Source organism: Garra rufa, chromosome 4 (genome assembly GCF_049309525.1).
Source record: "Garra rufa chromosome 4, GarRuf1.0, whole genome shotgun sequence".
NCBI classification, from domain to species: Eukaryota; Metazoa; Chordata; class Actinopteri; order Cypriniformes; family Cyprinidae; genus Garra; species Garra rufa.
Window position 1 is genome coordinate 42,340,138 of NC_133364.1, and position 72,089 is coordinate 42,412,226.

At 36.4% G+C, this 72,089-nt stretch overlaps 2 protein-coding genes and 1 long non-coding RNA gene across 3 annotated transcripts; 2 read left to right on the forward strand and 1 right to left on the reverse strand.

Moving 5' to 3' along the window:
• Nucleotides 1-41,660: 41,660 nt before the first annotated feature.
• LOC141332954 (epidermal differentiation-specific protein-like) lies at nt 41,661-42,179 on the reverse strand. The gene has a single exon (XM_073837910.1). The coding sequence runs from the start codon at nt 42,177-42,179 to the stop codon at nt 41,661-41,663; it is 519 nt and encodes a 172-aa protein (XP_073694011.1).
• Nucleotides 42,180-51,946: 9,767 nt separating this feature from the next.
• LOC141332955 (epidermal differentiation-specific protein-like) lies at nt 51,947-52,465 on the forward strand. The gene has a single exon (XM_073837912.1). The coding sequence runs from the start codon at nt 51,947-51,949 to the stop codon at nt 52,463-52,465; it is 519 nt and encodes a 172-aa protein (XP_073694013.1).
• Nucleotides 52,466-63,035: 10,570 nt separating this feature from the next.
• LOC141334047 (uncharacterized) lies at nt 63,036-68,187 on the forward strand. Its single transcript, XR_012355460.1, has 3 exons — nt 63,036-63,113; nt 63,524-63,609; nt 67,119-68,187. It is a non-coding gene; the product is annotated as an uncharacterized lncRNA (long non-coding RNA).
• Nucleotides 68,188-72,089: the final 3,902 nt, after the last annotated feature.

Genomic DNA, 72,089 nt, shown 5'->3' on the forward strand with positions numbered 1-72,089 from the left:
TTGCTGGTTTATGCTGGCCCTTTGCTGGTTTATCCTGGTCCTTTGCTAGTTTAAGCTGGTCCTTTGCTGGTTTATGCTGGCCCTTTGCTGGTTTATCCTGGTCCTTTGCTAGTTTAAGCTGGCCCTTTGCTGGTTTATGCTGGCCCTTTGCTGGTTTATCCTGGTCCTTTGCTAGTTTAAGCTGGTCCTTTGCTGGTTTATGCTGGCCCTTTGCTGGTTTATCCTGGTCCTTTGCTAGTTTAAGCTGGTCCTTTGCTGGTTTATGCTGGCCCTTTGCTGGTTTATCCTGGTCCTTTGCTAGTTTAAGCTGGCCCTTTGCTGGTTTAAGATGGTCCATTGCTGGTTTAAGCTGGTACTTAGCTGGTTTATGCTTAGCTGGTTTGCTGGTCGAGGGCCAACTTAAACCAGCAAAGGACCATCTTAAACCAGCATAAACCAGCAAAGGACCAGCTTAAACCAGCAAAGGACCATCTTAAACCAGCAAAGGACCAGCACAAACCAGCAAAGGACCAGCAAAAATCAGCATAAACTAGCAAAGGATCAGCTTAAACCAGCATAAACCAGCAAAGGACCAGTTTAAACCAGCAAAGGACCATCTTAAACCAGCAAAAACCAGAATAAAACAGCAACGGACCAGCTTAAACCAGCAACGGACCATCTTAAACCAGCAAAAACCAGCAAAGGACCAGCATAAATAGGGTTGCCACCCGTCCCTTAAAATACGGAATCGACCTGTATTTGAGAATGAAATTGCGCGTCCCGTTTTGAATCAATACGGGACGGGTTTTGTCCCGTATTTTTTATAATTTTTTTTAAAGCAGCGTCTCATGCAAATAATCACTGCGGTAAAGCCAGCCGTGGTTCAGAATAACACGGTCAAGCCAGCCGCGATTGATTTTAAGTGTGCGCGCATATTACAGTGATTACGGTAGTTTCAGAAACAACACAGAGAGAACGCGCTTGCAGAGCGCTTTTCATTTAGACGCCCAGGACTGAGAGATAATACTACAAAATGCTCGTGAATTTTTACTTACTTATTTATTTGCATTTCTGCTTTAATATCCGTTTTATTTATTAGTGTACTTGACGGTTCTTTTCTGAGAAATGGGACATTATTAGACTTTAGAGTCTAATAAGTAGAAAAAGAAGAATGATCAGTTCTTATTCAGGACTGCCCATATTATATGCAAAACTCATATGAAACCTTTTTACTGCAGCATTTTTTAGAAGCATTTTGTTTTCGTTGCATTTTTGAGCAGCAGAGAGCGGCGAATCGAACCATTCAAAACAGTGAATCATTTTGTGAATCAAATGATTCAATTGACTCGTATTTGGAATTCATGTTTACGATTATCTGAACCACTAACAGAGAGAGAAACAAGACGCTTTACTCACACAAAATAACGTTCATTATTAAATAAAATATTATAATGTAACACTCAATAATTACAAAGTTTAAATCGCTTTACCATATAAAATAGACTGAACGCGTTGTATGTATTTAAACACTTTAAATGGTTAAGACTACACACCTTTCTTCAGCTGAAAGCAAACACTGGTGCAGGAGCGCGCCGCAGCCTTATGACGTCAACCAGCAGATCAAACTAAAAGTCCTGTTCACGCGCTTCTGTGTCTACAATCCAAAAAGTGCATAGATATTTACAGGGAGATACATCTAAATAATAGTACGTATGTCAGTGGTATTCTGAGTTTTATTCTTGGTGAAGTACATATTAAAATATATATAAATACATTAAAAAAAAATAAAAAAATAAAATCTAAGTACTTATTTATTTATTATCAGATTTTCCAAATGTATTCATTCATGTATTTGTGACGTTTATGTCCACAATTGTTTCTTTCAATGTTCCTTTAAGATTTACTTAAATCTCGTATTTATTTATGCATCATGTCATATTTAGTTCCAGATTTATTTACTATGACATTTCCTTATTTCGACCGTGGTCAGCAAGGGAGAAGCTCTGAGGCCACAGTAGCACCTTGTATTGTGACCAACCAAAAAACAATTGTTTTTTACTGTTTTTTTGTTATTAAAAGTGCCAAGATGGAGGCAGTGTAGTTGCAACTTTTCCGTCCCTCACAAACTTTCATGCATAACTTTGATATACATGTTAATGATTCTGTAATGATTTTACATTTGAGTTGAGAATATTCACTTTATTTTAGCTAGTTAGAACAAAACGTGTCTCATGGTCAACAGAACAAAGACAGAAAAAAAGATGCTCATTTAAGCATTTATTATATACATTTAGCTTTTTCAGGTACCCAAACTTTAAGGAACAGTAAAGGACATCCATCACCAAATGTCACCACCTGGGACACGATTGATGAAATTCAAGAGTGCTTCATGCAAGACCAGACTAGATGGATTAGGATCACTCTCTGGGATAAGGTTATACTGCAAGCACAACAAGGACATTCGATCATGTTCACTATTCTCAAAACCAGATTTTTTAAGGATCTCATAACACACACTTCAACCAAAGTCACCACCATTACTACAATGGCATTTCCAATGGATCAAGGACCTCAAATTAAAAGTGTCACCAACCCCTAAAAAACGTGGACTTAAGAGTTATTTCACAGATGTTCTACGAAACAAAATAAACTATATGACCAAATTCCATGGACTTGGAAATGGTGCTTCTGTGATCCTCAAGATTGTCTTGTTCGAGTGATGCCACAGCAAAGACTTCTCTCTGGTGTTATTTCATGACTCATATCACACTGATAACATAAACATACAGTTCTCTCATGTGTGAAACCTCGTGTGGTATTTAAGTTCTGCTTTATATCTGAAACTCTTTCCGCAGTGACCACATACAAACGACTTCTCTCCAGTGTGAACTCCCATGTGTCTCTTAAGGGATGCTTCTAGGTTGAAACTTCTTCCACATTGCTGGCAGGTGAAAGGCTTCTCTCCAGTATGAACTCTTATGTGGTTTTCTAAGTGCCGTTTATCATTAAACCTCTTTCTGCACTGAAGGCATGTGTAGGGTAGCTTTCCAGAGTGAATTCTCATGTGATCTTCAAGGTGCCGTTTTCCACTAAAACTCTTTCCACATTCAGAGCATGTGTAGGGTTTCTCTCTATGAGTTCTCATGTGGATTTTAAGGTTTCCATGTTGATCAAAACTCTTTCCACACTGATCACACATATCATATAAGCCTGATCTCCATTGTGAATTCTAATGTGTCTGGTAAAGATTTATTTTTGAGTGAAACTTACTCCACACTGTTGGCAGGTGAAAAGCTTCTGTCCAGTGTGAACTCTCATGTGGCTGTTAAGGTTTCCTTTTCGGTTGAAACCTCTTCCACATTGTTTGCAGGAGAAAGGCTTCTCTCCAGTGTGAACTCTTACGTGATCTTCAAAACGTGCTTTATGATTAAAGCTCTGTCCGCATTGAGGGCATGTGCAGGGTTGCTTAGTGTGAATTATCATATGGTCTTCAAAGAGTTGTTTTTGATGGAAACTCTGTCCACACTGAGGGCATGTGTAGGGATTCTCTCCAGTGTGAATTCTAACATGTCTTTTAAGACTTTCTCTACAATTGAAATGCTTTCCACACTTGACATGCATAAGGTTTCTCTCCTGTGTGAACTCTCAGGTGTCTTTCCATTTGAGTGAAACACTTTCCAGACTGCTGAGGAGTGAAATTACTTCTTTCTGTCCCATACAGAAATGTAATATATGACATATATGTCCCTATATCAGAAGTGCTACTCTCATATATGTTAAATATAGGGCAATATATTATTATGACATATATCCATGTTCTGTATATATGTATGTTTATAACATATGAATTTCCCATAATACAATTTGTATATAAACATATATTGAAAGTATATATATGGTCAACTTTTATATGGTATTGCATGTTATGACCATACATGTTTACAATATATATTAAAATTGTATATTGTATTATATGGTATGTCCATATATGTTAACAATATATATCAAAATTATATATGGTGCTCTATGTTTTGACCATTTGTTTCCAATGTATATATTGAATTTATGCAAGTTTATTAACCATTTATGCCTAAAAGATTCTGCTTATTGTAAATCACATAACATTTTTTGCTTAACTTTATTAATTGTTTCAGTTCAGTTTTCTGGGTAAAAAAGAGAGATGAATATATAACCTGTTCAAAAAATATATAACCTGTTCAGAAAACACTTATAACTGTTTGTCCATATGTGTTCTCATCATCAATGAACTAAAACGCATTTCATTAAAATACATGAGCGATTGAGTGCGAATGTCACAACACCGCTACTGCGCATGCGCCAAAATTCAAACACACCCGCGCTAACGGCAGAGTCTGAGCAATGGCTGGGGCTAAACAAGTCATCGCCGGTAAGATGTTTTTCTTAGCAAGTGGAAGGATAACAAATGTGCCAATACCTTCACATAATAAACGACAATGATTTTATAGACGGGCACGAAGACAGACCGACATCACTGAGAGGAAAGGATGAAACGCCTTTGAATGTGGCAGCAGTGCAGGTAATTTATGCTAATTTACTCAACGCTTTATTCCTACGCTAATATTACATAGAAACGTACTCGGTTACTAACGTAACCTCGGTTCTCTCTAGAGAGGGAACGAGTACTGCGTAAGAAATATCTTACGCTAGGGGAAAATCCTTTTCTGCGAGATATTGAAGCCAAAAATTATCCTTAATTTTGAAATAACGTAAAGCGCGTTGCAGCAGCATACAGACATAGGCGAAACAGCTTGCGCGCCTATTGGCTGCTCTGCTGCAACTGCAGCAGCCTATAGAGCGAGGCCTGGCGCGACGCCAGATCCAATGGGGGCATTTCGCGCCCTTTGCGTCGCTTCGCGCCCTTTCGTAGCTTCCCGCCTAAAAGGGCGTGGTCTAGACCTATAAAGACCGCTCATAGGCAGCTATTATCTGGTTTTTCATCATTGAAGCAACCAGAGCGTGCGCATGCACGGCAAGATACGCAGTACTCGTTCCCTCTCTAGAGAGAACCGAGGTTACGTTAGTAACCGAGTACGTTCTCTTACGAGAGGTCTCTCGTACTGCGTAAATATCTTACGCTAGGGGACCCAGTGTAAAATGCCGTGCATGCTGAGATCTGACACCAAAGACCCAGGGGCGAAAACCCGGGGTTCATACAGTTCATAATCACCTATAGAACTCACAGGGAGTCCGGGGAAGAGGGAGGGGCAACGCCGCACTCTTCCACATAGTGCAGCGTCATTCAGACGCTAAGTAAACGTACATACAGGGCGGGGTTACGGCCTGAGCTGACGTAAGAATAAGGGTCTCCACACAGTTTGCCCAGACATATCGTGCTATTACATTCACTGTCGAGCTGTGCTCAGTAGACGCAGCATCCCGAGCTGATAACATCAGGTCAGACAACACTGAACATCTAGACTGACAGCAATCTGGCCTGTAAGGCGGGAACCTCCAGGTTGTAAAACCTTATAAATGTAGACGGAGAGGCCCAGCCCTCCGCCGTACAAATATCTTGCAAGGCAATCCCACTCGACCAAGCCCACGATGAGGCCACGCCCCTCGTAGAATGTGCTCTGACACCTAGCGGGCACTGCATGCCTTTGGAAGCATATGCCAACGCAATAGCATCAACTATCCATCTGGATAAGCTCTGTTTCGACGCGGCCAGTCCCTTGGGACGCTCGTAAAACGAAACAAAAAGCTGCTCTGTCTGTCTAAAAGCAGACGAGCGAGACACGTCAGCTCGTAATGCCCTGACTGGGCATAGGAGGCTCGCGTCCGTTTCCTCATCATTGACCGGTAGGGCTGACAGCGCGATGACCTGTGCCCTAAACGGTGTGTTGAGTGATTTTGGAACGTAACCATGTCTGGGTTTGAGTATGACTTTAGAGTCATTAGGTCCAAATTCCATGCACGTCGCGCTCACAGAGAGTGCGTGCAAATCCCCTATGCGCTTCACTGAAGCGAGAGCCAGCAGAAACACAGTCTTACGAGACAGGTATTTCAAATCAATCGTCTGCAGAGGCTCGAATGGTCCACATTTCATGGCCTCTAGTACCACAGAAAGGTCCCATACGGGGACTGAGGGAGGTCTGGGGGGATTTAGTCTTCTAGCTCCCCTCAGGAAGCGAATAACTAAATCGTTCCTTCCTATTGACTGACATAGCGTTGTGCTCGAAAACGCTGTTATAGCCGCCACATAGACTTAGAGCGTGGACGGGGTTCTGCCCTTGTCCAGCAGCTCTTGTAGAAAGGAAAGCACCTCCATCACACCACAGTTAGTAGGTGACGAGCCGCGGGCTGCGCACCAGCCCGAAAACACTGACCATTTTGAGGAATAGAGCCGTCTCGTAGAAGGGGCTCTAGCCTGCGTGATAGTGTTTAATACTCCTTTTTTATGGAGTTCATCATATATTCGCTGGTGGCCCAGACATGAAGGGACCACAGCTCTGGGTGGGTTTTCCCAAAACGGCGCTATCAGCAGTATTGAACATCCTTTTTCCCTGACCCTCTCTATCACCTGAGGTAGGAGAGAGACGGGGGAAAAGTATAAAGATGACGGCGGGGCCATTCGTGGGCCAGCGCGTCTCTGTTTTTTGAGTAAAATTCCTGACAGTGAGCGTTGTTCGGAGACGCAAACAGGTCTACTTCCGCTCTGCCGAATTTTTTCCACAGTAGTTGTACTGTCTGTGGGTGTAGAGACCATTCGCCTGCTGGAACATTGTTCCTGGACAGTCTGTCTGGCCCTATGTTTAGAAGCCCCGGCACATACGCTGCTTTCAGCGAGCGCAGGTTGCGCTGAGCCCATACCAGGAGGCGTTCTGCAAGTCTGTATAGGTTAATGGACCTGAGACCGCCCTGGCGATTTATATAGGAAACCACTGACATGTTGTCCGAGCGGACTAGTACATGGTTTCCTTTTATTTGGGGACAGAAGCGCATCAGCGCGTTCTGTACTGCCAGCTTTTCGAGGCAGTTGATATGCAGGAGCTTTTCCCGTTCTGACCACTGGCCAAAAGACGGTCTGCCCTCGAGCAGAGCCCCCCATCCTGAGGTGGACGCGTCCATCGACACCACTTTTATTCTCGAGAAAGTCCCCAGGCTTACACCTAACTGGTACCAGTCGATTGCTCTCCACGGTTTCAGGGCTGTGACACATTTCTGATTGACCGTGAGACGAAGCCGACCGGACGCCCACGCTTGACGCGGGACACGCGCTTTCAGCCAGAACTGCAGTGGGCGCATACATAGCAGACCCAGCTGCAGAACTGATGACGCTGAGGCCATGAGACCCAGCATTTTCTGAAATTTTTTGAGTGGGACAGACGCGCCGCAGCGGAACGAGCCCGCTGTGCGCTGAATGTCTGCTGCACGCTGTGGTGACAGCCGCGCTATCATTGACAGCGAGTCCAATTCTGTGCCCAGGAAGGAAGTTTTCTGACTGGGGGACAGGGAGCTCTTCGCCCAATTGACTCTGAGACCCAAATTCTCGAGGTGATCGAGTAACATGGTCGTATGCTGTACAAGCACTGAGCGAGACTGCCCTAGAATCAGCCAATCGTCCAAATAGTTCAGAATGCGCACGCCTTACAGTCTGAGAGGAACGAGCTCTGCGTCCATGCACTTCGTAAATGTACGGGGTGCCTGGGACAAACGAGGAACGCGGTGCGTTCGGACTCGGCCATTTCTGAAAGCGTCAGCCACAGATGCCTCTCGGTTGTCGTAAGCGCGGCCATGTTACGTCCCATGGCTTGTGCTGCGGACTTTGTAGCGCGGAGAGCGAGGTCCGTGGCGCTTCTTAGGTCCGGCACACAGATCGCTTCAGAGCCTTCCTCATCCAGCTTTCGGAGGAGGTCAGCCTGGAAGATCTGCAGCGTGGCCATAGTGTGCAACGCTGATGCGGCCTGCCCAGCGGCGGTGTACGCGTGGCCGAGCAGGCTAGACGTTTGGCGACAGGCTTTTGAGGGCAGCGCCGACTTAGCACGCCGTCCAGCAGAGGGCGGGCACAAGTGGGCTGCAATCGCCTCTTCTACCGGCGGCATCGAGAGGTATCCTCTCTTCTCGGCGCCGTCTACAGCAGAGAACGCAAGAGAAGAAGAAGGGCGCACTCTCGTCGAGTGACGCTTTGCTCTTTTATGATAAGTGTATATTGCAGCGGCAAAACACACTTATTTAGTGAAAGGATATTAGCGCCGGAAAGCGCAGCAGGAAGGCACGGAAGGCGGCGTGGCCAGCAGCTTAAGTGGCTCGTCCCGCTGAGATGCTTGCAGTCAAACGGCGGCTTCTTATCTGGCTCCAGCGATGCGTGTGCTTCGCTTGAAGGATGAAAAATCGGATAATAGCTGCCTATGAGCGATCTTTATAGGTCTAGACCACACACTTTTAGGCAGGAAGCTACGAAAAGGGCGCGAAGCGACGCAAAGGGCGCGAAATGCCCCCATTGGATCTGGCGTCGCGTCAGGCCTCGCTCTAATAGGCTGCTGCAGTTGCCGCAGAGCAGCCAATAGGCGCGCAAGCTGTTTCGCCTATGTCTGTATACTGCTGCAACGCGCTTTACATTATTTCAAAATTAAGGATAATTTTTGGCTTCAATATCTCGCAGAAAAGGATTTTCCCCTAGCGTAAGATACTTATGCAGTACGAGAGACCTCGCGTAAGAGAACAATAGTAACTACTAGTGCTGCACGATTAATTAAATCGCAATCGCGATGTCAGCCTATGCGATTACATTCCAGCAAATGTTGCGATTATATTAAATAAACGAATGCATTTGTGGACGTTACAAGATATTCAGTGGCGGCTCCTGACAAATATCTCTGGGGGGGCAACTGTTCCGATGATGGTAAAGATAACCGCTTTAATGGGTAAAATTATGATAAAATTCAGATAGCCAACTTTACAGCATTACATTACATTGTTTGATTTGGTTTCCCTGTTCCTAGATGGCAACATCAGGCATGAATTGTACAAACTGTACTGTATTTTGAATAGCAATATTAAATTATCGCAATGGTCTCAAATACACTGAAACGCTTCCACCATGGCCATCAAGAGACACTGTCATCAACTAGTTTGCCCTCTAAGAGTAAAAAAACAAAAAAAACAATACTGCTTTACAATTAAAGACTTTTTATTTTTCATATTAAAAATGCAATCAATACAACTATTTAAAATTCAGCATTTGAAGAATACAACTTATAACATACAAGGACGTAAACAGGGTTTGAAAATTAGTGAGGTGTTAATATTTGTGCTTTAATAACACATCCACACATGCACTACATATAGCCTAAACTTCAAAATAGACAGACATGTAGATGATTGTGAAAGATTTTTTATTCATGATAATGTTGTACATGGACAGTTCGGTTTTCTTTTAGCTGAGGGAATTTTTATTTTATAACTAGGTATAAAAATAACGTTAGAATAAAGTAACTGGCATAAAACTAACGTTCAACTTTCCACTTATAAATGTCCCAAAGTGTCACACAAAATTGGACAAACGAGTCAAAAAAAAAAAGATAATAGATGGATCTGGCAACAAACGGAGGCTACTGCACCCACGCTCTCACTCAGCGCGTTCTCAAGCCCCGTTCACTGCGCTAGCTTCTCGCAGCAACATGAATTGCAAACAGTTATGTGATATGAGGTGGTTTAAACGGCTAAATAATCATTCAAAGAGCTTGACATTTTATTTTTGAATATAAAAAATGCTTTTAAGTGATCCACGTGATCTCATAGCCGGCTACGACCGTGATCAGGCACGTGCACACATAGACATCAAAGGGGGCTTGAGCACCTGCCCTTTTTATTCCTGGAGAGAAAGTGCCCTTTTTTCTGGGGTGCTTTTTTTTTTTTTTTTTTTTTTGAAAAATAATATATATTCCTGTTTGCGCACAGCTTCCCTGTCAAACAAATATATTTATTGAAGAATAGTATATCTAAATATCAGGTCAGGAGTTCTGAAGCCAGAGCATGCGCAGTAGAGGTTCGTTTGGAGGCAGAGCATGCGCAGTAGTGTCGTGAGGCGGAGCCGCGGTGTCAAAGTCCCGCCCAAACTCCCGCAGACCCAATCCCACGATCACAATCATGACACCACACCCCGTTTTTATAGCATCAAATAAGTACTTATAAGCGAATTTATTAGAAAAACGAACACCTGAACACGAATCAGCATTATAAGAACTACCTCACACGATGGAAATCTTCTTTGGAAAAAAATTATTTGAAATGTAATTCGATTATATAGTTTGGCTCACGTCCCATTAGATTACATGGAGAGGGCGGGGATTTTGACCTATACTGCAGCCAGCCACCGGGTGGCGATCGAAAACTTTTGGCTTAACTTTTCAGGACACCTACGGCACACCTGGGTACATTAATCAATAAAACTGAGTAGAAATAAGTTATTTTGGTTATTCTAATCTAAATATATACTTGAAACTAGTAGCATAGCAAATGTTTTCAAAACATGCACATTGTGGAATGGTTTCCTTTGCTGCTCTATAAACCCAGTGAATACTAAGGAGACCATGGTTTCTGTGAACTGATTATTTTGTAGACATCTTTTGAAAATTAAACAATTGCATGAGTTTGAGGAAGATAAAATTAACTTTTTAAATTATTTTTTTTTAAAGGAAGTCAGTGTTGCGTTAATATATATACTTTTTTGTTAAAAAATAATTAAAAATACCTAATTATGAGAAGTGCCCTTTATTTCACCTGAGCCCCTGCCCCTCAAAATGTCTGTGCACGTCCCTGACCGTGATAATAAACAATGCACCATTAAATAACACATCACTTGTATTGAAATTTTGCTCGCCTCTCTTTTAAGCAGGCAAAGTGATCAATTACCCTCTCATTAAAATCAGGCATGTTCCTGATATGACAAGTTCTCTCTCCATTGAAAGCATGGCCAATGCATTCAGATGTCTCGCTACGCGTGCGTGCTGTACATCTTCGAGCACGCATCAGTGCGTATTACGAAATCACGTTGGGGCGACCTCCCGGTGCCCATTGAAATGCATTGTAGGGTTCAAAATGTGAAAAAAAAAAAAAAAATCTTTCTGTTTAAAAACAGAAAGTATAGTGTTTTAAATGTACATTAAATGAAAAAAAAAATCAATAAATAGACCAAAGTATTCCTAGATTTACTTTGTTAATAGCTTTGGAAAAGCATCATCATATGGGTTCGACACTCGATTCTATATACAACATTTCTATGATGTGTTTGTGATTATAGAGGGAAGTGCACCAATGGGACTTTTATTTTGCTCTGGTGATGTGACGTGTTTCAGACGCGCAGTGCTCCTCATCTGTTGTGATTCATCTGCAAAAGGTTTGTAGTTTTGTGTTTTTATATAATGCAAACTGTTACATCAATTAAAGCTTTTTTTCAAGCTATGTAAAATAAATGCAATATTGTTAAATGTAACTTTGCAATGCTTTATTTAGTGATTTAGATACTTAGCGTTAGCCTTTAGTAACAGAGAACTGCGTCTCAGTTCGATCTCTATATCATGAATCAATCGTGTCGATGATAAGAAGTGATGAGAGAAACTGAGAATCCGAATCATTTGAATCAAATCATTTGTGAAATGATTCAGTGATTCGATCCAGCGGCACGCGAACTACAAACGACAACAACAAACACAAACGAGTGGAATCACAACCGAGAATGATTTCATGAGAGTGTAATATATTAGATATGAACAAAAAATTAAATAGCAAATATAAATCAAGATAGCTTTACATTGTAATAAAAATTTGAACCTTTGGTGTAATTTGTATATATTTTATAAATGTCTATTAACTCTCTGAATGTCTTACTAGTGCACTGACTAGTGAACTAGGAGCTGACTGACAAGCAGATAGAGATTTAGTTTGCATTGATTTTTCTCTCTAATAATTATTCTCATCTTAAACAGGACAAAGTGTTCAAACACACTATTATAAAGATGGCGTTTATTAAAGAGGAGAGTGAAGACATGAAGATTGAAGAAACATTCAGAGTCAAACAAGAAGATACTGAGGAACAAACAGGTTGGTTTTTATTCTCAAAGCTGGACTGACTCATTTGATCCTTATTAAAAGAGAAAAAAAAATGTGTAACATTAAACACAGTATCTACTTTTGATTAGAAAACAATGAAAGCGGTATCTGATAAAACACTTTATTTTGCTTGAAGCAAACAATGACACTTCAGTTTTTAACTTGACATTTTTTTTAACTGTAAGTGATTTTTTTCTGCTATCATCAAAAGTGTGATATAAAATGTAAATAGCACTGAATGTTCATTACAACAAGCAATAAATAGTCATGTTTCAGAAACACCAGCTTGTTAATTGAAGATGCAGGACAGCCATCAAGTAGTGTGTTACAATAGTCCAGTCTAGATGAATGCATGAAATAACTGTTCTGCATCAGAAACAGGTAACATGTTCCATAATAGTTATTCATTTTGTATTTTAAATATGAAATGATGTAACATGTACTTTGTTACTCTCCAACTCTTTAGCCAAACAATAAAATAGAAACCGAAAATCACTCATCATAACTTCTGTGGGTTTAATTAGAAGATTTACTTAAAAGCTGCTTTTAAATTCTCTAGCGTGAAGATAAATATGACAGATCGTGTGTTTTTTTTTTAAAGGAGCTAAGGTTTTTAATAATTATATGGCAGTTATCATAAAAAAATAACAATAAATATGTTACAAATAATTGTTTTTAATTATAGCTATAATTAATGGCTAAAATTGGAAGGAAATGCATTTAATAGAGACAGATCAGTAGCAGTATTTGTATCGATGAGACTGGTCTTCAGTAACAAGAGGCTACTTGGGGGGAAGATGCCAATAAGCCCCATATTTTAAATCTACAATCTTTATGTTGTTTTACATTCCATTTACATTTTTTAATTTGGAGATTTAATGTGAAATTGTTTATTGCCAAATAGTTTTTAATTGATTGCCAGCACTAGTCTAAATGTTTTGATGTCTGTTGCTTTGTGGCATTAAACTGCTGTTAACTTACATTTCTCTTATTTCACCTCAGACCTGATGGCACTGAAAGAGGAGAGTCAAGAACTCAATGAAACAGAAGAGAAAGATCAAAATGAGAAACATGATTTCAAAACTGAAGAAAAATCAATTAGTTGCTCACAGAATAAAAATACTTCCTCACCAGAAATAAATAAAAAAACACAAAGTACAAACCTTATTTCTAACATGAGAATTCACACTGGAGAGAGACCTTACAGCTGCCAACAGTGTGGAAAGAGTTTCTCACGAAATGGAGATCTTAAGTCACATCTTAAGAAAATTCACAATGAAAAGAATCCGTTAATATGCGAACAGTGTGGAAAGAGCTTTACGCATAAACATAACCTTACTGTCCACATGAGAACTCACACTGGAGAGAGGCCTTTCATCTGCAAACTGTGTGGGAATAGTTTTACATGGAAACAATACCTTAATATCCACATGAGAATTCACACCGGAGAGAAACCTTACTCCTGCAAACAGTGTGGGAAGAGTTTCTCACAAAAAGGAGTTCTTAAGACTCACATGAAAATTCACACCGAAAAGAAGCCGTTCATATGTCCTCAGTGCGGAAAGAGTTTTACGCATAAAAATAACCTTACTGTCCACATGAAAATTCACACTGGAGAGAAACCTTTTACTTGCCCTCAGTGTGGAAAGACTTTCACATATAAAGCAAGTCTTAACATTCACTTGAGCATTCACACTGGAGAGAAACCTTTCACCTGCTCTCAGTGTGGAAAGAGTTTCACGCATAAAGTAACCCTTAAGATTCACATGAGAGTTCACACTGGAGAGAAACCGTACAAGTGTCTTCAGTGTGAGAAGAGTTTCACATGTCAAAGCAACATGAAACGTCATTTGCAAACTCATTCTAGGAAGAAACTGCCGTTTTCTTCAATGCAAGAAGAGGTTTAGAAAGAGTGATTTCTACAATCATCTATCATTTATTTTGAAATAACGAGAGTGTAACGAGAAAAAAGCTGTGTGAAATCAAGGCTGTTCACACCGGAGCTGAATGCGGGCTACATCTGATCACCTTCATGCATCCTTCAGTTTTATGCTATTCCATGGGGTTTTTCTTTCTTTTTTTTTTAGTTTTTGTACTTCTGAGGCCATACCTGACCATCGGCTTTACTGTAGTTTCAAATATTGAGTGATTACAGTGGATTCCCTCAAATTTTGACCATGTAGAGACAATTACTCAATTCTCTGAATCAAAATATTAGTCAAACTTTCACCTTGCTGGGAAAAGCAAAGCAACTGGAAGATTATAAATGAATTGACATCAACTCACAAAATGACTTGTTCGCATTGATTTTAAGTGTATTTTAGCTTTTTGTTTAGTTGATCTCAATTTAATGTTGTAATATCTGTTTAAATTAATGGACTTTATCAGGAGAGGCATGGAAATATTATACAAGTTTTTTTTTGTTTTTTTTTATCTCCACAGTTCACTCTTAGTTGTGCCTCCAGTAGCCTGTATGTAACAGTAGATATATGTTTCCTTTCTAATTCATTTGCTACAATAAACAATATTCAGCAGTTGGCCTTCAATCATTTCCTTGTTAATTATACATGAAAGAATGTATTATATATATATATATATATATATATATATATATATATATATATATATATACTTTTTAACCATACACTGCTCACACAGTGGGTAAAACTCTTCACTCTTTGCTCTTTCAAAGTCACACACATTACTTTAAGAACCTATCAGTTCTCATCATGTGGTCCACTTCTTTTTGTTTAACTTATAGCCTTATATCATTTTTACCTTCATGACTGTGTATATGCAATGAGATGGGAATTAAACGAAAGTTTTTTTAACAAAGGGTGATCCAGACAGGCAAGCAGGGGAACATACATCGAACACAATGTAAAGACATTTTAGACCCGTCGAAAAGGAAGGGACAAGCAGGAACTTAAATACACAGGATAATTAAACTCAGTCCATAAATGTGACATAACTCCCGGAAGGCGTGTCTCGCGTCTCAACAATCAACCGGGGAGGGGCCATTGTTGATCAGGAAGCTCAGAAAGTCATGCATATCATGGAGCTCAGGAAGCCATATCGGAGCAGACAGTTCAGGAGGCCATGGCAGATTGGGGAACTTGGTGAGCCATGGCAGAGTGGACAGTTCAGGAGGCCATGGTGGAGCAGACAGTTTAGAAAAAAAACATGCAAATTCTATTATAAATCAAACCATGAAGAAAAATGTATCTAATTTGTTATTATTTTACTGAAAATGAAGAAAAATAAATATATTACGCTGTTCAAAAAATAGCAGTGTCTGCATTTTACTTTACAAAGTCAAACATTTACTGAATAAACTGAACAAATCTTGTAGATTTAGCTTTCTTGTGAATCACTGAACTTATATTTAGATGCATGACCAGACCTGCTTCACTTCTGTGTTGCACAGAGTCGATTAACTTCCGGCACCTGTGAACAGTTTTTCCAGCGCAGAACGATTGTGTTACACACCACAATTCTGCTGCATTTCTTTGGTTTTGCTTCAGAAAACACATACATGAAACAATTAAACCTAAATATAAAAAAACTCACATTAAAGCATTTATATAAAATCAAGGGCCTCATTTATAAAGACTTGCGTAGAAACCATCCTTGATTTTATCTAAGAACTTTTCTGATTTGATCGTAAGAGCGATTCAGAGAAAACGAACGTACCACGAAATCCATGTGTACGCCAGTCATTCGGTTATAAATCACAAATGATCGTGGAATTGTATGCAGCTGAATGTTCCGCCATCGAAACGCCCCTGCTTAATTAATTAACATATAAAATGAGCTCATTCCTAAAGCAAAAACTCTGTGACAATGGCAAGTAAAAAGGAGCGCAAGAAATCAAATTATAGTGAGGCTGATCTATCTGCAATACCAGGCATTACCACAAGGAAACGGTCGTACGCCAAGCTGGAATCTGACGTGGAGATAAGTACTTTTCCACGTCAAAGACGGTTTTTATAAATCTGTACTTTGACGTGGATTTGATCGTATGAACACTCTAAGATCAAATCAGTGCGTAAGAAAGTTTTATAAATGAGGCCCCAGAAATCGTGATCGCCAGGTCCTTTGAATATAAGTGGTCGCCGCCAACTTTTAATTTAGTCACGATAAGTCGAGTGTCGAGCAGGAAGGAACTTAAGGAACGGAAATAAACTACCGGTGCTTTTTCTGAGTTCTCAATGACTACAATTACATGCGCACGAATAACGCGATTATTTCCAATAGTCAGAGTAAAGACTTAATCGCATTATGATGTTTACATGTCAAGAGCAAAGCTCTTCACTCCGGTTTACATGGAATTTCCATTATTCTTATTATTCCTATTGTCCATCAGTGAATTGCATCATGTTCATGTCGGGCAATGTCCGCAACATAAACTCCGCCAAAAGTGTGTTGCCTTCTTTGCCTCCATCGTTTCTAATCTGCAGGCAGGCGCCAGAATATTTTCTCTAACGGGGGGCTAGACCAATATGTGGGGGTGCTAAGTAATAATCAGTATTCATGACGTCAAAGTTACTTAATGAAGAAATTGTGTTTTACACACCACATTTAACAAAAGTACAGTTTTAAATTATATTTAAAATTATATTTAAAAATTATATTAAATTATATTTTAAAACTGCCTTTAAAATTAGATTTAAATCTGACACAAAATAATAGGCTTATTCATCAAAATAGAGACAAACTTAATACAAGTGACCAGAGCCCTGCATTTCAGCCCGAGTCCGACGGGCAGCAACGAGCGCGCCTTCAGAGCATTTTCAAGAGTTCCGCAAATGCGATATCAAGCGCACATAAAAGGCTAAACATTGCCACAAAGCACCGGTAAAAGTAATTACCATTAATGTGTAGAGATGAAATAAGGAGATTGAATTATTAATAAACTGCTGAGTCAGTGTCGCAAAGATTAAGTTGATGATCCTGATTCCGTACATTTCCGCGCCTTTAGAAATGCATCCGTTACGGATTGCATAATAAAAGAGTTTTTGTTTTCGATTCAAATGATCTCGTTTTAAAGTAGTTATTCAAAGCATTATATTTATCTTGTCTCTAATGCACGTAGGCTATTCGCTGAGTGTCGGTTCATGTGAAGCTCGATCCTGTTCCTGACCAATAGAGCCCATCCTCTTCGTTTTCTTTATAGTAAAAGCACAACATCAAGTTGATATTGTTTGTGAGTGCACACAAATAAACGTAGACCCTTTACAGTTACGAATAATGTATTATTCTTACCTTTACGAGCAAAAAAGTCGGCGTATTTTAAGATGTTTGCAATACAACATGTCCTGTAAAGCGCGCGGTAGTCTCCACTCTCCGCACAAACGATAGGATATGAGTCTAACAGCGCACATCTATAGGTTTAATGTTTAAACTAACATTTAAATATGCTTGAACTGTTTAATATTTATTGATTATATTTTAGGCAAGTAGCCATGATTTAAGAAGGCTAAATTGATTAAGCATAACAACTCATGTTCTGCCGCTGGTCGCTTGGTCTTTGAAAAAATAAAATAAAATAATATTTAACGGGGGAAAAAAAATTCTCCAAATGTTTTTCTAAATTAACTATTCGTAAAAAACCTAAACGAAAAATAATAACATTGCTATTAGGCCTATATATAAAACTGAACTATTTCAATAGCTGAAAAGTAGCATAAGCTGTTTTGGGAGAAGTGGAAAAAAAGGACGGACTCAGGTCAGAGTCAGTCCAGACTCTTACCAAGAATTCTAATAAGATGTCAGCCATTTAGGGCTCTACACAAGAAAACGAAAAAACCTTCGCATAAGGAAAAAGACAAAGGAAAGGAAAGGAAAGGAAAGGAAAGGAAAGGAAAGACTCCAAAACTGGACAGCACCATGCGCTCCCTGAGTCTGGATTGCGCGCTCAACGTTAACACAATTCATATAAATGCGTAATCAGAACTGTGCATACTTTACATTTAAATTAAACATTAAACGAATTAACACCACATCATATCAATCTTAGTGATGTTTTAATGAATTAAATGTAGCCTAAACTGCGCTCACATGACGCATGTTGCAGATTATTGTGACAGATGACCTATGTGCAAACAGCACGGGACAGCACTCTTCTATCTCAGCTGCTTGGGGGGCTAAACCGGGGCTATTCAAAATTCTAACAGGGCTATAGCCCCCCTAGCCCCTGTGTAGCGCTGTCCCTGTCTGCAGGTGCGTGGCATGTCTTCGTGTAAAGTCACGAGCACATGCGCACTCTGGTCAAAGCAGCAATACTGCGATTAAGGTGTTTACATGCCTGTATATTTCGATTAAAATCGTCGTGCGCCACCTATATTAATCCGATTATGCTTGCTGCGATTATGAGCTTAATCGCATTATTATAATCGAAGTACTGCGTTTACATGAGGAAAAGTTTAATCGCAATATTGCCAAAATCTCATCATAATCGCATTAAGAGGGTCCATGTAAACGCGCTCAATGTCTCGTTTTAAATGTCAGGGCCCTTGGAAGTCTACCAATGAAGTGTGGAGCTACTTTGTGCCTCGTAAATGGCGTAAAACAGTGATTTATTTACATGGCTACTTCGATGCCCCATTGACTCTCATTGACAACCTGTTGTGAGCATCGGCTAACTGACCCCAGATTTCGGACTGCTGGACAAAAACCGAGATGAGATATGCAAGGTACGTTCACACTCGGTGTCATGATTCAATACACTTTAGGTCAAAATCACAGGACTTCTCCTTTAAGGGAATTAATTAATTTTAATATAAATCATGGTCGCACCACATGACATTTTTTAAGGCTGCGGCCAGTTCATCGAGCTGAAAAAAACAATAAAATCACTTAATTTAAAATTGTAATATGAATTTAACATTCTTAACATTCTTGTTGTTTGAACAACTACAAAATATATTATTAGTTTTTGCATTTTAAAATTTGCTTGTTGAAAATCCTTATACGTCAATGACCCACTAATATAAATTTTTTTCCCAGCTGTAAGTATGAAATATTTTTTATGATGAGACAAATCTAATGACTCAGTATCCCCTAATATCCAAACTCTAGGATCATAACTGAAAATCAACTAATGTTTAAAGACTTATAAAAAGTCTTTTGTATGTTTTTTTTTTCTGTAGTATACTTTATTTTAGTACACTAAAAATGTATTTAAGTGTAACTGGTATTTAGTATACTTTTTTTCAAGTGTACTAAAGTCCTACTGAAGTATAAACATACTTTTAATTAGTATATTTATAGTTTATAACCATCACACTTTTATTTAACACAAAAAATAACAATGTACCTAAAATGTATTTGCGGGTATTTAAGTGTATTTTCATTGCATTTAAGTATATTTTTTTCCACCTGGGAGATCAAGACTAAGGTTCTCAACTACTTTAATGACAAGTATACTGATCCTGAAAGAGATGAGCTACTCACCATGACTGCCTTTCTGGACCCAATATTCAAGACCATGTACATGTCCACTGAGAAGCTGGAGGACATTAAGGTAAGAGCTGCGCTGGTAAAATCGTCTCTTGCAGAGAATCAACCTGAAAGAGAGAGAGAAGCAGTCACTACTCCACTACCATCAGCCAAGAAACTCAAGAAGAGCCTTGGTAGCTCCTTCAAGAAGACCAGCAGTGCATCTTCCTCACGTTCACAGAAGCAGATCATTGAGCAAAAGCTGAACAGCTGCATTCTGGTAATGGCACCAGACAGTGAGACTGATCGTTTGGAGTGGTGGCGATTTCATGGATCTAATTTCCCATGTGTGAGTTGTCTGGTAAAGTACTTATGCATCCCTGCCACAAGTTTGCTCTCTGAGAGGACATCCAGCACTTGGGGCAATGTCATCACATTTAGCAGGACAGGACTGAAGCCAGAAATGGTCAACAGGTTGATGGTTGAGGCTTTAAAAGTTTACTTTGTAAAGCTTACAGTGCATCATATACAGTGTAACATATTTAAGTTTGTATTAATTAACTTATTTTTCTGTGTAATCTGCTTTATCTCCTATGTACTATGTATTTTATTTAATTTGACATAATATAACACTTTAGGCCTACCTCATATTACAGGTTTGAAACTGTTTTACTGTTTGGAGAAAAACTAATTAAAAAAGATTTGATTGAAACCATTATAGTGTTTTATATTTTTGAGTTTGTAATTACAAGTTCAATAACCTTCCATGTAGCAAAATATAAAAATGTATACCGTTGATAAACAACATAAAACCAGACAAGGGCATTTTAATAAAACTGCTAACGTTACAGAAGCAGGGAATATATACGTGCATGAGTTATTTTATTTAATCTGTCATTATAATGTTTCGTTTTTTGACCTAAAACACACTGGTGTTGATGACCTGCATTCAAGCTTTCAGTAGGCTTAAATAGATAACCGTTTAAATCACATTTAGTTCACAAACAACTGACATTTTTGACCTAAACATGATTTCCAGTTTCAATAATCCTAAAATTCGACATTAGTTACTTACTTTTCGCAGTATCGGTCGCGCGCGCGCGCTCACAAGATCTCCCGGTTCTCACGAGTGAATTCAGTTGAGACTCGCTCTAAACGGCTCATTTGAATCAGTGAGTTATCGACTCGAGAACAGCTGCGATCGGATCAGTCCAATTCGTGAATGAATCGTTTGGTGGGATTTGCGAACCGATTTAACAGGTTCATTGAAAAGAATCATTTTGTTCATAATTCAGACACCGCTTCTGCGTCTCGGAGCACGCGCTTTATGAGGAGTAACGGTATGTTTTATGAAATGTAGTGAACTAAAAGTAAAAGTTACTCAAAATAAAACCAGTAAAGTACAGATACTTGAAAAATGTATTTAAGTTACTGTCCACCACTGGTAGTGACGTTTAATTTATTTTATTTAAGTCACTCTCACTGTGATATCCGTGTGAATAGATAGATGTCGGGTTATATTTCATACATTAACGACTCGACAGTTTTAGATTCACATCAGTTATTAAATGCGGTGCCAGTCTCGAGCATTCATTTGGCCATTCATGTATTGCGAGACTTGCCTTTTAAAAGTAAACAGTTCTGTTCTGTTTACAAACATCACCTGGAGACCGCAGAAATTCTGTTGACAAACGCAAATCTTGAATACGCTATTGATTATACTATGAAAGTTGTTTATGTTATGTTTATGTTTTTATGTGAAAGTTGAATGTTTAGTCAAAAGACGGATTTCACGAGTGAAATCATCTGCTGACAATCTTCATTTCTGAAAGCACAGTTGTGAAGAAGAGTCTGAACGTAGTCTCCGGACCGTACAGAGTCTACACAGCGAGCTGAACTGCACACAGTGAAACACCCTGTGCCAATTTGATAAATCTGCACCCGATATTATGTCTTTAAGACTATCGTCCATCTCTGAGGAGGGTGCAGAGAGCCATTTGAGCCTCCAAAGTGTCACAGAGGCTTCTGTGGAGAAGAGCTCAAAAGGTGAGATTGAAATTATGTTTGAAACTTCAACTGTGATTGACACAGACCTCACAAATTCAGGATAAAAGATAAAATAGATGGTTTAGAGTGGGGCTAGGAGTTATATATCTGTTGTGTTCCTGTTATATTTGCTTTAGCATTAGAGAACGTAGCATTCGATGTCTGCTGGTAGTGGTCAACTCATGCTTTAGTCAATTTTAAAATGTAGTAAATATTATACATTGACTAATGTAGGCCTATCTGTTTGGAAAATGTCAATATTATGCTAATTACCTTGTATTTTAAAAGTACTATATATACAGTTAGGTGCCAAAACAAATAAAATGTTCAAGTTTTACTTCATGATAATAACCTTGGGTCATATTTGTCACTCATAGTATTTTTTTAGTAATTGTTTTTCCTACTTTAAGAACAACAAACAAGCTGGAGGAAGAAGAAAACCATGCCCTCCTTCTTCAGGAAAATATGTACGGCTGCGAAGCTCCCCTTCTGCTGCTCCCAGGACACAGTGGAGTCTCAACCAGAGCTGGACATCTCTACACCAGATGTCAATTTGTCCATCTCTAAAGAGAGTGTGGAGAGCCTGGAACTGTTGAGCCTCAGCAGCCAGGATATGCTGTGCTTTAGCGTAGGCACGAGCATCATTAAGAGAGGAACTGTGGACATCCTGGACGTGTGGAACGATGACCATCTCTCCAGCTCTGATAGCTACCAAGAGGAGAGTAGCTTTGTACTTCCAGGTGAAGTTCCTGTTGAGTCAGTGGAGGCTTCAGCTTGCCTAAAACTAAAGGCACTGTCCAACGTAGATGACTCTACACCCAACGTCATCTCTAAGGACAGTATGGAGAGGCTGCGATTGGAGGTTTCAGGTGAGAAAAAAAAATGCATTACAAACAGTGACATTCATGTAGGTATAACAGTAAACTGTCAACTAATTATTTAATCCAATGTCAGAGAATATCTCTAATAGTTGTGTTATCAAACTGGTTGATTTTAGTTCCACAAAAGGCCACAGAAGAGCCTAAGAAAGGGAAAGGAGTCCGCTCTTTCTTCAGGAGAGTGTGGAAAGCTGTCAAGCGTCCTTTCCGCTCCAAGAATAAAGTGGAGCCTATTGTGCCTCCTCAGCCAGAGCTGGATGATCCTGAGCCGTCACCTGCCCCAGAGTCCTTAGACTTCATCCCAACTAATGGTAAGTCTGTGATCATTATAACAAGATAAATTTGATTGAAGCAAAAATTAACATGTCTTATTTTTTCTATATTAATATGGTTTATTGTCACAAGGCACCAGTTATATAAATTAAAACTGTGTGTTAGGAATTAACTAAAATGTAGTTTGTCAAATGTAAAGTGTTTATGCAAATGACTTTGTAAGTTATTACAAATCTTAAAGACGAAAACAGAAGAATTTGTTATACTGCTTTAAGCATTTTATGCCACTTCAAAGGGTCTAGCATGCTTATATGTTCTCATGTTTTTGTGTGTTTTTTTCAGAATCCATTCGCTCTCGCTATAGAGTGAAAAAGATTATTGGACGAGGAGGCTATGGCAAGGTCTATGAGGGCATCCGAATTTCTGATGGCAAGAAGGTAGACAAACATTTTGCTCTTACTGTACATTAAAATCTGTATCCACTGTGTTTTTAAAGCACCTACATATAGTTTAATGCTTCAATACTCAATTCTTCGTGGTCAAGGTAAGGTCAGGTGTTCAATATGCTCATCTGTGTTTTTGCAGGTTGCCATCAAACGTATTCGCAAGACTCCACAGGATCAGTATCTTCAAATTGTAAGTTGGCAAAACATAATATGTGTTTAGTTGTTTAAGAGCTGATTATTGTAGATTAAGCAGCAAAAACTTATGACTCTTAACATTTAAAATGATACATGTTTTACCAAACTAACCTTTTGTGGCATCTTTTCTCTAGCCTGGGTATCCGAAACCTCTCATCACAGAAGTTGCGCTGCTTCTAATGATGAAGGAAGAGCCCGTAAGCCCTCACTCCATCCAGCTCTACGAGTGGTTTGAGCATCCCCGAAAATTCACACTCATCATGGAGTTTCCAGATCCCTGCGAGAGCTTGCTGGACTTCATCAACAACAATCCTCCAATGAGTGAGACAACAGCGCGGGTCATCATGCGTCAGGCTGTGCAAGCGGTCCAGCACTGCGTTGAACATGGTGTTTTTCATAACGATATTCATCCAGAGAATATCCTGTTGAGAAAACACACCTTGGAGCTCAAGTTGATCGACTTTGGCTGCGGTCATCTACTTGACAGGACAGGCTACAACTGCACGAAATACAGAGGTGAGTTGGCATTTAGTGTAACAGAGAGTGGAAACCAGCATGTAGTGATTTATTGATCATGAGATGTTTTAAAGTATTGCTAAATGCTGAAAATGTCTTGCTCACAGGAATAAACGGTTACATTCCACCTGAGCTCTTCATCTATGGCAAATTCTACTGCGTCCAAACAAACGTCTGGGCTCTTGGAGTCTTGCTGTATGAGATGATGAACAGGTGTCCTCCATTTCGTGACAGAAACGAAGTCATGGAAGCCGACGTCAGATTTGTCAACCCAGATTTATCTGAAGGTGAGAGAATAGCATTGATGCACACATACAGCCTTTGCACAGAATGAACAAACACTGGTGGAGAGCATAGTACAACACAAAGCTGTTTTCATACATGCCAACATTAGTGTCACATGATCATGACTAAGCGGCTCTCTCCTGAAAACAGAATGCCGTGATCTGATTCTTCAGTGTCTAACCCGTGATCTAACTGAACGGCCGGTCATCGAAGACATCTTGCAGCATGACTGGTTTGAAACAGTGGATCTAAAATGAAGAGAGTCAGAGGTGAGACATTTGTCATCTTCAATATATAATATACATTTATAATATGATTAGTGAAGTGAGTTAATTTGAGCAATCTTGTTGTACTATAATAAATGATGACAGGAAAAAGACTTGAGTAAAAGACAGTCAGTGTGAAGAATGCGCTGCCTTTTTCTTTGCCAGGGTTGGACATACAGCATCCAGTGAAAAAGCAGATTGGATTGACACATGCTGACGGGAAACTCAGGCCTCTCAAGTAAGCCAGAACTACAGCAGAACTAGAGCCTGTCCACGTTCTTACAGCCCCGTCTGAAAAAGAGCAGAAGAATCAGAGCATGTCAGAGCCTATGGCCTAGTGGTTAGCGCACTGACAAATAGAGCTACTGCGCTTGCGGCCGACCTGGGTTCGAATCTCCACCAAGGGACCTTTGCCGATCCCACATCCCCCTCTTGACCCAACACTTTCCTGTCAGTCTCCACTGTCCTGTCATCTAAAAAGCAAAAAAAAAAGTTTTGTTTTAAAAGATTAAATTAGTTTTAAAAGCATATAGTTTTAGCGTAGTTTTAGACGCTTAGTTGTAAATGCTTAGTTTTAGCTTAGTTTGATAAGCATGGTTTTAGCTTAGTTTTAAACACTTAGTTTTAGCTTAGGTTTAAAAGCATAGTTTTAGACGCTTGGTTTTAAACGGTTTGTGATAAATGCTTAGTTTTAAAAGCATGGTTGTAGCTTATGTTCAAAATGTTTTATTGGGAAGTAACAAAAAATCTAAAAAATATAAATTTAAAATATATATAAAAAAGTATATCTGATAGAAATATATAAAAAATACAAATAAACTAAGTATATAATAAATATTTGAATTCAATTAAAAAATGTATTTGTTTTAAAAGTATGGTTATAGCTTAGTTTTAAAATACATTTTCTATTAGGAAGCAATAAAAAATATGAAGAAAAAATAAAAAAAGATATATAATAAAAATATAAAAATAATACAAATAAACAGAGTATGTAATATAAATTTGAATAAAAAAAATAGTTTTAAAAGTATGGTTGTAGCCTAGTTTTAAAATAAATGTTTTATTAGAAGGCAGTAAAAAATATACAAATGTATAAAAAAATAACAAAATCTGTACAAAAATGATATCTAATAAAAATATATATATATAAAAATGAACTGAGTATATAATAAAAATTATAATTTAACAAAAATGTTTTAGTTTTATAAGCATGGTTTTAGTTTTAAAATAAATGGTTTATTAGGAAGCTATAAAAATGTAGATATTTAAAAAGATTACAAACAAAATATATAAAACAATAAAAATTATACCTAATAAAAATTAAATATATTTACATTTATTTAAAAATAAATAATAATAATAATAAAAATATATATCAATTATTATATCTAAAATAATGTAAATCAACTGAGTATATAAAAACTTTAATTCAATAATTTTATTAGCTTTAAAAGCATGGTTGTAGCGTAGTTTTAAAATAAATGTTTCATAAGAAAGCAATATAATAAAAAATTATACAAATTATAAATATATACATAATTATATCTGAGTATATAATTAAAGTTATAATTTAATAAAAGTTATTTGTTTTAAAAGCTTTGTTTAAAAAGAATAGTTTTAGATGCTTAGTTTGGTTGTAGCTTAGTTTTAAAATAAATGTTTTATTAGGAAGAAATAAAAAAATACAAAACATATACAATTGTATTAAAAAATATTAAAAATGATATCTAAAACAAATATAAAAACAAATACAAATAAACTGAGTATATAATAAAATAATAATTTAATACATTTTTATTACATCTAATAAAAAATATAGGAAGTGATTAAAATGTAAAGGAAATAAAAAAAATAAATAATAATAATATATATATATATATATATATATATATATAATAAAAAATATATATAAAAATAAATACAAATAAACTGAGTATATAATAAAAAAAATTAACGATATCTAAAAATGTATATAATAAAATTTAGAATTTAATAATTTTATAAGTTTTAAAAGCATGGTTGTAGCTTAGTTTTAAAATAAATGTTTTATTAGGAAGCAATAAAAAATATTTATAAATGTATTAAAAAATATTAAATAAGATATCTAATACAAATATAAAAACAAATACAAATAAACTGAGTATATGATAAAATAATAATTTAATAAAACTTCATAGTTTTAAAAGCTTAGCTTAGACATTTAAACGGTTTTGTGTTAAAGTTTTAGTTTTAAAAGTATATAAAAATATATAAAATGATATCAAAGAAAAAAATACAAATAAACTGAGTTTATAATAAGAAATGAATAAAACATAAATAAATAATAAAGATTGTTTCTGTGATATGTGTCTCTGTTATATATATGTGTGTGTGTGTGTGTGTGTGTGTGTGTCTGTGTGTTTAATTTATTTGAAGTAACATAATTTTTATGGTGTTGGTTATAGTTTTAGTGTTACTTAACTATAATAAGCCTGTTGCTGACAAATGAAATTCATGAAATGTATAAATTAAATTTAGGGGGAATATAGATGTTCAATGATTTATCACTCTGAAGAACTTACTGCAGTACTTGGTATCCCAATAGGTTTAAAAGTTAAAAAGTTTAAAAGTTTAAATGCTTAGTTTTAAAAGCGTAGTTTTAGCTTAGTTTAGTTTTAAAAGCTTAGTTTTAAGCGCTTAGTTTTATTAGGAAGTAATAAAAAATATAAAAAAATGTATCGAAATAAAAAAAATCATAAAAATGAAATTTTATAAAAATATATAAATAAATACAAATAAACTGAATAAATAATAAAAATGTAATTTAAAAAAAATATATATTTGTTTTAAAAGCTTAGTTTTAGTTTAGTTTTAAAAACTTAGGCTTAGTTTTAAAAGCATTGTTGTAGCTTAGTTTTAAAATGTTTTAAAGCATGAAAAAATTAAAATATATAAAAATTTATGTTTAATGAAAATATAAAAAATATAAACTGAGTATATAATAAAAAATATAATTGAATAAGAAAATATATGTTTTAAAAGCATAGCTTAGTCTTAAAATAAATGTTTTAGTAAGAAGCAATAACAAATTATATATCTAAAACAAAATTGAAAAAATATATGTAAAAATGATATCTAAAAAATAAAAATAAAGAATTAGAATTTAATAAAGCAAAATATTAGTTTTAAATGCATGGTTGTAGCTTAGTTTTAAAATAAATGTTTTATTAAACTGAGTATATAATACAAATGATAATTTAATAAAAAAATATTAGTTTTAAAAGCATAGCTTAGTCTTAAAATAAATGTTTTATTAAGAACCAATAAAAATGTAAAAAAAAGAAATTATATCTTTAAAAAAAAAATAATAATAAAATAAAATTAGAATTTAATAAAACAAATGATTAGATTTAAAAGCATGTTTTTAATAAATAAAATAAATGTTCAAAATAAATGTTCTATTAGGAAGCAATAAAAGAATAAAGAATGTATAGAAAAATTATTTAAAAAATTGTATCTAATAAAATAATACAAATAAACTGAGTATATAATAAAAATTAGAATTAAATTATAAAACTATTGTTTTAAAAGCATGATTGTAGCTTAGTTTTAAAATAAATGTTTTTTTGGGAAGCAATGAAAAAAATATTAAAATTACTTAAGAAAAAATATACAAAAATGATATATATTACAAATATAAAAAATACAAAAACTATATATCATAAAAATTATAATTTAATAAAAATATTAGTTTTAGTTTTAAAATAAATGTTTTATTAGGAAGCTCTATATATATATAAACTTAGAATAATGTGCTTGCAGATATTTAGGAAACATATTATCTATTTTTATTACTACTGTCAAAATTAGCAGCTGATTATCTTTTCCAGTTTAACAGTGTTAAAAATATTTAACGCAGGGGCAGGGCTAAGGTTGGCCACCCCACTTGTCTTTTTGTTTACTCACTCGCTTTCCTGAAAAGTGTGACTGACGCGATGCAGAAGACAGAATTTATATCTCATTTCTGCTCGTTTTGTTGAACCTTTGCATTTCAGTCGTGACAAATAGACAAACGTGCCGCTCTGTCTTGGTGCTTTGAAAATGAAACAATTTTCTAAATCCAAAGTACAAAAATTAAGCTTTTGCTTTTGGGACAGTGAGAGGAGCAGCAATTGAACTTGGGTTCACACTAGACAACTGAACCAAGTGTGAAAGCACCCTTAGAGTCACATCAGTTGATGAATATGATTGCCAATCCCAAACATTATTTGGCCACTCACACACACACTCCCATTGGAGACTTGCCTTTTAAAAGCTAAACAGTTCTTTACTGTTTAAAAATTGCACATTGAGACTCCTTCATTGTGATCTATTATGCAGTACGCGTTTCATTTCAATGACGTCCAGTCATGCCCACATGTAAGCAAACATCTCAGAATCGTTCTGAGGGTTTATAGTAGGAGTATCATCTGTGACAGTGACAGACATGAATCTTGTGAACGAGTGATTCAGAGTTTCATTTGAGAGTTAGTCCAGCTTCAGTCTAAAGAGACAGCACGAGTGAAATCCTCTTCATATCTGAGAGCACAGTGTGCAGACCATACACGAGTCTAAACATAGTGTGCAGACTTTACAGAAACACACTAAATCTAGACTGGACTTTGTCTTCAACATTATCGTCCATCTCTGAGGAGAGTGTAGAGAGACAGTTGAGCCGCGACACTCAGAGTGTCATGGAGAAGAGCTCAACAGGTGAAATTAAAATTATCTAGTTAATAAAATTAATAGTTTTAGGTAATGATGATAGCCCTGGGTCATAGTTGTTGTTAATAGTATTTTCTATTTGTTTTTCTTAGTTTCAGAAAGACATACAAGCTGGAAGATGATCATGGCTTCTTTCTTTATGAAAGTATGTAAGGCTGCAAAGCTCTCCTTCTGCTGCTCCCAGCACACAATAGACCCACAGTTAGACAACTCTACACCAGACGTCAACTTGTTCATCCCTGAGGACGGTGTGGAGAGACTGGAATTGAGTGGAGCCGCTTGTGCCTCCTCAGCCAGAGCTGGATGATCCTGAGCCGTCACCTGTCCCAGAGTCCTTAGACTTTGTCCCAACCAATGGTAAGCCTATGATCATAATAACAACAACAAGATACATTTTACTGAAGCAAAAATTTGTTTTCAATGAAGTTCATTTAATTTAGCTAGCTAGCACCATCTCTTGAACATGTCAACAGCGCGGGTCATCATGCGTCAGGCTGTGCAAGCAGTCCAGCTCTGCGTTGAACATGGTGTTTTCATAATGATATTCATCCAAAGAATATCTCATTGAGAAAACACACTTTGGAGCTTAAGTTGATAGACTTTGGCTGCGTTCAGGTACTTTGTAGTAATGGCTACAATCACAGGCATTATAAAATAAAATGAAATAAACAGCTGAGACTCTGTACAACCATCAGTGTTCACATATCTGCTTTTGTTTGAACCACTTTTTCAGTTTTGTTTGAAAAATATTCAACTGTGTTTGCATTTTCAATTCAGTTGGTAAACCGTTCCATAACAATGTACCTTGAACTGAAAATGTAGATTGTGCAAATGTAGTTTTTCTCTGTGGTGCTATACAGTTCTGTGTAGTTGCACCTCTTGTAGTGATCCCCTTACTACTCTGTTTTGATATTAATTTGCATATAACTTTTGGCGCAAGATTATTTAAACATTTAAAAAAAACATTTTAATAAGAGATGAATTTATAAAATTTTCAAAACTAAGCAAACTATGTTTTTGTAAAATGTTACAGTGATGCCATCTGGTTGGTTTCTTATCCAAAACTTTTAGTGTTTGTTTATATAAGGATCTAACAGGTTTAATAGTCAGTTGAGAAACCTCACTCCAGACAGTCACACAGTAAGATAAGTGTAAAAAAATCATTGCATGCATGTATAACTTGGCTGCTTTCAAAGATATATGGTCGTGTTGTAGATTGCGGAGATATATCCGTCATGCTTAAAGACAATGACCCTCGACTTTCGAAAACTTTGACTCTAGCCGAATTCGTCGTGGCATTTGGGGTTTACAGGGACGTCATATGCGAAGTCTTTCCATCCCGTAGAGCCGAGCTAGACACATATTTAGCCATCATCGCTGATTTAGCTGTCACTTATGGAGGAACACTGTTTTATGAATATCATAAGTCTTTCTCCACAAAAGCTGCCATGTTTATTCAGAGGTTCAATCAGAGACTGGACTGGTCCGTAATCGACCTAACGCTCATCAGTAGACACTTTACTGGCCATCAAGCTCTTTCTTGTTCGATCTGTGGCTCTCAGACTCACACGCCCAATCTGTGCCCCAAAACTGTCACTTTTCAGTCTCCTAAGCCTGGCTCAAATCTTCAGCCTGATCCTAAGGTGACACAATTTGCCACTCCATTGTGTTATAATTTTAATAAAAATGTTTGCAAATTATTTAATTGTAAATATATTCATGCTTGTAGTTACTGTGGAGACGGTCACCCGAAGTCTGTGTGCCCGAGACGAACCCGATTTGTGAGAAAGGAGAAAAAGAAATAAAACCATCAACCCCAGTCAACGTTTCTAAGCTGGGTCGGGCTTTAAAAAATCACCCTAATCGCTGTTTTGTCAATTCCTTATTAACTGGTCTTGTTCAAGGTTTTCTTGCAGGATTGTGTTGGATGCCTAATATTTCTCTTGTCTGTAAAAATTTACTTTCTGCTTTAAAGGAACCTGAAATTGTAGATTCATTGTTGGAGAAAGAGTTTAACAAGGGTTTTATGATCGGGCCATTTGATGATCCTCCCTTTTCAGTTTTCCAAATTAATCCCATAGGAATTGCGACTCGTAAATATTCAGGAAAGAAGCGTTTAATTATTGATCTGTCTGCCCCTCATAATGATTCAGCTCAAAGTATTAATAGCCTTATTCCTCTAGCTCCTTTTTCTCTGTGCTACGCTACCATTGATGATGCAATCAAGTTAATTGTAAAGGCAGGTAGAGGAGCATGGTTAGCTAAAGCGGATATCTCGGATGCATTTAAAGTCATGCCTTTACATCCTTCTCAATGGCATTTATTCGGTGTCAAATGGAGAAATAAACTATATTTTTCAGTTAGGCTCCCCTTCAGCTGTCGCAGTAGCCCAAAAATATTTGACACTCTGTCAGAGGCACTTTGTTGGATTCTTCTTAATAACTGCAAATTACCGTTTGTACTTCATCTCTTAGATGACTTTCTGCTAGTAGACTACCCGCACGTTAAATCCGATCGTTGCATTTCAGCATTAAAGTACACTTTCAATGATTTGGGTGTCCCTCTTTCTGAGGAAAAAACACTAGGTCCTCTTAAAACCATCGAATTTTTAGGAATCACATTAGATTCTAACCTAATGCAAGCCTCCCTGCCTTCGGAGAAATTAAATCGTATCAGAGAAATAATGGAAAGTGCTATAAAAGTTGTTTCTTTTTCTAAAAGAGATTTGCTTTCGCTACTAGGTCATCTTAATTTTGCTATGCGGATAATTACACAGGGATGGTCTTTCATAGCCAGGCTCCTTGAACTATCAAAGTCCGTTAAAAACCTAAATGATAAAGTTACCTCAGATGAAGGTTGCAGATCAGACCTCAGATTCTGGTCTCTGCTCTTAAATGATTGGAACAGTATCTCTTTTTTTCATTATGATGATTTGGAGTCTTCCACAACCCTTAAATTATACACAGATGCCACGCCTTCCATTGGTTTTGGGGGGGTGTTTAACGGACAGTGGTTCGCTAGTCATGGCCACCTGAATTGTTATCTGTACCTGTTAATACCCTGTCGACTGCACTGTTGGAGTTGTACCCTATTTTTATAGCTTGTATTTTGTGGGGTAAACACTGGTCGAGGAAACAAATTATTATTTTTTTTGCGACAACGAAGCAACCGTTCAAATTATTAATAAGGGATGCTCCTCTGTACCATTCATAAATCGTTTTGTTAGGCGCCTTACTTGGCTATCTATATTGGGTAAATTTCATTTTCGGGCTGCTCACGTTCCTGGCTTAAACAACCAAATTGCTGATTCTTTGTCTCGGTTTGAATTTCAGAAATTCCACCTTCTGTGCCCGGAGGCAGCACCATACAGCCTGCTCTGTCCCTCTTTCAGCCAAACCATTCTAGATTAGCCATAACTTTACAATCATACTTGCACTCTGCAGCTCACTATATGCGCCATGGTTTGGCTAGAAGTACATTAAAAATGTATGACTCTGCTTGGTCTCACTTCGGTTGCTTCTGTGCTACTTTTTCCATTGCTGTTATAACAGTTAATGTCACATATGTTTGTGCTTTTATAGTCCACTGTTATGAATCTCAAAAAATCCAGCCTTCAAGCATTAAAAGTATGATCGCAGGCATCCAATTCCACCTGCGCTGCCTGGATCCATCTACCATCAGCTTACTGGGAAACCCATCGATTCGCCTCTTACTAAATGGCCTCAAAAGAGAGAAACCTCAAGGCAACGATCAGCGTCTACCCTTTACACTTTCACTTTTGTCAAAGTTAATATCACGTTTAAGAGCAGGATGCTTTGGGGCTTACACTGATTCAATGCTAGAGTCGGCCTTGCTCACAGCTTTCTACGGTTTTCTAAGAGGGGGCGAGTTTACGACACGCACTAATACTTTTAATCCATCACAAGACCTCACAATTTCTGATGTAACGATTTATTCACAATATTTCACCATATATTTAAAGCATTCTAAAACTGATAGAGAGAAAGAAGGCACTGTAATTTATGTCTCTGGTTCTAACTCAGATTTTTGTCCCTTGTCTTCCATGTTGGCTTACTTGAAAAGCCGTCCACAATCTGGTCCACAGGACCCATTGTTTGCCACTGAGGAGGGGAAGCCAATGTCCAGAGCCTGGTTGTCCTCTCATCTACGCCTTCTCTGCCAATACTGTGGTCTTCCCCCAGAACGCTACACAGCTCATTCTCTACGCATAGGGGCTGCTACAACTGCTGCCTCCTCAACCCCTGTCTCTACCTTGAAGGCCATGGGGCGATGGTCCTCTGCGGCTTACAAACGCTACTTACGACCTGACACTCAAGCCATCCTTGAGGCTCAAAAAGCTATGAGTGCAGCTCATAAATAAATGTATGGCTTCAACCGCTATTGGGTGTGTTTACTTTATTTCAAGTCACGCTATCGTCACGTAGTAATTGGCTATCTCAAAGCTGTACACTGCAGGAGTTGGACCCTCTAGCTCAGGGTTTCTTATGACCATTACATCTGGGTTCATTGGCTCAAATGTAATTTGCGCTGCTCAATTTACTAAAAGTAATTTGGGTAATTAAATTTAAGGAGGATTGGTCAGGCCAATGATGAATTGGTCGTAGCTGATAATTGTAAATTTAGTCTGGTAACGCTCATTTGGTTCCTTCGCTGGCTCTTCCAGACCGGGAAGAGTCAGGGAGGATTGCCTGGTATGGTCTGTTGGGGGGTTTGTGCTACTCTACTATTCTTAAAATAGGAGGGTTGCCCCTGAAATAGCTGCTTCCCTGTCTTGGCTTTCATGGAGCTCATGGAAAGGACAGGGAACTTGGAACAGAGCCATACCGCCAAATGTAACTTTAGTATTATGCTAATAAAAAGTTGACTAAAGTTTGCCTATGAGTTTCCTTTTGACTTGAGAGTCCTGACTGAACTGACATTTTGTTTACTTACAACAGTTTGGAAAATTATTAACATATAAGGAAAACAACAATGGGCCCAAAATTGACCCTTGAGGGAGACCCATCTTATTATTTCGTAAAGCTGATCTTGAATTATTAATTTTAACACACGGATCTCGGGATTGTAAATATGATCTAAACCAATTCATTGCCTGCTGGGAAAAGTTGAATAAATTTAATTTGTGGAGGAGAATTTCATGATTCACAGTATCAAATGCCTTTTTGAGATCTAAAAACACTGCACCTACTACATTACCTTTATCTAAAGATTCCTTAATAAATTCTGTGAGATAGCAGTTTGCCATTTCTGTTGAATACTTAGGCCTAAAACCAAACTGTTTAGAATAAAGTAAATCATGTTTTTCTAAATATCGATAAGTTGTTCAGCTACCAATTTTTCCAGAATTTTAGAAACTGCAGGAAGAATAGAAATTGGTCTATAATTCTGAACCTCATCAGCTGATCCTGCTTTAAAAATTGGAGTTACAATACTAGTTTTCCAATTTGAAGGGAATTTATTTTCTCTAATTGATAAATTTATCAGATTTACCAAGGGCTTTAGCAAACAAGCACTATAGTAGTGAACCAAGTTCATTTTTGTTATTTTATACTGTAAATATGATATCTATAATATAGTAGACTCAGTGAAGACAGGCAATGTGAAGAATCCTCTGGACTGTAACCGATTTTTGTAATTTGAACAGTATTTTACTGTAATATCTACAGTAAGATACTGTAAAATGTATATACAGTATTTTACTGTAAACTGCAAAGGATTGTGGGAAAATATATGATCACTAATGTAATTCTCCTCTACTGTAAATCCGTTTACAGTAGTGAACTTGCCTGCGAAAAACTGACCAATGGCAAGGGAGATTTATTTTTTCCTGTTGAGAGGAAGTGGCGGTAAATTAGAAGAAATTGGAGGAAGTGGAAGTCAGAGAACGATTTGGTGTGGAGATTTCAACGCGCACAGTACTCTATGGGGGAGCACCACAACAGATAATAATGGAAGCATGATAGAGGAAATGTTAGATTGGGGAAATTTCGTATGTATTAATGATGGGACGTATACAAGGGTGGATGTGGCACAAGGTAAATATTCCATGCTGGACTTGACGCTTGTATCGGAGAGAATAGCTGGAAAATGTCAGTGGAAAGTTTTAGAGCAAAGCACCATTGGTAGTGATCACTTTCCTATATGCACTAAAATTTGGAAAGAAATAGCACAAACTAGGGTGGAACGAAGGCCAAGGTGGAGGTTCATATCAGTGGATTGGGTTAAATATGAGGAGATAAGTCAAAGGAAAATAGAATATGTAAATGAGTATGTGGAGGATGTAGAGGCTTTTAACAGAGAGATAAGTGAAGCATTAAGAAGTGCTGCTAGCGAAGTAATAGGTAAAACAATTACAGACAGTAGGAGGAAAGCAGTGCCATGCTGGAGTGAGGAATGTAATAAAGTAATAGAGCAAAGAAATAAAGCACTTAAAACAGTAAGGAAATCTTTACATTTGAATGATTTTATTTGTTACAAAAGAGCACAGGCAGTAGTAAATAGGGATGGGAATCGAAAACCGGTTCTTGTTGAGAGTTCAGTGTTTCAATTCCTTCGAATCGTTTGCAAAATTTGCAAACGATTCCCTTAACGATTCCAGTGGGCATGAATGACGTCATCACGTGCATTGAATAGTTGGTAGCACCGATTGTTTTTTTTGGCATTTCTCGGACCCTAGGCTGACCAGGGAGACGCTTTTTTTATTACAGTCGATTTATGGGGCAGGCAGCGAGCGGATCGTGAAGAAAGGTCAGCTGAATTTGACACTTTATGTTTTAGGCTTGAAATCGCTGATACAACCTTTAACAGCTAACTGAGGTGAAATACTGAGGTAAAGTGCATTAGGCAACACCGCTGTTTCTGTCGCGATTTTAAACTGTATTTTCAAGCCCTTTTTTGTTTGTTATTTTCAAGTTTCTGGTCTGGATGAGGTGTATTTTGGATCCTCTTCTTGTGAATGAGTGCCACAGTATCGATGAATACATGATCTGGTAAGCTAACGTCAGAAAGCCAAAGTTGACAAACTTAATGTTAGTCACAGAGCAGCACAATATCTTTTCAACGCTGCCTCTTTATAGCTAGCAAGTTAATTCTCTTCAAATGATGTTTAAGTAAGAAATGTGTATCCATGTCGTATGTAATTTTATAGACGGTCCATAAATTCAGTGACAGACGTGACATAAACAGCGTGCTAACATGAAACACTGAGGTAAAACTGAAACACCGCTGTTAAGTGCATCTTTTGTATTTTATTTTCAAGTTTGTGGTCTCGTGGTCATGTCGTCTGCATCGGAGGTGTATTGGAGTTAGGGTTGGGCGATGTCGACCAATTTGGCATCGTACGATGTCTAATGTGAAACATCGCGATGGACGATGGCATCGTTTCCACCAGTGCTTAATTTGAGCGGGATTTTTAAAGCTTTTTTTAAGTTCCCCCAGTTTTGGTCCTCCAACATCTCAGTTTGTTCCGGCAGTGCGCAACCTGGGTGTTATTTTTGACAGTGGTATGATTTTAGGAAAACAGATAAGTGCTGTCGTGAAGGCAAGCTTTTACCAGCTAAGGCTCCTCAGTAAGGTCAAACCATTCCTGTCCCGAGCTGACCTTGAAAAGGCTGCCCATGTCTTCATCAGATCACGGATTGACTACTGCAATGCCCTCTACACTGGACTTAATCAATCACTCCTCAATCGGCTTCAACTGGTACAAAACGCTGCAGCACGTCTCCTCTCCAACACCTGCAAACGCTCTCACATCAGCCCAGTCCTCCGCTCTCTCCACTGGCTCCCAGTGCGGTTCAGGGTGTTTAAGATCCTGATGTTTGTGTTCAAGGCCATCAATGGGCTGGCCCCTGCCTACCTCACGGAGTTGGTAATGGTCTACCAACCAGCCAGAACCCTGCGCTCCTCTGAACACACCTTGCTGGTTATGCCCAAGTATAATTACAAAAAGTTTGGAGGCCGGTCATTTGCCGTTCAGGGCCCAAAGCTGTGAAACGCACTTCCGGTACAGCTTCGAAGCAACACTGAGTTGTGTGTTTTTAAATCACAGTTGAAGACACATCTTTTTAGACAAGCTTTCGATACGTAGCCACTGACTCGATTGCTGTTTTTATGTAAATTTGTGCTTTTATTTATTGCTGTGTACTGTGATTTTTGTTTTTATTCTGGAAAGCGCCCTGGGCACCTTTCTGGCTGTTGTAAGGCGCTATATAAATACAATTTGATTGATTAATTGATTGATTGATTGATTGTACAGTAGTTGTCTTTTCTGATCATAAACTAAAGTAAGACTAAAAGGGTGTTGTGACACTGTCTGTTACAGGAGATTTCTTCAAGCACAAACTGGATGCTGACCATCAGGGGCAGAATCTGGTACATTCTGGTAATGGCACCAGACAGTGAGACTGATCGTTTGGAGTGGTGGCGATTTCATGGATCTAATTTCCCATGTGTGAGTTGTCTGGTAAAGTACTGATGCATCCCTGCCACAAGTTTGCTCTCTGAGAGGACATTCAGCACTTGGGGCAATGTCATCACATTTAGCAGGACAGGACTGAAGCCAGAAATGGTCAACAGGTTGATGGTTGAGGCTGGAAAAGTTTACTTTGTAAAGCTTACAGTGCATCATATACAGTGTAACATATTTAAGTTTGTATTAATGAACTTATTTTTCTGTGTAATCTATGTACTATACAGTATTTTATTTAATTTGACATAATATAACACTTTAGGCCTACCTCATATTGCAGGTTTGAAACTGTTAAACTGTTTCACTTCAATAACAATAAAGTTTTGAGTTCTTAAACTTAAATAATGTTTTACAGTAGGATAACCACTTATATGTCAAAAGATCAAAGGAATTTAGATTTTTCTTAATAAACAACTGCCCTAAATCACATGCTTTATTCCTACAGTATTTGTATTAAATGGAGAAAACAATGAACAATTGGCAATTTCATTATTATTAATATTATTACATATACATTTTTTTTTTTTTTACTAATTAAGTACTTGATTTTTTATGTACATTTTTTATGTTTTTTAAGTAAAAAAATACTGCAATTTTATGCAGGCTACTTAATTTAAGTTTATATTAGCACTTTTTTTTATATAATTCATACTGCTCAAAATACCTGGAAATTTCCCAAAATAACCATTATATGGAGTCAAGATATATTTTTGTTGTTGATATGGATTACGTTTGACGAAAGTGATGTAGTAATGTTCACTGTGAAGCTTACACTGCGATGTAAGAGAAAACAGATTTGACCACCTAATTTTCACCAGTAAGAAAGAAGTGTTTTAAAGCTTGTTGTATTGCAGAAGGAGACAATGGTATGAGAATAAGGCCTACATTTAGAAAGAACATTTTAAGGAAAATATAATTACATTTTCATAAGTCTTTTTCTTCTAAAATCTAGTCTGTGGTGTAAAAACTCCCCCGGCCAAATTCCTGTTGTTATCAGCTATCAGTATTTCCTTATTATTTTCAGAATATATTATGAATAAACATTCAGTCTACTCGGTTAGTTGATCTAAACAATAAACAAATTTATACCGTTGGTAAACAACATAAAAACAGACGTCACATAAGGCATTTTAATGAAACTGCTAACGTTACAGCAGCGGGGAATATGAACGTGCATGAGTTATTTTATTTAATCTGTCATTATAATGTTTCGTTTTTTGACCTAAAACACACTGGTGTTGATGACCTGCATTCAAGCTTTCAGTAGGCTTAACTAGATAACCATTTAAAGCAGATTTAGTTCACAAACAACTGACAGTTTTGACCTCAACATGATTTTCAGTTACAAAAATGTATCCTAAAATTCGACATTAGTAACTTACTTTTCGCAGTATGGGTCGCGCGCGCTCACAAGATCTCCCGGTTCTCACGAGTGAATTCAATTGAGACTCGCTCTAAACGGCTCATTTGAATCAGTGAGTTATCGACTCGAGAACAGCTGCGATCGGATCAGTCCAATTCGTGAATGAATCGTTTGGTGGGATTTGCGAACCGATTTAACAGGTTCATTGAAAAGAATCATTTTGTTCATAATTCAGACACCGCTTCTGCGTCTCAGACCACGCGCTTTGAGGGCTGCAACTTTCACTTTTAAATGACAATATCCTGGCAGTATTTGAAATGAACATGATTTCTTAATGTCTAGTGACATGTCAGGGCCATTTTATGATTAACTGAAATACATTTCTTACAAGAGTCAAAGAGGCATTAAAGGGATGGTTCGGAGTAGAATTGACTTCATTGCTATGCACTCCGAAGCCCATCTAAATACCCCACATCCAAAACTTGCAATAAATAAATCATATCCGAAGATTTTCTTACCTTAGTCGAACATTTATGGAGATATTAGAGTTTTTCGAATTGCTTGTTACAGGAGTGAATGGTACATGTGATGTATCTCGTAAATTGCACCACTAAACGTGCAAGTAATCTTACCAAACTTGTACAGTAGTGTAAATAGGTTATGTACTCACAAAACGCTGCATCAGAACATTTGTAAGTCCACCATGAATGTTTTAAAAACATATTTTAGCCGATCCCTACTAGTCTCAAAAACTACAAATGGCCACACGTCGACGTCACTTCCCTGGTTTGAAAAAAGCACGTAAAAGTCCTCCTACTACATCTGTGTGCATGTCAACTTTTAGGAGGACTTTTACGTGCTTTTTTCAAACCAGCGAAGTGACGGTCCCCCGACTGAGCCTGGTTTCTCCCAAGATTTTTTTTCTCCATTTCTGTCACCTGTGGAGTTTTGGTTCCTTGCTGCTGTCGCCTCTGGCTTGCTTAGTTGGGGACACTTTCCAGCGATATCGTATACTATTTGACCTGAACTGGAGGCTGACATCACTGAATTCATTCATGAACTGCCTTTAACTGAAAATTGATTGCTTACAATAAAGTTACTTGCGCACTATTGTGCTGTTTGAATGCTGTGAAGTTGCTTCGACACAATCCGTATTGTTAAAAGTGCTATATAAATAAAGGTGACTTGATATGAACAAATACATAATAACAGGTTTAAAATTCAGCACTCCTTTTGAACATTTTTATTTTAATCATTCATGTAAAATCAACTATTTTAATACAGGCATATGTTAACTACAATTACCATGTGTACATTTGTTAATATAATCAGTTTACTCTTAAAATATAACTAAGCATTTAACAAATGGTAAATCATGAACAATCCTTACCAATATCTTGAAAAAATGTTTTCAAAACAGGTTAGCACTCTCCTGCTAAATGAACATTTACTCTTCTTCTAATTGGCCATAAAATGAGTTGTCAAAGTGCTGATGTGTGCACTTGATGTAGTGGAGTAAAACAGTGTCTGCTGTGTGTTTGTTGGTGTATGTTGAAGGTGTTGGTGTAATTCTTATATAACCCCTGTTTTATTTATACTTCTCTGGTCGCCTGTATCATTCAGTGTCCAATACTAAATTCTTCTGCTCATCTTTAAGGCACTCAATGGTCTTGCTCCCTTCTCTCTTCATGACCTTCTCACTTCCTCTGGTCTTCTAGTTCAGAACTGCTTTGTGTGGCTAGGTTCTGCTAATCTTCAATGGATGGCGGGTCTTTTTCTGTCACGGCACCCAAACAGGGGAACTCGCTCCCCCTTGGCACTCAGAACGGTTACCTCTTTCCGTGAATTTAAATCAAAGCCTAAAATACACTTGTTCAAACAACACTATCACTAAAAGCATTGTGTATTTGTGTTATATGCAGTTGCATTATTTGTGACTGTATTGGGTGACTGTCCAAAGCCCATTTAATTGTTACTTTGTAATGAGTATTTGTTGTATTGGTGTACCTTGGAAAGCTCCTTGAGCCTGGGAAAGGCATTATATAAATTAAACAATTATTATCATTATTATTAAGTGAACCTCCACTGTGGTTATTTATTTATTTATTTTTTGGCTAAAATGTTTGACATGATAAAAGATAACTTTGCAGTGAAAAAATCTATACATTAAAAAAGGAAATGAGAAATAAACAGAGCATTAAGATATTAAGGAGTCTTTATTTTCTAAGTTGACAGACCAAAGCAGCATTTGTTGTCACAGCATAATATAAATCCAAAATCCCTTTCAATATTTCACTCTCATCAAGCAGGGGAAATACATTCAAATGACAATAGGACCTTTAGATCAGATCTGTAACCATTCCAAAGCTGTATTTTACTGCATGCGTTTACTGATGTGATGGCTATAGCAACTTCAAACTTTTACTAATAAAATTCATCCTCATACGACATCTGTCAAATTAACATGTCTTCACACAGATATTATAAGGTTGAGTCTAAATGCATGATTTTTTTTCTTTTTTGCAGATTTGTTGGAGTCACAGTCATTGTTTCTTGTCAAGATCAGTCATTCCCCAGCACCCGCTTCATTCTTTCCAACAGGGTTCCAGTTCATATTCAGCTGCAAAAACACACTTTGAATGATGCTGTCTATGGCTTCGGCAGCAAGGGACGCACATAGCTGACCACATCATTGAAGCAGAACGGCAAATAGCTGGGAACTTCTTCCCCAGGGAAAGCCACAAGCTGGTCACCCTGACGATTGATGTGCTCGTAGAGGACCCAGACACCACCTTTCACTTTGTGGGAGGAAGCGATGTCGCTGAAATCGATTTCTTGAAGATTGGTTTCTTGGTGTAGGGTCACTTTCCTTCCTTGATAGTTGATGTGCTCAAACAACGTGATCTCAGGGTTGTCCAGGTCATCTGTGATCATCCTGAGGGAAGAAAACTTTTCTTTGTCTTCAAGGGTAGCATACTCTCCTTCCTCAAACACCCGCTGCTTTCCAGTGAAATTCTTCCCATAATATGCTACCCATGGTGCGCCGATGACTTTTACGGACGAGATGACGTCATTGAAGCCCTTTTCTTCTAAGTTGTGGACACTGTTCTTGAATTCAGCTGTTCTGCCCCCAAAGCCTTCTTTGCTAAAAACAATGATCTTGCTCATTTTGAATGATGACTGGAGGACAGAGAGGCTGGAGAAGACAAGTGTTTCTGAAGGAGCTTCCAGAGAGAGTGAGTGACTTGGTGCACAGAGTTGCCTTTTAAAGCACAAATACACCAAAATGGGTGTTGACAAAGTTATGAAATATCTCATCCTTTTTCCAGTTAACCAGGAGGAGTCTCTAAAGAATATGAGTTTCTTGTCAATTCTCAATGAAAAACAAATGAGACCTTTTTTCCAGGCAATCTACAAAGAAATCTACAATGAAAATTGCGTCAGTATTTCATCACCCAAGATAAAAGCACAGTCATTTACAAGAACGTTGCCATTTAAAAGATTTTAAGGTAATCAATCAATTCAATGTGATTTGATGTTTAAATCCTGTATAAAAGAAGTGCACACATATTTATAAAGTGTACTTATTGTAGAAATAATATACTTTAATGAACACATATTTTCGCAGCGTAAGTACTTTGTATTTGTTATTCATTTCAAATGTATCACATTTTGCTAGATGTCCTAATTGAACCATGGCATAATCCTGGCTTAGTCTAAGCCCTGTCTGTGAAACCAGGCCAAAAATGATCAAAGCTTTACTACCACAAACATTAAACCCAAACGAAAGGTTTCTTCTAAAACCTTACTCCAGCATTAGTGAATGCAAGTTTGACTAAATAAAGTTAATAATAATAATGACTGCAAAAGAACTTGCTGGGAAGTGCTGTTTGTCAATGTCCCAAAAGCTCTCCATCAGCAGTAAACGTCAAATGTCATAAAGCTGCTACAGTATCTCCACAGTATGCGTGAACAGAAATGTTCCAAAGAGGCAGGAAAGTCTTTCTTGAGGAAAGAAAAAACAAACAAACAATTGTCATAAAACATATCCAGTCATTATAAATGGTTCAGCTGAGTGAAGCAATAGACACAGCTGCAGTCCAAAGTTTATATACACCCTGCCGTATCTACAAAATGTTCATAATATAAGCAATAAGAAGGGTAGAGGTGTAGAATCGTAAAAAAAGTAGCAATTTCTTCTCTGATGAAGTGGTTTATTCTGTGAGGTGTATGTAAACTTTTGAGAGATTAATCACGTCAATCATCAGGGCAACATCGTAGTAGAATACTGGGAGATGTTCTTTCAGATTTCCTACAAACGCCAGAATTCCTGACACTGGGATTTTAAAATAGATTTAATTTTTATTCCTACTTTACAGGGAATAAAACATAACTTTGTCAATTACCCAAATATAAATATCCCAAAATCCATGAAAATGAAGAAAGGTACCTTTAATTTTTTCTTCCCGCGTTCTGTGGTTTGTTACCTGTAAAATATATGATGATTAAAGGGGGATCTGTAAATGCACAGGTGGAAATATATTACTTGCAAATGGAAAAGATTCAAAGCAAATAGATCCATGTGACTTAAATGGCACTTTTAGCTTGTAATGTGTGATACGCGTGAGCTGACTGGCCAACAATTCTTTAAAAAACTTCTAGCATCACCTGTTCAGTACTGGATCAAAGATCAAAGCTACAATACCAGTAATATTACAGTAATAACATTTACAGTTATACTATTGATTGCATACATGAAATATTACAAGATGCATTAAACAAAAGAGATACTTTGTGCGTGGTTAAAGGTTATTTCAAGCTTTCCATTTCTGTTCAAGTTGTTCTAATTCATTGTGCAGTTAGACCAAAGACTCAGTCATGACTCATTCGCCAAACAAAAAGTCAATCATTTTTTACAGTGCAGTATGGCCTAGTTTAAATAAAATCAAATGTATTTGAATGCAAAAGAATTTTGTTTCGATTTATTAAACTTTCGCTTGCAATTAATGCAATTACATGTGTTTATGTAAATTTAAGTGATTTAGAACAACAATTGACAGTATTCCTATACAGATGTAAAGTACAGTACAGTACATAAATCTCCCGACATTTTTCCTAAGAAATCTTTTTTATAATTATTCATAAACACCGACTCAGTGGAACAAGTTAGAAACCGTCAAAAAGAGAACTGTTGTGTAACACATTCTTGAACATATGAACAGATTTCAACACCTGATATTTCATCACGTTTAACAAAGAATTATCCATAGAAAGATCCTCACAAGACAAGCCATTTTATCTACTGCACAACACTCTTGAAATAAGCAAACAAACAAACCATAAGTTTGCATTGAAGCCATTGAGCTTTCAGAATCGGAGTGATGTGTTTATGTTTATGGCATTTATGATGAAGTCTCGCCTTTGCATTTTGGACAAGCTATTGACGAGCAATTTGAGACTTAGATACGACGCAATATAAAGAATTGCAGTAATCTAGACGAGACGTAACAAATGCTTCAACAGCATAAAGCTGTTTTTGTCAGCTAAAGTTTTTGGGAGTGAGAAAGTGTTTCATTTTAGACAGTAGTTGAAGCTGATAAAAGCTAGATCCGATAACAGCAGAGATATGTTTATCAAATTTTAAATGCTGCTCAATGAGGACACCAAGGTTACGCACATGTGGAGATCTAAAGACAGAAAAACTGTCCAGGGAAGAGAGAAGGAGCTAAAAAGAGCCTTGTGGAAGGCCACAGATAGACATAAATAGAAAAACAGCGAACAAATAATTTGTTATTGAGAGAAACTATAATCGTCATATTTCTAATTATTTAGAATGACTCATAAGCAGGCATATGTGTGACAACACAGAGAGAATACAGTATCAAACAGACAGAAAGCCAGAGAGAAATGACTTGTTTCACATCAAATGCACATGTGCTGAAACGTGTCTTTCAAACTGTTCAGTTCAGACTGCAAAGATCGACTAGGGCTGGTGAACCTGTAATACTGCAGCACAGTGGATTAAAGCCTTAAGTTGTTTGGTAATGTCGGGAGATTTATGTACTGTACTGTACTTTACATCTGTTGAGGAATACTGTCAATTGTTGTTCTAAATCACTTAAATTTACCTAAAAACACATGTAATTGCATTAATTGCAAGTGAAAGTTTAATAAATCGAAACAAAATTCTTTTGCATTCAAATACATTTGATTTTATTTAAAGGTGCCATAGAATGCATTGAGAGAATATTTTAAATTGTTCTCTGATATCTACATAGAAGGTATATGGCATAGGAAAGGGCAAAAAATCTCCAGAAATGGTTTTACAGGTCCATTTACAACCCTAGGATTTGTCCCTAGAATCAAATGCTCTGTTTTTGCCTTATTTGGAAGCATCATGAATATTAATGAGCTCTGCTCTGATTGGCTGTTTCAGAGCTGCTCGTCAATAGCTGGCACATGGATAAAAAATATATATATATATATAATTAGGAGCTCTAGCCGCTTTTAATATGCGGTTTGTTGAATCTGCCGTTTTGAATCGCGGATATTTTAGTCTGATTACTGTGATGCATGTGCTCTGTGTAACGTTTTAATGCAGAGACACAAGTGCTTACCACACAAGAGCTGCTCGTGAGTGATTCTCAAGATCTGTAAATCATTCACCATCATCAGCGCAGTTATTTCTCTGTTTATGTGGTAAGTGAAATCCTATGTATTGCAATGTAACAGGCTAGCGCTAGCATTAAGCTAACCGTGTCCCTTGAGTGACTCGCCTTGTTTTACTGATGTACTGACGTTAGTGATGATTGGGCGATGCAAATGTTGGAGGCGTAACTATTTTTTTTTTTTTTTTTTGCATTATTTTAATCTTTATTTATTTTCTTTTTTTTTCTTCTGAAAATATTTTCATGTTTTTTTTTTTTTTTTTTATTGCCAACAAATATACTATTTACAGGTGATACATCAAAGGCCAACAAAACATACATGACTGTAAACATGATTTTTGTGTGCATGTGAGTGTGCGTGTAAGTGGTAATTATAACTGTGTCGAGGTTGGAACACAAGGGAACATGTAGATAAGTACCACAGACATAATAATAATAAAAAATAATAAAAATGATGATAGTAGTATTAACAAAAATTGGAGGATGGAGGGTGTGAATGGTACTCAGGGGTCAGGGTGAGGAAGATGATAAATGGCAGTAATAATAATATTAATAATAATAGTATTGATAATAATAATAATAATAACATTTTAAATGAACTACTTTAATCAAGAATGAGGGGAGGTTTGAGGATCAAGAAGAGGGCAATTCTATTAATATAGTAATTTAGTAATATATAGGATATATAAATAGAATATCTATAAAATAAAATAAGGTATTCCTTATTATTATAAATATATATATATATACATACATACATACATATATATATACATACATACACACACATACATACATACACACACACACACACACATATACACATATATATATATACATACATACATATATACATATATATATACATACACACATATACATACACTAAAAAAAAAAAAGAAAAAAAAAAAAAACACTATTGAGTTATTACACAGCTGCCCAGTTAATCCCCTGCTCACCTCACCCGGACGGCCATCTAGTAGAGGTGCCGTGGAGGCACAGGGCCCTAACTCCCACCCCCGGGCCACCACGCACACATGTCCAGCTTACCCTATTTGTTTGTACTTTTATTTTTTAATATTTAACCCTTTTTATTTGTGATAGATGAATGTTCAACTAATGTGAGATGCATTAAAAGAAAAGTGTGACGTGCAGCGTGGGACTATCCCTGTGCAGTCACACTTACCCTATGTGTAATTTTTTTTTTTTTTTTTTTTTCTTCATGATGTATATGTATGTGTATGTCAACTAATGTATAAAGCATTAAAAAGCCAGACATGTAGTGCTAATCAGTGGCAATAAACTCAGGGTAATCTGAAGGTAAAAGGACCCCGGCCTCCCAATGCACCCACCTGCAGCCAATCCGAGCCACATAGAACAGGGTCACAGATGTCACAGCCAACTGGGGCCCAGAGGCAGAAAAGGAGAAAACAGAGGAGAAAAAAAATTAATAAAAATTAATAAACAAATACAAAATAAAAAAAAAGGGGGGGGGGGGGGTAAATGTGGTGTTAGGAAGAGAGTTGAAGAAAAGAGAGAGCGAGCTTGAATAAGAGAAAAAAAAAATTATACTTATATTAATAATGATAATGATAGTGTATAATGTTAATAATTTAAATAAACTTAAATACTTAATTAGGTGTGATATTACAACAATGTTGCTACCTCCTCTTAACCCTCTTTACCCCCTCAATTATTATTTATTTATTTATTTTTCTTTTCTTCTAGATATTGATGAAGTTGTATGGTTGAGGGTGGCTTCAGACAAAGAGGGTCAGCTTGTTTATGAGATTTAACCAAGAGGGTTGTAATTTTGATGGTTGTTTCAGACAAAAAGTGGTGAGTGGGTTCATGATTGTTGGAAGTTTACAAGTGATAACCAAGAGGAGTGTAATTCTGATGTATTTTTTGTGATTGAAGTGAACTGGTTATCCATGGACATGTACTCTATTAGTAAGTTTTTCCAAGATGCAATATGTATAGTATTCCTTGATTTCCAGTTCATGAGGATAGTTTTCTTGGCGATAGTTAGGGCCACTAAGAGCAACTGAGTGTTTGTATTATTTAAGTTGGTTAGTGATATGTCGCCTAGTAAACAGAGGGAGGGAGACAGTGGGACGTGACATCCCAGAAGATTTGATAGTGAGCCAGTTATGTTTTCCCAAAATGTTTTAACTGAGGTGCAATGCCAAATGGCGTGAAAATAGGTGTCTGGAGTGTTTTGTGTACAATGAGTGCATATTTCTGAAGTAAAACCCATTTTGAATAGTTTGCGTCCAGTTAGATGAAATCTATGAAGTACTTTATACTGTATAAGTTGCAGGTTGGCATTTTTTGTCATGAAGTAGATATTTTTGCAGATTTGTGTCCAGAAAGCGGCATCGGGAGTAATGGATAAGTCTGATTCCCATTTTGCGTTTGGTAGGCTCAATGTGTTGTCTGATTTTGATATTAACCTGTATAATTTGGAGAGTAGTTTTTTTAAGGAAGATATATTAATTAGTTCTGAGATTGGAGGTGAAAGGTCTAGATTAGTTGTACGAATGTCAATTTTTGATTGAATTGATGATTTGATTTGTGAATATTCCAAGAAACAATTACTCCCAATACCGTATTTCTGGACCAAGTGGGAAAATGGTGCCAGGTTATTATTTAAAAAGATATGCTGAAGTTGTGTTATGCCCTTTTCTGCCCATGTGCGTAAATTAAGTGGCTTCTTGTTAACTATAAAATCTGGGTTATTCCAAATCGGGGTGAATTTAGATGGTGCAAGCGTGGAGTTTGTTATTTGGTGAAATTTCCACCAGGCTGTCAGAGTTGCAGCTATTGTTGGCATTTTAAAACAGTAATGTTTTTTGATTGTCCGGTTAAGGAAGGGTAATTCTGAAGTGTTAATGTCCTTACAAATTGTTTGTTCAACATCTAGCCATGTGTTTTCTGATGGGTTAGGGTGAATCCATTTATGTATGTATTGGAGCTGGTTGGCCAAAAAGTAATGATAAAAATGTGGTGCTTCCAGTCCTCCTTGTGTTTTTGATTTCTGTAAAGTAGTGAGTTTGATTCTTGGGGTCTTGTTTTTCCAGTAAAATTTGGTAATTATTGAATCTAGTGATTTAAACCAGGTAATGGTGGGCTGTGTTGGAATCATTGTGAATAAATAATTTAATTTCGGGAGTACAGTCATTTTAATTACTGATATTCTGCCCATAATAGATAGTGGTAAATTCATCCAGCGATGAAGATCATCTTCTATTGTTTTGAGTAATGGTGTGTAGTTTAGTCCAAACAACTCTGACAGCCTGGGGGAAACATTAATACCTAGATATGTGATATAATTGGTGCACAGAGGAATCGGTGGTGTCTGGGATGTCACATCTAAGCAGGAAGAGTGTAATGGAAGTATAGCAGATTTGCTCCAATTGATTGAGTATTCAGAAATTTTTGAGAATGAATCAATGAGTTTAATCGTTTCTTGTAATGATGAGGGGGGGTCTTGTAAATATAATAAAATATCATCGGCATAAAGACTTATTTTATGGTGTATATTTAATGTTTGAACTCCTTTAATGTAACTATTTTGACGGATAGCTGCTGCTAGTGGTTCAATGAAGATGGTGAATAGTGAAGGGGAGAGTGGGCATCCTTGTCTAGTCCCCCGGTGCAGTGTGAAGCTACGTGATGTTAGTCCATTGGTGATAACAGTGGCTGAAGGTGACGTATACAGAATTTTGATCCAGTTGATGAATGACTCCCCAAAACCAAACCTCTCTAATGTGGAAAACAGGAATTTCCAGTTGACTCTATCAAATGCTTTTTCTGCGTCGAGGGAGACTATGATGGTTTTTGCTTTTTTAATTGATGAGTAATACATTAAGTTAAAAAGTCTGCGTGTGTTGTTTGATGCGAGTCTGTTTTTAATGAAACCAGCTTGGTCTGGATGGATTATGGATGGTGTGACTTTTTCTATTCTATGAGCTAGTGCTTTAGCGATGATTTTAATGTCTACATTAATTAGTGAAATTGGACGATAACTTGACGGAACTGTTGGGTCTTTGTTGGCGTAACTATTAACGCTCTCGGGAAAGTTTCGTAACAGTCGTTGTTATGTTGGAATTGACCTATTTTTCTGTGGTCTTTTGCAAACACTAGATTTATATAAGAAGGAGGAAACAATGGTGTTTGAGACTCATGGTATGTCATGTCCATGTACTGAACTGTTATTATTTAACTATGCCAAGGTAAATTCAGTTTTCCATTCTATGGCACCTTTAAACTAGGCTATACTGCACTGTAAAAAATGAGTTCAGCGAATGAGTCATGACTGAGTCTTTGGTCTAACTGCACAATGAATTAGAACAATCTAGGGAAAAAAAAAAAAAAAATTGTCATAAAACATATCCAGTCATTATAAATGGTTCAGCTGAGTGAAAGCAATAGACACAGCTGCAGCCCAAAATTTATTTACACCCTGCCGTAGCTCAGAATTACAGTTTAGTCTGGGGCTTAAGCCTTGTCTATGAACCGGGGGTACAAGTAACACAGTTTGGTGATGTTTTAAAATAAGGTCCCATTTGTTGTAAATGGAATGCTACTTTTCTTGATTTTTTTTGTTTGTTTGTTTGTGTTGTATTTGTTTGTGTTGTATTTGTGTGTGTGTGTGTGTGTGTGTGTGTGTGTGTGTGTGTGTGTGTGTGTGTGTGTGTACCTGGTATTCATCACGTTGTGGGGACCAAATGTCCCCACAAGGAATACCAGTAGATTTTGACCTTGTGGGGACATTTCTCAGGTCCCCATGAGGAAACAGGCTTATAAATCATGCACAATGAGTTTTTTTGATGAAGTAAAAGTCTGCACAATCTCCTGTGAGGGCTAGGTTTAGGTGTAGGGTAGGTGTAAGGTGATAGAAAGTACGGTTTGTACAGTATGAAAACCATTACGCCTATGGAATGTCCCCATAAAACATGTAAACCCAACATGTGTGTGTGTGTGTGTGTGTGTGTGTGTGTGTGTGTTAATCCTAAATCTTATGGGGACCAAATGACTCTACAAGGATAGTAATACCGATTTGGTCCCCAAAGAGGAAAATGCATCATACAGAATGATGATTTCTGTGATGGCGAGAGTATTTATTTTTTGTATGTAAGGACAAAATTATTTTATATTGTTTTTCAGACTTGTAGTGTTGAAACAGTGTTGTGTACAGTGTTGGGTTCTTTCTTGTGCATCAGCAAAGGGGTTTTTTGTGTATTTGTTTTAAAGATTGTTATATTAATAAATGTAGAGGGTTTTCCATTTCTTCTCATCTTTAAGAATTTTTTTAAACAAAATTTTAAATTACTAAATTGCATCTTTATTGCTAGAGATATAAATAGAAAAATATTGAATTATTATAGAATAGTATACATGCAAATGACATTGAAATATTTTAATTCACATGAATTGCTTTTTCAGAAGTGCACATTTACATAATATACTAAAGTCCCACTTAAGTGGTTTAAAAATATCACTCAAAAGTAATTTTAAACTGTAATATATTTGAAATCAATTACACATAATGTGCATTAAGGTGGCTGAAAACGTTTAATTCACACTGAATTGTGTTGTTTACTGATATTAAAGTATATGTGAGCTCACGTGAATTGTTTGTCAGTTTATTGACTTTAACCATATTATAAAGACACTAGAAGCAATTACGAAAGTACAAAGAAAGATGTTTAAAATATCACTCAGAAGTTTGACTTATTGCAGTTAATATAACTTTAAAATGTGATACATTTGAAATGAATAACAAATACAAAGTACTTACGCTGCGAAAATATGTGTTCATTAAAGTATATTATTTCTACAATAAGTACACTTTATAAATATGTGTGCACTTCTTTTATACAGGATTTAAACATCAAATCACATTGAATTGATTGATTACCTTAAAATCTTTTAAATGGCAACGTTCTTGTAAATGACTGTGCTTTTATCTTGGGTGATGAAATACTGACGCAATTTTCATTGTAGATTTCTTTGTAGATTGCCTGGAAAAAAGGTGTCATTTGTTTTTCATTGAGAATTGACAAGAAACTCATATTCTTTAGAGACTCCTCCTGGTTAACTGGAAAAAGGATGAGATATTTCATAACTTTGTCAACACCCATTTTGGTGTATTTGTGCTTTAAAAGGCAACTCTGTGCACCAAGTCACTCACTCTCTCTGGAAGCTCCTTCAGAAACACTTGTCTTCTCCAGCCTCTCTGTCCTCCAGTCATCATTCAAAATGAGCAAGATCATTGTTTTTAGCAAAGAAGGCTTTGGGGGCAGAACAGCTGAATTCAAGAACAGTGTCCACAACTTAGAAGAAAAGGGCTTCAATGACGTCATCTCGTCCGTAAAAGTCATCGGCGCACCATGGGTAGCATATTATGGGAAGAATTTCACTGGAAAGCAGCGGGTGTTTGAGGAAGGAGAGTATGCTACCCTTGAAGACAAAGAAAAGTTTTCTTCCCTCAGGATGATCACAGATGACCTGGACAACCCTGAGATCACGTTGTTTGAGCACATCAACTATCAAGGAAGGAAAGTGACCCTACACCAAGAAACCAATCTTCAAGAAATCGATTTCAGCGACATCGCTTCCTCCCACAAAGTGAAAGGTGGTGTCTGGGTCCTCTACGAGCACATCAATCGTCAGGGTGACCAGCTTGTGGCTTTCCCTGGGGAAGAAGTTCCCAGCTATTTGCCGTTCTGCTTCAATGATGTGGTCAGCTATGTGCGTCCCTTGCTGCCGAAGCCATAGACAGCATCATTCAAAGTGTGTTTTTGCAGCTGAATATGAACTGGAACCCTGTTGGAAAGAATGAAGCGGGTGCTGGGGAATGACTGATCTTGACAAGAAACAATGACTGTGACTCCAACAAATCTGCAAAAAAGAAAAAAAATCATGCATTTAGACTCAACCTTATAATATCTGTGTGAAGACATGTTAATTTGACAGATGTCGTATGAGGATGAATTTTATTAGTAAAAGTTTGAAGTTGCTATAGCCATCACATCAGTAAACGCATGCAATAAAATACAGCTTTGGAATGGTTACAGATCTGATCTAAAGGTCCTATTGTCATTTGAATGTATTTCCCCTGCTTGATGAGAGTGAAATATTGAAAGGGATTTTGGATTTATATTATGCTGTGACAACAAATGCTGCTTTGGTCTGTCAACTTAGAAAATAAAGACTCCTTAATATCTTAATGCTCTGTTTATTTCTCATTTCCTTTTTTAATGTATAGATTTTTTCACTGCAAAGTTATCTTTTATCATGTCATACATTTTAGCCGAAAAATAAATAAATAAATAACCACAGTGGAGGTTCACTTAATAATAATGATAATAATTGTTTAATTTATATAATGCCTTTCCCAGGCTCAAGGAGCTTTCCAAGGTACACCAATACAACAAATACTCATTACAAAGTAACAATTAAATGGGCTTTGGACAGTCACCCAATACAGTCACAAATAATGCAACTGCATATAACACAAATACACAATGCTTTTAGTGATAGTGTTGTTTGAACAAGTGTATTTTAGGCTTTGATTTAAATTCACGGAAAGAGGTAACCGTTCTGAGTGCCAAGGGGGAGCGAGTTCCCCTGTTTGGGTGCCGTGACAGAAAAAGACCCGCCATCCATTGAAGATTAGCAGAACCTAGCCACACAAAGCAGTTCTGAACTAGAAGACCAGAGGAAGTGAGAAGGTCATGAAGAGAGAAGGGAGCAAGACCATTGAGTGCCTTAAAGATGAGCAGAAGAATTTAGTATTGGACACTGAATGATACAGGCGACCAGAGAAGATTAAATAAAACAGGGGTTATATAAGAATTACACCAACACCTTCAACATACACCAACAAACACACAGCAGACACTGTTTTACTCCACTACATCAAGTGCACACATCAGCACTTTGACAACTCATTTTATGGCCAATTAGAAGAAGAGTAAATGTTCATTTAGCAGGAGAGTGCTAACCTGTTTTGAAAACATTTTTTCAAGATATTGGTAAGGATTGTTCATGATTTACCATTTGTTAAATGCTTAGTTATATTTTAAGAGTAAACTGATTATATTAACAAATGTACACATGGTAATTGTAGTTAACATATGCCTGTATTAAAATAGTTGATTTTACATGAATGATTAAAATAAAAATGTTCAAAAGGAGTGCTGAATTTTAAACCTGTTATTATGTATTTGTTCATATCAAGTCACCTTTATTTATATAGCACTTTTAACAATACGGATTGTGTCGAAGCAACTTCACAGCATTCAAACAGCACAATAGTGCGCAAGTAACCCATTATTGTAAGCAATCAATTTTCAGTTAAAGGCAGTTCATGAATGAATTCAGTGATGTCAGCCTCCAGTTCAGGTCAAATAGTATACGATATCGCTGGAAAGTGTCCCCAACTAAGCAAGCCAGAGGCGACAGCAGCAAGGAACCAAAACTCCACAGGTGACAGAAATGGAGAAAAAAAATCTTGGGAGAAACCAGGCTCAGTCGGGGGACCGTCACTTCGCTGGTTTGAAAAAAGCACGTAAAAGTCCTCCTAAAAGTTGACATGCACACAGATGTAGTAGGAGGACTTTTACGTGCTTTTTTCAAACCAGGGAAGTGACGTCGACGTGTGGCCATTTGTAGTTTTTGAGACTAGTAGGGATCGGCTAAAACATGTTTTTAAAACACTCATGGTGGACTTACAAATGTTCTGATGCAGCGTTTTGTGAGTACATAACCTATTTACACTACTGTACAAGTTTGGTAAGATTACTTGCACGTTTAGTGGTGCAATTTACGAGATACATCACATGTACCATTCACTCCTGTAACAAGCAATTCGAAAAACTCTAATATCTCCATAAATGTTCGACTAAGGTAAGAAAATCTTCGGATGGGGTATTTAGATGGGCTTCGGAGTGCATAGCAATGAAGTCAATTCTACTCCGAACCATCCCTTTAATGCCTCTTTGACTCTTGTAAGAAATGTATTTCAGTTAATCATAAAATGGCCCTGACATGTCACTAGACATTAAGAAATCATGTTCATTTCAAATACTGCCAGGATATTGTCATTTAAAAGTGAAAGTTGCAGCCCTCAAAGCGCGTGGTCCGAGACGCAGAAGCGGTGTCTGAATTATGAACAAAATGATTCTTTTCAATGAACCTGTTAAATCGGTTCGCAAATCCCACCAAACGATTCATTCACGAATTGGACTGATCCGATCGCAGCTGTTCTCGAGTCGATAACTCACTGATTCAAATGAGCCGTTTAGAGCGAGTCTCAACTGAATTCACTCGTGAGAACCGGGAGATCTTGTGAGCGCGCGCGACCCATACTGCGAAAAGTAAGTTACTAATGTCGAATTTTAGGATACATTTTTGTAACTGAAAATCATGTTGAGGTCAAAACTGTCAGTTGTTTGTGAACTAAATCTGCTTTAAATGGTTATCTATTTAAGCCTACTGAAAGCTTGAATGCAGGTCATCAACACCAGTGTGTTTTAGGTCAAAAAACGAAACATTATAATGACAGATTAAATAAAATAACTCATGCACGTTCATATTCCCCGCTGCTGTAACGTTAGCAGTTTCATTAAAATGCCTTATGTGACGTCTGTTTTTATGTTGTTTATCAACGGTATAAATGTGTTTATTGTTTAGATCAACTAACCGAGTAGACTGAATGTTTATTCATAATATATTCTGAAAATAATAAGGAAATACTGATAGCTGATAACAACAGGAATTTGGCCGGGGGAGTTTTTACACCACAGACTAGATTTTAGAAGAAAAAGACTTATGAAAATGTAATTATATTTTCCTTAAAATGTTCTTTCTAAATGTAGGCCTTATTCTCATACCATTGTCTCCTTCTGCAATACAACAAGCTTTAAAACACTTCTTTCTTACTGGTGAAAATTAGGTGGTCAAATCAGTTTTCTCTTACATCGCAGTGTAAGCTTCACAGTGAACATTACTACATCACTTTCGTCAAACGTAATCCATATCAACAACAAAAATATATCTTGACTCCATATAATGGTTATTTTGGGAAATTTCCAGGTATTTTGAGCAGTATGAATTATATAAAAAAAGTGCTAATATAAACTTAAATTAAGTAGCCTGCATAAAATTGCAGTATTTTTTTTACTTAAAAAACATAAAAAATGTACATAAAAAATCAAGTACTTAATTAGTAAAAAAAAAAATAATGTATATGTAATAATATTAATAATAATGAAATTGCCAATTGTTCATTGTTTTCTCCATTTAATACAAATACTGTAGGAATAAAGCATGTTATTTAGGGCAGTTGTTTATTAAGAAAAATCTAAATTCCTTTGATCTTTTGACATATAAGTGGTTATCCTACTGTAAAACATTATTTAAGTTTAAGAACTCAAAACTTTATTGTTATTGAAGTGAAACAGTTTAACAGTTTCAAACCTGCAATATGAGGTAGGCCTAAAGTGTTATATTATGTCAAATTAAATAAAATACTGTATAGTACATAGGAGATAAAGCAGATTACACAGAAAAATAAGTTCATTAATACAAACTTAAATATGTTACACTGTATATGATACACTGTAAGCTTTACAAAGTAAACTTTTCCAGCCTCAACCATCAACCTGTTGACCATTTCTGGCTTCAGTCCTGTCCTGCTAAATGTGATGACATTGCCCCAAGTGCTGAATGTCCTCTCAGAGAGCAAACTTGTGGCAGGGATGCATCAGTACTTTACCAGACAACTCACTCATGGGAAATTAGATCCATGAAATCGCCACCACTCCAAACGATCAGTCTCACTGTCTGGTGCCATTACCAGAATGTACCAGATTCTGCCCCTGATGGTCAGCATCCAGTTTGTGCTTGAAGAAATCTCCTGTAACAGACAGTGTCACAACACCCTTTTAGTCTTACTTTAGTTTATGATCAGAAAACACAACTACTGTACAATCAATCAATCAATCAATCAATCAATCAATTAATCAATCAAATTGTATTTATATAGCGCCTTACAACAGCCAGAAAGGTGCCCAGGGCGCTTTCCAGAATAAAAACAAAAATCACAGTACACAGCAATAAATAAAAGCACAAATTTACATAAAAACAGCAATCGAGTCAGTGGCTACGTATCGAAAGCTTGTCTAAAAAGATGTGTCTTCAACTGTGATTTAAAAACACACAACTCAGTGTTGCTTCGAAGCTTTACCGGAAGTGCGTTCCACAGCTTTGGGCCCTGAACGGCAAATGACCGGCCTCCAAACTTTTTGTAATTATACTTGGGCATAACCAGCAAGGTGTGTTCAGAGGAGCACAGAGTTCTGGCTGGCTGGTAGACCATTACCAACTCCGTGAGGTAGGCAGGGGCCAGACCATTGATGGCCTTGAACACGCAAGCCGATGAAGGCATGGGCAGCCTTTTCAAGGTCAGCTCGGGACAGGAATGGTTTGACCTTACTGAGGAGCCTTAGCTGGTAAAAGCTTGCCTTCACGACAGCACTTATCTGTTTTCCTAAAATCATACCACTGTCAAAAATAACACCCAGGTTGCGCACTGCCGGAGCAAACTGAGGTGTTGGAGGACCAAAACTGGGGGAACTTAAAAAAAGCTTTTAAAATCCCGCTCAAATTAAGCACTGGTGGAAACGATGCCATCGTCCATCACGATGTTTCACATTAGACATCGTACGATGCCAAATTGGTCGACATCGCCCAACCCTAACTCCAATACACCTCCGATGCAGACGACATGACCACCACGAGACCACAAACTTGAAAATAAAATACAAAAGATGCACTTAACAGCGGTGTTTCAGTTTTACCTCAGTGTTTCATGTTAGCGCGCTGTTTATGTCACGTCTGTCACTGAAGGGACCGTCTATAAAATTACATACGACATGGATACACACATTTCTTACTTAAACATCATTTGAAGAGAATTAACTTGCTAGCTATAAAGAGGCAGCATTGAAAAGATATTGTGCTGCTCTGTGACTAACATTAAGTTTGTCAACTTTGGCTTTCTGACGTTAGCTTACCAGATAATGTATTCATCGATACTGTGGCACTCATTCACAAGAAGAGGATCCAAAATACACCTCATCCAGACCAGAAACTTGAAAATAACAAACAAAAAAGGGCTTGAAAATACTGTTTAAAATCGCGACAGAAACAGTGGTGTTGCCTTTACCTCAGTATTTCACCTCAGTTAGCTGTTAAAGGTTGTATCAGCGATTTCAAGCCTAAAACATAAAGTGTCAAATTCAGCTGACCTTTCTTCATGATCCGCTCGCTGCCTGCCCCATAAATCGACTGTAAAAAAAAAAAAAAAGCGTCTCTCTGGTCAGCCTAGGGTCCGAGAAATGCCAAAAAAACAATCGGTGCTACCAACTATTCAATGCACGTGATGACGTCATTCGTGCCCACTGGAATCGTTAAGGGAATCGTTTGCAAATTTTGCAAACGATTCGAAGGAATTGAAACACTGAACTCTCAACAAGAACCGGTTTTCGATTCCCATCCCTACTTACTACTGCCTGTGCTCTTTTGTAACAAATAAAATCATTAAAATGTAAAGATTTCCTTACTCTTTTAAGTGCTTTATTTCTTTGCTCTATTACTTTATTACATTCCTCACTCCAGCATGGCACTGCTTTCCTCCAACTGTCTGTAATTGTTTTACCTATTACTTCGCTAGCAGCACTTCTTACTGCTTCACTTATCTCTCTGTTAAAAGCCTCTACATCCTCCACATACTCATTTACATATTCTATTTTCCTTTGACTTATCTCCTCATATTTAACCCAATCCGCTGATTTGAACCTCCACCTTGGCCTTTGTTCCACCCTAGTTTGTGCTATTTCTATCCCAATTTTAGTGCATATAGGAAAGTGATCACTACCAATGGTGCTTTGCTCTAATACTTTCCACTGAGATTTTCCAGCTATTCTCTCCGATACAAGCGCCAAGTCCAGCATGGAATATTTACCTTGTGCCACATCCACCCTTGTATACGTCCCATCATTAATACATACTAAATTTCCCCAATCTAACATTTCCTCTATCATGCTTCCATTATTATCTGTTGTGGTGCTCCCCCATAGAGTACTGTGCGCGTTGAAATCTCCACACCAAATCGTTCTCTGACTTCCACTTCCTCCAATTTCTTCTAATTTACCGCCACTTCCTCTCAACAGGAAAAAATAAATCTCCCTTGCCATTGGTCAGTTTTTCGCAGGGAAGTTCACTACTGTAAACGGATTTACAGTAGAGGAGAATTACATTAGTGATCATATATTTTCCCATAATCCTTTGCAGTTTACAGTAAAATACTGTATATACATTTTACAGTATCTTACAGTAGATATTACAATAAAATACTGTTCAAATTACAAAAATCGGTTACAGTCCAGAGGATTCTTCACATTGCCTGTCTTCACTGAGTCTACTATATTACAGATATCATATTTACAGTATAAAATAACAAAAATGAACTTGGTTCACTACTATAGTGCTTGTTTGCTAAAGCCCTTGGTAAATCTGATAAATTTATCAATTAGAGAAAATAAATTCCCTTCAAATTGGAAAACTAGTATTGTAACTCCAATTTTTAAAGCAGGATCAGCTGATGAGGTTCAGAATTATAGACCAATTTCTATTCTTCCTGCAGTTTCTAAAATTCAGGAAAAATTGGTACACTGTAACAAGATTACTGTGAAATTTACAGCAACTTACTGGCAGCAATTGGCAAGTAAGTTGCTGTAATATATTCCACAGTATGCTGACTGTAAGTTTCATCACAGTAACTTACTGTACTACTGTAATTTTTATACAGGGAATATCACAGTACCATAGTTGCATTCAGATTAATAGAATGCTCTTTTTGAATGAATTAATCATGAATAAATTAATTTTTAACAAAAATTAATTAGTATACTGTCCTATAATGAACATTACTGCTTTAATTGTGTGTAGTCTAAAAAGAAGACACGGTTTTTGTCACAAAAATACCATTTATTGACTTTAAATTGTGAAAATACATAAAATAGCATAGCATACAATACATTTCAATTTTGTATTTTTCAGTGTGTAAACATTTTTTTATTTTGCATAAACCTAAAAATGTATAGATTCTAACTATAAAATCTTTAGCTCCAGTACAGGGTATACATCAAACATTACATGACAAACCAGAAAATAGTTTTAATTACTGCCGCTTGTCAGAGAAAGTATTAACAGCATCATTAAATAACAGCAATATCAATTGATTTAATTTTTAGTTAATAAGTTAACTTAGCAAAGTGTTTTAAATATATTTTTTATATCAGTGAAAATAAACAATTAACAAACAATTAACATTTATACAGTGGTGGCCAAAATTATTAGAACACTGGTATTTTCACCAGCTGAAATCTCACAGAAATTCCACTGGATTATCACAATTAAGGGCATAAATTTATGTTTGGATATTTATTTATATTTATGTAAACTGATATTTCCTACTTACTTAGAAATAACTGACTTAAACCCATGTTAAGCTGGTAAAAAACACAAGTGTTCTAATAATTTTGGCCACCACTATATATATCAGTCTTCATATATCACAGACATCAATTAAGCTTATCTTTTGGTATTATTTCTTCAAAGCATTTTAAGTAAAACAGCTCTATATGTAACAAGTGCCAACAGATGACCAAAAATGGGATTCAATAATTCTGGTTTCTGCATGTGATGTTCAGCATGAATCCTTTTTTCTTTCCTGAGATGGGCATGAGCTGGCATCATTGTCCTGGGCTGGAGTCTTCTTCCCTGCAGTAAAAATAAAATAAAATAAAAATGTTATTAATGTGGAAGTTTATAAGCAAAAATGACAGCTTAATTTTATTTTAAAATATAGAAAATCAGATAGGGGTCTACATATCATCAAAATATTTTCATTACACAAATATCATTATCAACAAACATCAAGGAAGGAATTCTATTTCACTATTTACAGGGTATCTGCAGAAATTTTTAAATATCAATTTATTGGCAATTTATGATCATTTTTAAGAGCTGCACAAGTAAAATAAACACAGTATGAGTGGGGTTGGACAATGTACGGTAACATATTAAGCCATAAAATTACAGACAGTTCAGATAAAGGTTTTCACCAAAAAAAAAATCGTATACAACGGTATTTCAGCCTTTATATTAAAAAAGATAAATCAAGTATATAATTTATTATATTTATTTAAAATATAAATGTAACTGTCTTAATTGTTTAGATATTTAGAAGGCAACTTTTCACATTTACAACTCTGTGTTTTCTGCATAAAAACATGGGTCAATAACTAATAATTTGACCATAAACAGCTGAAAAAATTTATTGGAAATAAAAATGCATTCTATGTCACTAGGGGGCGCTTTAGGAGCGCTGAAATATTACGGTTTCCCTAGTAACGGCTGTATACAAAGCAGCGCCAAACTCATTTACGCCGTTTTATCAGGCATTATGGCCCGGTTTCCCAGACAGGGCTTAGACTAAGCCAGGATTAGACCATAGTTCAATTAGGACATTTAAGTAATTTTTATAAACATGCTAATAAAAAAACATTATTGGTGTGCATCTTGAGACAAAATAAAGGCACTGATATATTTTAAAATCAATCAGTGCAATTTTATTTCAGTTGAAACAACTCAGACTTACATTTTAGTCTAGGACCAGGCTTAACCCACCCAGCACCAGACGTCATTTAGACGTCGTTTTTTGGGCTAAATCAAGTCGGCCCGTCATGGACTTCTTTTAGCCCAAAAATCGACGTTGAAAATTGGTCCTTGTTTGGTCCGTCGAATTAAGTCTAAATTTAGCCCAAAAATCGACGTTGAAGATTGGTCGTTGTTTGGTCCGTCTAAATTTAGTCCAAATTTGGCCCAAAAATCGACGTTTAAAATTGGGATTTGTTTGGGCCATCTGATTTGATCCAAATTTAGTCCAAAAATTGACATTGAAAACTGGGCTTTGTTTGTTCCGTCTAATTCACGCCAAATTTAGCATGAGCACGTTTATTTCGGACATCATACCTCTGTTATAGCCACATAAATGAAGCAAGTATAGAAATAGCCTATTGTAGAAATCATTTTAAGTTCTGTGTCACTGCAAAACCTGCACTTAAATTATTTGTTATTAAGCATCTACATTCGCAAACAATATAACATACTGTATATTTAGATTTATGGCAGAAATCGAGCAATAAGTGCCCTCTAGTGGGTTATATCTCGTTGAAAATGCTTGTGCTGTGCATTAGTACAGCTATTTATGAACATTTTTTTTAAAAATCACTACATTAAAATTACTATGTGCATAAATAAAAACATTATACATCACAGTAGTTAAAACATCATTATAAACCATAGCCCTTATATATAGCCTATTAAATTCGCATTAATTACACCCATACATGTAATATCTTCACATATATTTAAAGCAGTGTTAAATAAATTGAAATATATTTTGAAAACATATTTATTTTCATATACAAAAACATAAACTTAAAAATTGTTCATCATACATTTGTACATATTTGTACGAAAAACATATTCATTTAATCCACGTTATTTTCAATGTTATTTCTACACCACGTTTACCATTTCTAAAGCTATATTATATTATATTATATTATATCATATTATATTATATTATATTATATTATATTATATTATATTATATTATATTATTATATTAACGTGAATTCTGGGTGATTTTACGTGCTGTAATGAGCGCGCGCTCTGAACAATCACGTAACATTTGAACCGGAACGGAGGGAGTTACCATGGAAACGGAGAGGAAACACAACAGTCAAGCAGGAGAAACCGTCTCTCTCCGTTGTTTTCACTAATCTCAGGTAAGTTTGGTCTCTAAAATTACACAAATAGTACATTAAAGTGTTCCTGACACTTTATTTGATGCACATGACACGCTTCCGTTGAATATTTACTTTAAAGAAATGGTTTAGTGTCGATTGAAAAAGTCCGTTAGCATCTCAACCGTAATGCTAACTTTAGACTTGAACTCTTGTTTATGAAAGTTTGGGCTTTTAATCTTAAATGTATATGAGCGGTTTTGGTTTTGATTTTTTTTTAAATAAAGGTAATTGCTGGCAATTTATCAATGTATAAAAGGAAGCAAGCTAATTTATTTAACATAAGTATTCACTGTACTGTTAATCGGATACATCGCTTACATGGAGCGTGAAAATGGGCTGAAAGTACTTCAAACACGTTTTGATGTTTCATGGTAAACATTTATTGATACCATTGTTTTGTGATTTCAGAAAACCCTCTATGACACGAGAAGTTGCTGATTTTAAAATTTTTGGAAGGGAATGCAGAAAACACAGTTGTTGTGAGAAAGCTTATTAAATAACCTTTCATGCATCTTTAATAATATTTAGCCTATATCACCATACATCTAATTTATTTTGCAAAATTATATATATATATATATATATATATATATATATATATATATATATATACACACACACACACACACACACACACACACACACACATACTTTTATGTATATAGTTATTTTAAAAGGGATTTAATATCCACACATAAGTAGCACTGTATGAGCATTACTAAATAAGTAAACCTAAAATTGTAAATTCTGTTATTAAATCCTTTTTTGTTTTTTTGTATATTCTATATATTATTGTTTTTATTTTCTGCATTTCACCTCTGCTATAGCTTATTTCTAATAAACTTAGCATTGCATTGTTGGCCCTGTGACATTGTTTGTTCCTTCTTAGATTCTTGCATGCTAATGGCAGTGCACCAGAGTTGGAGTGCATCTCCAGTCAAAGAACATCTCTAGAAATGATGAGCCATATGACTAGTAAGTAATACCTCACACATAAAACAGCCATTTAAAAGTTTAAGGGTCAGATATGTCATGTATTTAAAAGAAGTCTTTTATCCTCACCACTGCTGCATTTTTTTTGATTAAAATACAGTTAAACAGTAATATTGTAAAATAAAAATTTTAAATAACTGTGTTCTAATTTAGTATGTTTTAAAAAGTGATTTTTCAGCACCATTATGCAAATCTTCAGTGTCACACGATCCTTCGGAAATGATGCTGACAATTGAGCTTTGCCAAAACCGGAAAAAATGACATTTTTACAATATATATATTGTAATCAGAAACATTACTTTTTTTATGATCAAAGTGCAGTTTTCTTGGTGAACATAAAATACTTATTTCAAAAACTTAAAAACTGACCACAAACTTTAAAGGGATAGTTCACCTAAAAATTAAAATATGATGTTGATCTGCTTAGCCCCAGGGCATCCAAGATGTAGGTGACTTTGTTTCCTCAGTCAAACACAAACAAGGATTTTTAACTCAAACCGCTGCGGTCTGTTAGTGATTTGATATAGGCAGTAGATGGGCACCAAACCTTTGAAAGTAAAAAAAAAAACAAAAAAAACATGCATAGACAAATCCAAATGACACCCTGCGGCTTGTGACAATACATTGATGTCCTAAGACACAAAGCGATCTGTTTTTGTGAGAAACTGAACAGTTTTTATATAATTTTTTACCTTTAATATACAGCCATGTCCACACAACTGTCCCAAGCGCGTGCTCAGCATCAGGCACGTTACATGTGTACGTGCTCTGGCGTAGTATACGCAAACACCGGAAGCGATCTGTCGCGTGACACTCATTGTTTACTATTCAAACCGATTTAAAGCTAAAATATTACGTTTACTTGCACAAACTCATCCGGGTCTGTTGACATCTCACTGATTTTCCCTTCCAGCATTTGCAAATACTACGCCAGAGCGCGTACATATGTAACGAGCCAGATGCTGAGTTGAGTTGGACATTGCTGTATATCAAAGCTGAAAAATGATATAAATACTGTTCAGTTTCTCGCAAAAAACGATCGTTTCGTGTCTTAGGACATTAATGTATTGTCACAAGCCGCAGGATGTCATTTGGATTTGTCTGTGCATGAGGAAACAAAGTCACCTCAATTGTTAGTCTATGTAAAAAATATTAACATAAATAGTAATTTTACCCAGAATGCAATGAACAGTGACGTAGGTTCCCATTCTCTATACCCAAGCTTAGGGCTGGGTATCGAGTTCGATACTTTTTAAGCACCGACCGAATCAAGTATCAAAAAAATAATTTTCGTTCAGTACCAAATTTCGATATCCAAGGGTATAATCTTGTCAACGTCAGTGAGCTAGAAAACGTGCCCGGATCAAATGCTGGTGATTAGCTGCGGCGAGGCTGCCTTGAAAATCAATAGTTTACTGCGGTTACGCCCACTCGCCCAGAGCTTGTCAAATGTGAGGCTGTAATGTACACTACACTTTAAAGCAAAGCGTAAATTTAACGCAAACGATGTTTAAGTGATCAAAAGTATTGCTAAATTATGCTAATATTGACGGCAACAGCATGCGATGCAATATTTGCAAAAAGTTTTTTGCGTTCAAGACTGGCAACACGTCAAATATTAGGGCTGGGTATTGTGACCAATTTGGCAATTCGATTCTTATTTTTATGGTTTCGATTCGATTCGATTCGATTCGATCCGATTTCGATTCGATTCGATAGCGATTAGCTATCAATATTTCATTTAAAATGTTAGTTTTGCAGACATGGCATCCATATTTTGATATAAATGCTGGTAACTGAAACTCTCCTACTTAAGTTTATTACTGAAATACACATCTACATTAATAATAGGGTGCACACAGTTGTTTATTTTAAAAAACTTTTATTTTGAATGAACACTGTAACAAGAAGTCATAAATATGTGCATCCATTGTACACCATGTAAACAAACTGCAAAATGCACATTACTGTAAAAAAATAAAAAGACTGTAAATCCTCTTACGTGAAGCATGCGCAATAATAATCCCCGAATCGATATCGTTGCGTTAAACTGAAGATCGATTAAAATCGGAGAATCGATATTTTTTTACCCAGCCCTATTAAATATAATAAAACACTTGACACATTCTGTCGGATACAATTCTGGCGTCTCAGTTTCAATATAGGCTACTGTACAAAGCGGCATACATTTGCATCAGATGATAACTCAGCAGCAGAGTTGCACTCAAGCAGGGGTATAATTTTCACTGGGGACACACTTTTCAAAATCCAGTTTGTGTCCTTTGCCTCTTTCAAAAGGTTTTGTTAAAGTAAGCTCTTGTATTGTAGAATCCACACTCAGCACCGCCGAGTTCATTTGATCGTTAAAACGAAACCAAAATTAAAACGCGCACACGCATTTTATTACCCCACGTTTAGAGAGCGACTCCCCAATGAGCGAAAATTAGGCTACATAAAATATTGAATTTGTTATTAGTATGTGGACTATAATAAGTTGTGTAGTTGTCTATTGATAGCTCTGTATCATGCTTAAAAGATTCGGTCTCTGTTTGCACTTTGAATATTAAAAGGGTAGCCTACTTTGATTATGACTGCATTTATTGTCTACACGACTAAGAAAGAACTGTGTTGTTTATTTTTTGTTATTTATAATATATTTTGTCATTTATTCAGATTTTAAATTGCAGTGGTGGCCTCTAATTTAAATGGCTGTACCTATAATAGAGAAAATAAGCATCTTGTTCATGTACTCATATTATCATTCATTCTTGTCCCTTGCTTAAGGTGTAAAATGAATATATTAAAAAGGCTTTCGGAATCAGACCATGAAGAATCAATATCGGTGCTACATGCTAATTTTTCTGAAGAAGAACTGTTGAGGGATTTCAGGTGATCTTAAAAGGTTAGTTCACCAAAAAATGAAAATGCTGTCATTAATTACTCACCCTAATGTTGTTCCAAACCCATAGGACCCTTTGTTTATCTTCAGAACACAAATGAAGATAATTTGGGTTTAATCCAAGAGCTTTCTGATCCTCCCATATTTACTGGATAGTGGATATGCATTTTTCAATGCCCAGAAAGGAACCAAAAACATAGTCAAAACAAGTCAATGTGATATAAGTGGTTCAATCATAATTATATGAAGCTGCGAGAATACTTCTGTGCGCAAAGTAAACAAAAATAACTTTATTCAACAATTTATCTATGAGGATCAGAAAGCTCTTGGATTAAAACCAAAATATTAATTTCATTTGTAGATAATTAATGACAGAATTAAAATTTTTGGGTGAACTAAACCTTTAAGCAGGAGTGAGCCTCACATATACTTAAATTTGATTGACTTAAAACTGCTTGAACTTTATTAAAACTGTTTGAGGTGAAAATGCCCTACCAGTAGGGAAAAGTCAAGTCTGTACTTTTCATTTTAGACATTTTGGTTATTCATGTTTACATTTACATTTTGGATATTGTTTTCTCTCTCACTTTAGATGCTGAAGAAAAAGCGGCCCAGCTGAAGCATTTAAAGTGGAAACTTCTGTCTTGGCTCAGTGATCCAGGATTGGGTTTGTGAAAGGAACAGAAGAACCAGAAGATCAGAGATTAGGCAGAGATCTACTTGAGCCCCTGAGAGATCTGATTTACCTAATAATGTATTAGTTAAACAAAAATGTATCACACCTTCATGTTGTTCCAAACCTGTAAGACTTTCATTCATCTTTGAAACATAAATGTAGATCTGAGAAGAAATCTGATAAATTGATGTCCCTCCATTTCACAGTTTATGCAACTACCATTTTGAAGCCCCAGGAAGGTAGTAAGGACATTATTAAAGTAATCCATGTTACTACAGTTGTTTAACCTCAATTTTATAAACTAAGTGATGTGAATGTTTTGTCTGCACAAAAAAACATTGCATTTTTATAAAAAAAAATAACACTTTTACAAGAGCACCATGATGCATCAATGTTGTGTTGTCCTGAGAGCTGGCCATCTCATGGTGCTTTTGTGAAAATGTTTTGGAGATACATTATTTGTGAATGAAGACTTAATTTTATTGTTGCTGTTTTTTTGTGTACACAAGGCATCTGTTAAAAATGTATTAATTTGCCTTCTGCACAAAAGGGTCTTATGCTGTTTGGAGCAACATGAGGGTAAGTAATTAATGACAGTGTGGTTATAATTGGCAATTGTTCTATTTAATCAAAGATTTTTTTTTTTTTGAAAATTCTGTTTAAAATAAATACGGCTCTTTTGAAAGTTCACATTGATAATAATCAGAAATGTTTCTTGAGCAGCAAATTAGGATATTAAAATGATATCTGAACGATCATATTTCACTGAAGACTGGAGTAATGATGCTGAAAATGTATTTCACAGGAATAAATTACCTTTTACAAATGTATTTATATAGAAAACAAATATTTATACTTATATTTCATAATATTACAGTTTTTTACGATGCGTTTGATCAAATGCAGGCTTGTGATCAGTAGATTGTTTTCTTTAGGTGAAAGATGTATTTAATACTATGTCAATAAATGTTTTGGTACTCGTGAATTGTCTTATTTTGACTGTAATTATTAATGTAACAATGTAATCATGAATTCACGGTTGAAATTAGGCCTGGAAAAGACGTCTTTTTAACTTTCACTTTACAACCACATTTAGACGTAATTTGGACGTCTTATTATAGACGTCATTTCTACGTGCTGAAAAAGACGTCGTTTCGTCTTTCACTTTTCAACCAAATTTAGACGTAATTTGGACGTCATTTTATAGACGTCTTTTCTACGTGCTGAAAAAGACGTCGTTTCGTCTTTCACTTTTCAACCAAATTTTTACGTTGTTTAGACGTCTGGCTTTGTCGTCTTTTTGACGTCATTTCGACGAGTTTTTGCTGGGTGGGAAGCCTTGTCTGCGAAACCGGGCCTATATGTTTACTTTAAGGTTTAGTTTAAGACTAAATTAAAAAGCCATCGACACGATTCTGAGGACAGTCGGTTCCCTTCAGATACATTCATATAAAGACACGCACATATCATTGCCTTTTGAAGTTTAATCCAGCCCTATCGCCAAGCCCGGATTAACCATACGGGCAACTGGGCAATTGCCCAGGGGCCCACGACATCTCAAGGGCCCAGGACAGCAAGGGCACGAGCAAAATAAATTGCCTTATGTTATTTATCTTATTTACACGAAGGCATGTCATTTCTGTCTCTACATAGTCGCGCGTTTACAATGTCTCCTCCGCGAAAACACGGACGGGATCGCGCACTCCATTCATAAAAACGGATCGTCGATTTTTGGATTAATAAATCAAAAGTTGGTCTGTCACTTAATTCAAATCGCGATATGGACTAGTGTCTGTGAAAACTGAAATGCAAAAAGACCGTTTTAATATGAATGGTGGAGATGCGTTTTTTTTACTGCGCGCGAACTGAAGCACGCGTGACGCTCACGGTAATTTTTTGCATTTGCACCTCACATGAACAGATAAACTCAATCTCCAAAACTGCTGTGAGTGTCACTTTTGCCGTTTCATTTAAGAAAACTAGCATCATATCATAGTGTACACACAGAAACTTCACGGCAACCTGTCAAAATAAAAGAACGGTTCAACATGTAACAACAATATTAGTCTTGTATTCCTTTTGTACAGTATAATGTAGGTGTTTATATATTCCTATTTAAATAATTTACATAAAACAATATATATGATAAAAAATAAATATTACAACAAGATTAACCACTTAATTGTAGTAAAAATCAACAAAATGGTAAAATAGAGAGTTTTGGACTTATTTTTCACCGAAATAAATGTTTTTACACAAAGTAGCTAAAGTACCGGGAAAAAAAGTAATGTTGGCTACTGGCAAATGGTTTGAAAGTGGTTGCTTATCTATTCATTTTTTTGTGAAAATGGAGGATACTTCCCTCCCTCTCAATGTAGTGGGTCAATTTTACCAGATTATACAGATGCTGATGTGTTTTGTTTTCATAGCATCATATGTGAGTGAATGTATTTGATAGGGGACATAATAGTGCATTTGTAGTTCTATGAGCATTTAAATATTTGTAAATCAAAATATGATGACAGTTAGGATTTGAAGTATTGAGTATATTTACTGCATATTACAGTAATATATTCTATATATGACCATATTATGGTGATCCTGGGGTCGTGATGATGGGCCCTTGAATATTGTTGCCCAGGGTACAACAAAGTGTTAATCTGGCCCTGCCTATCGCGATTCTTGTCTGTTTGTCCCAAGACCTTATAAAATTATAATTAGGACTTTTCTTATACTGTTTAACGTATTAAAAACTTTGTACGGTCTTAAATCTGAACTGAATTGAGGAGTTTTTAAGTACCTACAGGAGCCCTCTACTTTAAAATAGCTGGTGAAACATTTTGCGAGCCCTGTGTTGTAATGTATTATAATATCCAAAAGACAAACGATGCATTGTGACAGCGGATATGTTACAAACATGTAACCATTAAATAACAAATATAGACGGAGGTTTACGAGATCTGATGTCTTTTAGTCTGAGGCCGTTTTGCCTCCAGCCCTTTAGTCCTGAGTGACGCAGTTTTGCTGAGAACGGATGGCGTTTAGTTTGTGCCGCGAAGCCATTTTAACTGATATTACGCACAGCTCAAGTAAAAAAACACAAAGTCCTATGAAAAATGTCGTGCAGTTTTAACGCTTTACCTGTTTCTGCATTTCGTCAGTATTAAAGCAATATCCATCGCGCAGTATCTAGCAAGAGAAAAACACGTGGCTTCAAACAGCTAATCCACAAACACACAGACGCACTTCCAGATTAAATGTATACAGCCATGTCAGTTCTTTACCGAAATAATGACTTTAGCAATAAAATGTTGCCATGCCTGAAAATATATCAAAATGCAATGCTTTTTGCAATAATATGCGAACACTTACCGGTTAATGTGGATGTCCGCCCAGTACCACCGCTCCCTCTCACAGTCGACTCTCTCTGTCTCCCGCTCTCTGAAAGTTAAACACGCATAACGTCTCGAGTGAAAACTGTAAATATAACAATAATGAGAAAAAATTATGGAAAATAAAGAGCAACTTTACCCTTCTGAGGTCAAATTGGAAAAAATACGCCCATTATGCCGATCACAACTACTGCACTGTGATTCACAGGAAAATATTATTTTACTGTAGAATTTCCCGCGGTTGTATTTTTACTCATGATGCATTGCCGATTTACAGCAACATACTGTATACATATTCCACAGTATGGATTTGTTCATTTTACAGTAATAATGCTGTGAAAACTACAGAAATTTGTTACAGTGTGGTCCTGCTTACTGATCAGATTCATCTAACATTCTTGATCCCTCAGTTCATTTGGATTCTTCTCATCTTCTATCAACAGTTCCTTTACTGATGTGTCAAGCTGTAAAGTCTTGGTGAATAATTAATAGACCTATAGAAATATCCACAATAAAGGTCAAATCTTATAAATCTAGTTTATTTAACAAATTGATTACTTAAAAAAAGTACTTAAGTAAAAAGCAATAAAAGTAATTTTAAAAGACAAAAGTGTAATAAAATTGGAACATACATTTATCAAATTTTATTTTACAATTCAGTTTAAATCAGTTTTTCAACATTGTTGTCATGATATTTCGCCATTCAAAAAGGGCCCTGCAGACATTTATTGCCATTTATTTGAGGATCTGAATTTGTCAGTCTATGTTTATCACTTTTAATTGTACAAGAAAGTGTGAAATAACTGTTTTTTTTTGTTTGTTTTTTTTATGATATGGCCATGTTCACAGTTGCATATTACAATCACACAACTCACTGTCTTCAGTAAAACAAACTTTAGGTTTGGAGTATAAAGTGGAATACTTACACTAGTCTCTGTGTGGCGTGGCATTGTGTAATTGTTTGGATCTCCACTGCAGCTCAGCTTGGGCTTCAGTAGTCGGCTGGACTGGGTAATTAATAAAGTCATTTGTTTCTTCACCTTTGGAATGAAAATGTAAATGTTTTTTTTTATATATATATATATGTTTCATATCATGTTAAATGCATGTTCGAGGATTCAGATGCCCCCACATTTTTGAAAGGGGGTTGTTTTGGAAGTGGTAAAAAAAAGCTCTGCATTAGAATTCCAATGTACATGGAACTGGCGGTTTTATGTGTAAATGGCAAATAAAAAATCTTGAAATCTTGAATCTTGAATAGTTTACTGAATGTTAGTCTGCGAGAAGAGGATTAGCAGGGCTTCCAACTTTTGAGTTCAGCTTGGAGTGAGAATTTCCACAGCAGTTTTAACTGAGGGTGCTTTTGACTGCGTGAGAAAATGGATGTGTGGCGTGAGAGCATGTGAAAAGTGTCAATTGCGTGAGTCTCACGCTGAATGCGTGATAGTTGGCAGCCCTGGGATTAGTCGGCTAAAATTTTGTTGTTTAGTCAGTC

Coding starts and splice junctions, on each gene's coding strand:
- LOC141332954 (XM_073837910.1), bottom strand. CDS start 42,179: ATGAGCAAGATCATTGTTTTTAGCAAAGAAGGCTTTGGGGGCAGAACA.
- LOC141332955 (XM_073837912.1), top strand. CDS start 51,947: ATGAGCAAGATCATTGTTTTTAGCAAAGAAGGCTTTGGGGGCAGAACA.